The sequence below is a fragment of the Uloborus diversus genome, chromosome 8 (assembly GCF_026930045.1).
Source record: "Uloborus diversus isolate 005 chromosome 8, Udiv.v.3.1, whole genome shotgun sequence".
NCBI classification, from domain to species: Eukaryota; Metazoa; Arthropoda; class Arachnida; order Araneae; family Uloboridae; genus Uloborus; species Uloborus diversus.
Window position 1 is genome coordinate 139279845 of NC_072738.1, and position 72089 is coordinate 139351933.

At 35.7% G+C, this 72089-nt stretch overlaps 3 protein-coding genes across 3 annotated transcripts in view; all 3 read right to left on the reverse strand.

The window, feature by feature from the left end:
- Positions 1-5288: 5288 nt before the first annotated feature.
- On the reverse strand, positions 5289-26725 carry LOC129228091 (U3-aranetoxin-Ce1a-like). Its single transcript, XM_054862730.1, has 4 exons — positions 26620-26725; positions 12891-13002; positions 7994-8106; positions 5289-5461 (listed from the first exon to the last, which is right to left on the reverse strand). The coding sequence occupies exons 1-4, from the start codon at positions 26665-26667 to the stop codon at positions 5423-5425; spliced, it is 312 nt and encodes a 103-aa protein (XP_054718705.1). The 5' UTR covers positions 26668-26725; the 3' UTR covers positions 5289-5422.
- A 12935-nt stretch (positions 26726-39660) lies between these two features.
- On the reverse strand, positions 39661-49432 carry LOC129228063 (U9-ctenitoxin-Pr1a-like). Its single transcript, XM_054862697.1, has 4 exons — positions 49303-49432; positions 45148-45259; positions 41576-41691; positions 39661-39824 (listed from the first exon to the last, which is right to left on the reverse strand). Exons 1-4 carry the CDS (start codon positions 49348-49350, stop codon positions 39786-39788), a joined length of 315 nt encoding a protein of 104 aa, XP_054718672.1. The 5' UTR covers positions 49351-49432; the 3' UTR covers positions 39661-39785.
- A 15018-nt stretch (positions 49433-64450) lies between these two features.
- The window catches only part of LOC129228064 (U3-aranetoxin-Ce1a-like), an 8765-nt gene continuing 1126 nt past the window's right edge, over positions 64451-72089 (reverse strand). The window contains exons 2-4 of the mRNA XM_054862698.1: positions 70590-70701; positions 68062-68180; positions 64451-64672 (exon numbers count right to left, since the gene is read on the reverse strand). Of these exons, the coding sequence (XP_054718673.1) occupies positions 64589-64672; positions 68062-68180; positions 70590-70701 (315 nt within the window). The 3' untranslated portion in view covers positions 64451-64588. The remainder of the gene's footprint in view (positions 64673-68061; positions 68181-70589; positions 70702-72089) is intronic.

Sequence of the window (72089 nt, forward strand, 5' to 3'; positions counted from 1 at the left end):
CAGGTGTAAAATGCAATAAGGCGGTGAAAAAGGAAAATATGAAACCGGAAGCCACCATTATTTTCAGTGCACCAAAAAGAAAAAAAAATTGAATCAAATTAAATCGGTGTCAGAAAATGAGAATCAGCAAAATGTTATTGCTATGATGGTTTTCTGGTTTAAGGGCCAACACTAGGAACATATATACCTTTTCAATGATAGCACATTTGGGAAAACTTTGCACCCAAAATTAAGTCCATCCATCGCATTAATATTGTATCAATATCCTACTAATGTTGTTTTTACAGCATATATTTTTCTGTAATTTTATAAGGGTTAATTCAAGTAGAAAAATTAGCAAAACTCATACTACAATATAATGATAAATAAAAATACTTTGCTGCAAATATATCCTACTTCATTTAAAATATGTTATTATTTTTTCAACCCATCATTAAACTAATTTTAGAATTAGCATAATATAAAATTGAAATATTCCGAAAATTTAAGGGGGGGGGGGGAGGAGTGGGACCACATCTGTAAAAAAAGGGGAGAGGGTGGCGCAGGTACAAAAAGTTTTTAAACCTCTGGCTCAAGTGTTCATTCATTCATGTTTATCCTAGAATAATTTTTGCGTTAGCAGAAATCTCTGAACCATAAAATAAAGCATTTTACTACGAGTTTTAGAGCTTTACTTTATTTGATTCTTTGCTGTTATGCGAGTTTTAATAGTAAGAAACAAGGGATACTTACAACAACTTTTGCAAATCCCACTGCCACCGCAATAAAAAGTATGATGTAAAAGTTTATTACTTTCATTCTGGAACATAAACTCAACAACTTCTGAACCTTATGAGACACCTGAGATTGTAAAACTGAGAGAAAGAGGAAATTTGATATTCAGAAGACAAAAATTTTCCGCTTACCTTTCTACGATCTAAATATTTTTTACATTGAAGAACCATCGTGAGTACTAAAAATTCCGGTCCATCACGACTTCTCCATCTAAATTGTTTTTATTCTACAATAGGTGTTTTCTTTTGACGCTTTGATATGCACGAAAATGGTAGAAAATATGGATTCTATAATCCATTCTGACTGAAAGGGCAATGTGGGACAAAGTGGAACGGTGAAATATTTACTGTGTTTTTAGCGTCACCTATCTGTGATATTTTAACTATGAAGTAACACCAGAAGTATTCCAGTAAGCAAGCCCAACGAGAGGTCATGTCAGCCTAGTCGGAAACTAGGGGCCCAGGTCTTGGAGGGGGGGGGGGCAGCGACACTGACGCAAAACAAAGAAAGAAAAAACGAGAGAAAAAAGGGCAGAAAAAAGGAGGGGGGACTCCGAAAAAGAGAAAACGTAAAGGTAAAGTAAAATTTACTCTTTTGGTATTTTCTGCTGTGACACTAAAAATAGAGTTAATTGTTTTCTAGTAAGCAGCTTTGATTTTTTCTCGCCACCCCCCCCCCTTTTTTCTTCTTTTCTCCCCTCCCCTTTTTTCTTCTTCTTTTCCCCCTTTTCTTTTCTTTTTTTATTCTTTTGGGGGGGGAGGGTCCCGGCGACATGACTGACAAGGGCTCCGCTTTGGCTCTCTGCGTCCCTGCCAGTAAGAAGAAAGTTAAGTCCGAAAATCAAAGAATGTAATAATGCAAGGAATTTTCAAAGATTAATAATCATATCGAAATATTTTGTTTCAAATCAAAAATTATTTTTGTTAAAAGATAATATTTTTTTTTTTTTTTTAATGAGACTTACAAATATTCGGTGCAGCATTTATTTATCTAATAGTAAGCTTATTTTGATCTTAAATGGGTTGTAAAACAAGTTAAATGCACAAAGTGAAAGCGTTCATTTCGTTTACTTATTCAATCATTTACTAAATCACTTATGTTTTCATTCATAAATTAATTCACTTAATAATTCAATTATATATCTATTCATTTATTTATTTTTTGATTCATTCACTATTTTATTCAATCATTTACTTTTTCTCATATATTAATTAATTAGTTTATTGCTCTATTCTTTTCATTGTACTCATTTATTTGATAAAAATATTTCTACCAATCAACTATAGAAAATATTTTATTTTAAAAATATTCTATTTTTCATTTGGTACCATGAAAAAAAAATGAAAATTTTCCGCATTTTTTTTTTTAAGTTATAAATTTCTGGCTAAAATTAAAAAATAAAGTTTCAAAGTAAGTTTTACTTAAAAATACATTGCTCTTTCTTTCTTGAACTTTAATTTTCCAAACATGTTTCCAATTAGTTGCCACTGTATATAGAGGTAAAGCAATTGTGTATTGATGATTTTGTAATATATTTCTCGGAGACCGAGTGGTAACACACCTGTTTTTCATTCCAAAACTCGCAGTTTGATTCCAGCTTGGTATAAATTTAAATAAATAAATGTTACTTTATAAAAAAAAAAATAGTAATAAAATAATAAAATTAAAGTGACGTCAGAAAATTAGTAAAATTATTAGAAACTTATGACGTACGTTAACTTATTGGAAGGAAACATCATGTGTTGAATTTATTTAGAAAAACAGAAAATAGATGCCCCATAAATATATACGCTTTTTAATTTATAAACGATATCTAAGCAAGCCAGTCATTTCAAAAATTTCCAGGAAGGGGGGGGGGGGTGCAAAGGATTTGCATTCCATACTTTTATGGGGAAAACAACAATATGGATACAAAATTTCAAAATTAAATTTTGTTGGTAAGATCCATCTGAAGGGGGAGAGTCAATTGGAGCCCCCCCCTCCCCCCGATCACCCAAATGACGGGCCTGCGTGTAAGGTTGAGAAGCACAGTTACAAATGTTAGCGTGAAATGGGGTTGTTTCCTTTAGTCATAAGTACTACTTTAAGTCACTGAAATTGATTATATGAGTAAAAAAATAACATGGACTCGGAAAATACTTTCATTTTCTCAACAGTTATTTTTTAATTAATTTTTTTAAATGTCTGATTTTGAAAACAAGGCGTGGTCTTGATGACGTCACAAATGATGCTCTTTGGCGCATCTTTCTACACGTTTCCACGTTATGATAATCAAGAAGCGAATTAAATATTGCGCTCTACGCTTGCTATCAACCATATCGTTGCCAATACACGTGAGTAAAGATGCACATTAAAAAATTTTCTCCGTGAATGGCAACACTGAATGGTATTTCATCATTTGTGATGTCAATGTCACACGACAGAAACGTAAACAATGAAAGCGCACCGATTTAAGTAATTTTTTTAAAATATTAAACTTGAACTAATTATTTAAAAAATGGTTAGATCCTATATTTTTAAGCATGCTCTTTCAGAAATAAATACTTTTAAAATTTTGGAAACGATTCCATTGTGTTTCCATTACTTCTAATTAGTTCAAACACACGGTTTTCCATCGTGTGATGCCACATTTCTTGCTACACCCTCCCTTCCCCTTTTCACAAATTGTTTGAATTTTATAAATCCTCAAAGTGTGACATCATTCATGGGCGGCCCCTTTTTGAAATAAAAAAATCCCTCAATCAAAGCTCAAAGGCTTTGCGACAAACTAATTTTCGAATTGAAATTCGCGTTAATGTATGGTTCATGATTTCCCCTTTCTAATGGTCATGCACGATCTCCAAGATTATTGTCCAAATTTCCATAAACGTGTGACATGTCTTGCCAAAATCGTGAAGAGCATCAATTTTTCGCGAAAAAAAAAATGTTTCGTGTGATATCCTGTTACTTGATGATCCGATTTGGTTTTCCCTCATATCTGATTATCTGACGCGGCTAATTCTTCTGGAACAGCTTTTTAAAATCCTTTCGGAGGGTGAAAGTCCCCTTTTTTCATGGAACCCCTTGTTTTTCTTCAAAAGTATACCTTATACAAATACAAATACAAATGTGACGACCAGCAACAGGCTCTAGTCAGTTTATGAGTCCTTAATGAAGATCAATGTCCCTCTTAAAGCCATTCGCCCCCTTGCTCATTACCACCTCTTCCGGTAAGCTGTTCTAAGTGCCCACGACCCTACTAAAGAAGTAAATTTTCCTATATCCAGGTTAGCCTGAGTTTTGAATAGCGTAAAAGAATGTCCCCTTGTCTTGCTTTTCGTGAGAAAATTTAACCCGTTTACATCTTTCATTTTGATAAATTTAAAGAACTGAATCATGTCCCCTCTGGCCCTCCTTTGCTCCTGGCTATACATATTAAGCCTATTAAGTTTGTTATCATAGTTTAAATCTGAAAGTCCTCTTACTAGTCTAGTTACCCTTGTTTGAACCCTTTCCAACACAGAAATGTCTTTCCTGAGATAAAGAGACCAAAACTGAACAGCATACTCCAAATGAGGCCTTACTAAACTCCTATATAACGGCAGAAGAACCTTTTTCGATTTGTTTGAAATAGATCTATTGATAAACCCAAGCAATCAGTTGGCTTTGTAACTTGCAATGCTGCACTGTTGACTAAACTTGAACTCCTGATTTATTAAGATACCCAGATCAATAATGTTTTCTGCCTGATTAATGACTGAACCCTGTAAATAATAACTTGTACGCTTATTTCCATGACCTTAGTGTAGTACTTGATATTTCCCTACATTAACTGCCATACTCCACCTATCCACCCACTTAGTAATATGATCTAAATCCACTTGAAGTTGTTTTACTTGTTCCTCATTTTCTACAATCCCCACAAAATTTTACATCATCAGCAAAACAATTAATGTTTCCAGAAATATTTTCATTAATGTCATTCATAAAAATAATAAGCAGAAGAGGTCCTAAAACTTATCCCTGAGGAACCCCGCTTAAAACTTCACTCGATTTAGAATGATTTCCTCTTACAACTACTCTTCGTTTCCTTCCAGTCAGCCAATTCCTAACCCTTAGCGAAGCTGTTTATGACAATAAAGAAATTGCAAAAGCTTCTATGACAATTGCTTTACAGATTTATTTAAAGAAATATCAGTATCTAGTATGTTAATAGCTTTGTGATACATAATTCTGTTGCTCTTGCAAAAGTATTGCATCTGAAATATTAAGTGCTATTATTGATTGAGCAAATTGTTTTCTACGGTGTATTTTTAAGTAAATAAGCAGGCTAATACAAATATTGTGCATTAAAATATGTATTTTTACTAGTTTTTAACATCAACTGTTGATCAAAGACTACGGGAAAAACAAAGAACAAAGAAGGAAAGGATAACGAAAGAAAGAAAAAAAGAAAAGACATGATAAGGGGAAAAAAAAGAGAAAACTGTCTATTCTTCGGTTTAAAAAATGACACAATTTTTTTTAAGCAGCAACTTTATTTTGTGTTGAAATTATTTCACAAATTAAGACACAGCACAGGTTTATTGAGTTTTAAAAAGGAAAACTCAAAATCGGACAACACAAAAAATCACGAAAATAAAACTTAACAGCAAAGTATCAGGAAATTTCAAACTTCTTGGCACACATCTTCTAAGTCAGGAACACCCTGAAAATGTTTGAAAAGTTGCGTTAACTTGTAATTTAGACTTAAACAATTATTTAAATATAATTATTTTGGTATGAATAGAATACATATTAAAAATACTTGCTGCTTCAGAACACTGATGTTTCAAAGATCGATTTTTTTATGTCAATTTATCGATGCCAAAATCGATACTTTGAAATTATTTGTTTTTCTGTCGATGTTACTTCTTCTCTATTGTAAAAATTACAAAAAATAAATACAATTTGTAAAAGTTGATTCCCTGCCAGCTCAGCGTCAATACAATGAAAGCAAATTATTGTGTTTCAGGACTTCCCAAACTTTTTCGATTAACGGCACCCATTGCTGAGTTAGACTTTTCTCACGACACACTAGCTAATTTCTATTTTGGCCGTGGTAGCCCGATCGGTAGAGTGTCGGATTCGGGGCCGGAGGGTCCTGAGTTCGAACCTTGATGGTCGAAGATCCACCGTCGTCATTAAAGGGGACTGGGCGACGTTAAATATGCTCGTGATCTCAATGTCCTCCAAGTGAAACGATACCTCTGGGGGTGCTAGCACCAGGTAGCTATTAGTTCCTGGTCTAGTTCTAAATTCTCATTAACTGTTTGATCCGGTGATGGTGCTGCCATCTATCGGTATAAAAAAATAATGGAGGCAAGGCACTTAGTATGCAGTCTCCTCGACATAAATACAGTTGTAGTCAGTTGTGAATCGAAATCGAAATCGAATTTCTATTTCATAATGATGATAGCACGGACTCTTCACGGTACCCCTCGCTTCTTCCTGCGGCCCCTTAAGGTGCTGCGGTACCCAATTGGGAACCTCTGCTATAATATGTAGGTTCAGGGAACAAGAGCGTATATTGTTTCGTGAAACAAATTATTTAATGGGACGCTTCCCATATCAAGACCGTTCCTGATTTTGTGTTATGATGATTTTTTACAGAATGATTTTTTACAGCAGGGGTTATCAACTTTAGGGCCCTGCACCCCCCTTTGAACACTCATTTAAAGTCATGCCACCTCTTCCCTCCGAATACGTGGTCAATACAAGTAATACAATCGAAATGTAAAACTGAAGCTTGCCAGGGTTACCGAAACTGATTATGATATGAAAATTGCGATAATTTCGTAGAAAATATTAACATTATTACGTTTAACTTTCTTTTGAACATATTATTGAAACATAAGATATCAAGTTATCTTAAAACAAAATTCAAATTAATTTCAGGTATCTAAGTAAGGTTGGTATGTAATACCACCCACTTTAAAAACATCAGTGATCCCTTACATTGCCCAGCTTGATATTTTGACTTCACGAAAGCGAATGCTGAAAATCCAGATGCACAGATATGGGAATGAAAACTCTTCTAAAAACATCGAAAAGAAGGGCGATAATGTGGAAAAGATTCACATATGACTGCAAAGTTTTTTTTTTTTTTTTTCCTTTCAATGGGGCTGCAGTAGAAGCACTGCCTTTTGTAGACCTAGTGCAATTCATTGGAATAGCATTCACTCTATCACGTAGCACCACTATCGGTGAGATACCATAGCCTGGACTCTATTCGGAGCGAAACTGCACTAGGAGTTCTATTTCCCAAGAGATGCTTCATGCAAAACGAGTACTCGAGGGCTCTTTAACATGCCGTACTGTCATACATAATAGACGCTGTCGATTTTCTACATCTTAAAAATCCACAGACTGGAACCAGGTTTGATCCTGCGACTTTGGACATGAGATGCCAACGACGTAGCCACTACACCACTCTGTCGACTGCAAAGTTGAGTAAGTTATAGTTAGCTTTATTGAGCAATCACGATTGCTTATTGTTCTCATTTGACCGTTTTTGGTGTCCGTGCCTTTTTCAACTTGGAGCAGGGACACCAGCACCACCGCCCACCGTCCCCTGCTGGCGGCGCGGCGCGGCACTGCTGCTCCGGTTTTGAGCTATCCGCTTCTCCTGGTCGGAGGCGTCCATGTCCTACGCACACGCACGTTCACACACACGACTTCACACACATACACTCACACACGCCTACGTGCATACACACAGGTCTACGCACACACATAACTATGCACACGTAACCGCCCAGGAGGAGAGGCTGGCTTGGGGGGGACAGGAGCCGTTTCTAGAAACAATAACTTCAATGAGTAGGGTCCTGTCTCAGTTCGTGATTGCGAAACACATAATTTGAATTCAAAATTTCAGAATTCAAATTAATTTTTTCATTTACTTTATTTCTTTTAAACATTCACCTCTCCCTTGAAATTCTTCAACGCCCCCCACCCCAGGGGTTCACCCCCTCCCTTCTAGGTTGAAAACCACTGGTTATAGAATATTTAATACCAATTTCGTTACCAATGTTGAGACATTAAATTGTTGTTTTTTTAGAAGTATTTTATGCCTAATTTTTGGAGCTGTTACGGGGGGAGGGGCTTTCTAAGTGGTTGTCCTGGGCAATTGCCCCTTTTACCGTCGTAATAATCAAACACTCCTATGAATAGCAGGCACATCAACTAAATCAACACGTACTTCATCGTCAACCGTCCCTTTTCCTTCACAGTGAAGTCCTTCTGCGCAGGGGCAGAACAAATTATACTTGTCATCCTCAAAGTGTCCGTCGAAGTCTTTCAGGCAAAAATCACCTGAAAATGAAAGAAAAGACATTGCAAAAACTATTTCAAACGTTTGGACTGTCCCTAAAGAAAATTCAAACAGTTTTTCGATTCTGCAACTGAAATCTAAAAAGAAACTGATAGACTTTCTTTTAAGTTTTGCTCATGTTTTTAACTTAGAGCAGGAATTAAAATGGAGGGAGCAAGTCCAATCATTGGCTAAGCAAAAACTGAGATAAAGACCCCAAGTCACGTGACTTGACAACGACGAATGGTTGGCACGTTTTGCGTGAAACAAGCAAAAGAAACCCGATTTCTTCCAATGCTTTGTTTTAAAATCGATCAAGTGACTTGGGGTCTTGGTTTAATAAATGAAAGTCTTCACTACCTCCATTTTGTCTCTTCTCAATGGCTTTTAATTGAACTGCAAAGTTTCATAAAGGGATCAAATATGAAAATTGTAATTTTTCAGGTGGCAAACAAGAAAAAACTAGTATGTTGTGGCCATCACGAAACTTTCTTCAATATTTTTATTTATTTTTTTTTTTTCTGATCCCTTCCCATGCTTGACAAGGAAGTAATATTCCCAACAAAAACAAAATTACACATGCAAAAACTTGACGACCATCCCAATGTCTGAATTATTGCAAAAGCAAAGCAAAGAGCGAAAATTGAAAGTTATTTTAAAAGCCTTGCTTGAATTAATTACAAATATTTTATTTGTTAACAAACATAAGATGGCAACAGTTAAAAATTTTAAATCATCCACTATAATATTAAAATCTGTTCGCGTCCGTCTGTCTGTCTGTCTGTCTGTCTGAAGATCGATCTCCTCGAGAACCGCTACGAATCGAGAGTCGAACGAGATACCGATCAATTCGAAATTTTCCAAAGAAAACAATAGAACCAATCTCGTAATTGTACGACTTTAATTAGCGGAGATATTAATTAAAATGTTAATTAACATAACGTTATTCAGGAATTTTTATTTTTTTCCTGTTGCCATTTTGCGTATGAGCAAATAAAATTCTAATAATTGTTTTAAAAGAGATTTTTTTGGCTGCTGTCCAAATCTTAAAACAACGTTTCCATTTAGAATTTCATTTCAAATTAGTTTAAAATTGGTTGTTCTATTCGGATATAGCCTTTATTTTATCGTCTGTCCTTTTTTTATTTTTTTACACTCGACGTTCTTAACTCCTTTCAGATAGGAAAGTTGTTTCTTTAGATATGTTTATTGATTGTAGTGTATGTTTATCATTCACCGGCCTCATATTTTGGTACATTTAGGATGTGCGACTAATTATGTTTATTTTGTTGAACTTTTTCCCGTTACATGGGTAAGTTTTCGAATTGCAATAACTTTCTTTTTCTTTCCTGTTTCTATTTTTGAAATAGTTTGTATCGTTAAAAGAACATGTTAAATTAAGATTGTTTGGATTTCTTTAAGTGAAACAGAGTTGAACAAAAAAATTGTTTTTAAGGATTTTAACTAAAGCTAGCTTGGAATCTGATGACTTGGTATTAAATTAATGCTTATTGGTATTTATTTAGTCTTGGTGCTTTAGTTTCACATAATCAATCAAAATGCGTGTGTCATTTTATGTAAAAAGCTGATCGTAATTGTACATAAATATTTCAGATATAGTCTATCAGATTTAATTCAGTTTAAAGTGACCAGAGATTATAGTTGATAATGCATATATTTTCATCTTTTGTGCTAATTGAAAATACTCATAACTTGTATCATTGATAACTATGATTAACGTTAAAGAGAATTTTGACAAAAATATGCTCTATTGGTGTTTTACAAACCTTGCATTAAGCGTATTTATTTACTCCTTAGCGCTTTAGAAACTGATGTCAGAGTAAAACAAAAACATCAATTGGACATCTCTTTCATTTTTTAAGTAGCCCGTGCAACGCCGGGCACGCAGGCTAGTTGAGATAATATTTCCGATCATTTCCATACAATTAAAATCACGAGAAATAAGCAGACGACAATCTATTACGATTTATCTTTCTTATTGTTGCATTAATAAAGCTATTTTTATTCGCAAAAAAAAAAAAAGAAAATTAATTTGAAGTCTGAAATTTTGAATTCAAATTATGTTTTTCGCAATCACGAACTGCGACAGGACCCTACTCAATGAAGTTATTGTTTCTAGAAACGGCTCCTGTCCCCCCAAGCCTGCATCTCCTCCTAGGTGGTTACGTTGTGAATAGTTGTGTGTGTAAGTGTGTAGGCTTGTGTGTGCGTAGTTCGAAAGATCTCGGCAAGGACATCTCATTCCCATATTTTACTTTTTGATTTGAACTATTTTTTGTTCAATTTTGAACAGTTCAAAAAAACTTAACATTAGCGCCTACGGGGAAATTGAAGGCAATTCTGAACCATGAGGCGAATTTGCTTCAAACAAACTTTTTAGGAAAATGTATTTGATGAAAAACTTGTATATAAAATATCTTTTTGATTTGAACAATTTTCCGTTCAATTTTGAACAGTTCAAATCCCTTAACATTAGCGCCTATGGGAAAACTGAAAGTCAATGTAGATTCCGTACTTGAAGGCGGATTTACTTCAAACAAATTTTGTTGGAAATAGCTCTTGACGCCAAACTCCAGACTTCGACTCCGAGAATTTAGGGGGCACTTGACCCCGACTCCGACTCCTGTGCCCGACAATTAATCGGACTCCGACTCCCCGACTTCGAATCTGACTTCGTAGCTTTGCCAAAAATTTATACACAGAGGACAAATGACTGACTTCGATTCTTGGATATTCGACTCCGACTCCTTTACCCCAAAATGAGATTGACTCTGACTCCGACTTCGCAGCTATGGTTTTGACTGTGAAATAATTATTGTTGATCTGACTTGTTTTTATTTTTACGCTAAATTTTAATTTAGGTATTCAGTTTTCGGCGAATCAAGTCGAAGTCATTCGCAACTCCAACGAACTATAGGGGGCACTGCAGTCACTGTCTAATGGCCGACTTAAAAACTAAAACAAACGCATGTGGTAACGAAGAAAATGCTAAAAGTGTTGTGATTTTTGTTCATATGTATGATATTTTTCGCTTTATTCTTTTTAAATTAATTTTCAAAGTCCTGTAGATATTCTGGCCCACGTGGAAAGAAATGAGAATTCAAGAAGCATTACTAAACGTCAAAGATTAATGCAAACTACGTAGTTCGTAGTTCTAAGCAGCTATTTCCACGATGTTGAATTCGATATTTATCAATTCTTGATAAAACTAAATAATAATTGTGGCCTGACAAGAACAACAATTAATGCTAGAAAATTCAATATGACATTACAAATAATTATCGAACGAAGATGATACTTCTTTGCCTTGCTTGGCTAGCGCTTATTGTTTTGTATTTGTTGCTGAGTTATTTCTCTCGAATTCCCGAATCGGTTAATTTAAAATTTTTCTGTTTCGATTTTTCTAATTTCTGAGTTACGATTTAATTATGTCAAGTTATGCAAATCATCTACAGAATTTTTACGGATATATGGTGGTAGTTTTCTTTTCAGTTGATTGACCATTATTTCATTTTACTTATCGAATTCTGTAATCTTACTACCATTTTATTCCACTCATGATAAAAATTAAAAATGGTTTAACTAAAAACGCGAAATCTCGCCAAGGCTACTTTGCTCGCACAATACTAAAACTGTAACCCTAAACAAATTTGGCGAAACCTTTCAGCTGAGAATAAAAGGAATAAAGTAAATTCTTTCTCGGTGAAACATTTTTCATTTTGTTCTACGATAATATATTCAAGAAAATATTTTGCATACCGTCCATTCCAACTAAATGCTGCTGTAAAAGATAGTTAGTTAAATTAATTTAAGATTAAAAAAAAACTCATATTCTTGCAAATTCATACAAAACAATAAATTTTTTTACCTTGTATAACGTTATCCAAGTTTGTTGATCCAGTTTTCGCTTTCACCATTTTCAATCAACTCATATTTTAGAAGGAAATAAGGAAAACTAACATTATTTTGAGAAGCTCGAGAATACTACTAAGTGACGAATTAATTTCTGTAGCTGAAAGCAAACTAAGACTCATCGATTGCGTTAATAAATACTCAGAACAAACTGCCTGTGTTTACGTCAACAGACACACGTGGAACGCAACGTGGCAATGTTTTAGTTTCATCGGCAGTTTTGTAAATCACCGCAAGGTAGCGTATTCGAGCGCTGGAGTTCCGAATTTATGTTTCTACATAAAGATATGCGCAGACGATTTTTTTTTTCTTTTGACATTGAAAATTATTTCTTTAAGTTGACATTTTATTGTTTTTATTTATTTTGGTAAGTGCATTAATTCATAAAAAAAAATTGTTTTGGGCAACAGGGGAAAAAGAAACGATTTTTTTTTTTTTTTTTTTTTTTGATATGATGAATTTTTTTTTATGAGTTTATTAATTTTAATTAATATTTTTTCGTTTTGAAAGCTGTTAAAGATTTTTTAATGGAAAAAAGTGTATTAGCTGCTTTGTTTAAAAGTTGCTGCTTTTTTTCTTTTTTACGCATCTAATTTTTTTAGATGAGTGAGGAATATTTTATTCCTAGAAATCAGCTTTTAGTGTTTTAAAAATATGTTAAAAAAAATTACGATTTTAGCTATTTTTGAGAATATTGATCAGGTACTAGAAAGTAGTATGGGTATACGGGAAAGTAGGCTCGTCTAGTTCTAGACAGAACTTCTTGTAATAATTTTACAGTAGAGCTTATAATACTAATAAGTATACTGACTCCTCTGTAGTTTCCGCAGCAGCTACAAAAGTTTCGACTCACCTTTTTGCCTTAGTTTCCTGCATCTAGATGGAAGGAATTCGATAATTGAGACGCAGCATTCGCCCTCTTCGCAGTCGTCATTGCTCTGACATTTTTCGAACTCTGCACCCACCTGTTCATAAATAACAAAAAACCTATAAAATATCGTTGGAATACTTTGAAAAAAAAAGTTCTCCTGCAAAATTAGAAAACAGAGAAACAATGAACCCATTATAATAGCTATCAAGAAACTTTCGATAGCATTTTATATCAATACAGTCGATCTTGGGTTTTAACAATATAAGAGTATCCGCGGTGTTTATGGTGTTAAAACCCATATAGCACACTTCGTCTGAGCGATGTTCCAGCGACGTCGCAATGTCCCATTCACGTCACATCACACTGCGCTATTAACAGTACGTCGCTGCGATGTTACAAGCAAACGTAGCTGCAACATCTTGATGCGACATGCTTGAGACGTTTTCCCCTCTCTCCGAACTAGTACACGCATGCGCAAAATGAAGAACTTTGCCAGCGAGTGCTGATTAACTGTGACTGTAAATTTTTTAACTGATCGATTCCAATGTGTTTGTTTTTCTGTGGTATTTCCGCTATGATTACTGATTAAACGAGAAAGTTCGTAAACTAATTGAACTATTCTCTAATTTACTGCAAAAAGTTTTTTTGAATAATACTTAAAAAATCCGAATTCATAGCTTTGTTATGGAAGGATATTAATTTTTTCTATGCCTTGTGTTTCAATGTTGTCACACGTGTGGTGGTTTATTTTAAACTTAAGCGGTTAAGCTTCTCATCAAACATTTGATTTTAAAATTTTGAGTTTTAGTAGGTGATGGATCGTCTTCGATCCATAAAAAAAGTTAGCTAATAGAATTTGAATGAATGAATTGTTGGTTTATAGAATTCTTGCTATTTTATTCTACATCATGTTGTTCGTTAAATATAATTATTGTTATTTGCTTTCACTATCATTTTTCTTGATTTTTTAAAAGTACTATGTTCAACTCAAAATTCTTATTTTAAATATTCTATACATTCATCTATGGCTTTTCTTTCTTAAGACTTTATTCATGAGTTATGTTAAATTTTATATTCATTACTTTATTTGCATAACGTATGATGAAAACAATTACTCTCCAATGTGTATTTGCTTAGTCTTCAATATTTAAGCACACATTAAATATTAACTTTTCTGCGCAATACAATTCAATTCAGAAATGGATAGCGAAAGAGGGTAGTAGTGTATTTTCTTACTCTCTCTGCCGTTGTATCTTTTTCTGTCTTCTTAAGCAGTCCCATTCCTTTTGTCAGCAGTTAACTAATTATAGTTGGTACAATAAACTTAGAATGATAAAGCATTAATTATAAATGTCATGAATTCAGACTAAGTAAGTATGAATAGTATTGATCTATATCTCTGTATTGTGCTGTGATTCCATCTATTGCTAGATCCTCTACCAAGACCAAGTCATGCTGACTTGCAGATATTAAATTTAAAAGTAAATCCTAATATCTTTAAAATTCTCTTTATTTTCACGTATCTCTGTTTAAAAAAGCTTATATGATTGTGTCAAATATAGTTTTAAAAAATCTTCAAGTTACTCGAGATAATTTCAGTGTAATGGCTGACATATAAGATGTGAAGTCCTAATAATTGCACAAAATTGTACATAACTTTAAAAATAATCAGGCTCATGCAAGATTATGTAATCCAAAAAGTTATTTTCATTCAGAAAAATAAAGATTTAAACCATATTTTTTAAAGGTAGTTGAGGTTTCCCCAATTTGTCTATTGTGAACGGCATTAACTTTTCAAATTAAAGATTCAAAATAGTAAAATTATTGCTCAAAATAGGTAGCTTTGAATTAATTTCATGTTTAATATTTACTGTACTTAATAAACATTTTGCTCATTTATAAGACTTATTTTATTTTATTCATGGTCTATCTTTCTTATTTGTTGTGATTTTAAATAGAATATGCATATACTTTCAAGATTTTGAAACAATGCACAGAAAAATGCTCTACTACATACAGGGTAGGCTTTCTGCTAAAAGAAACCAGTTTTTGCCATGCCATTGGCAGAAACTGGTAAAAACCGGCAAAAACTTAAAAGCGTCTACAATAACTCAAGTAATTGCTAAATGATATTCATTTGAGTAAACAAAAAAATAAATTTCATTTAATCATTTAAAAAAATAAAATCCTATGTTAGTGCCCTTGATTTAGTTTGGAAACTAAACTTTTCAATTGCAGATGCTTGTAATGTTTGGATTGATCTAACAAAGGACGAAAAATCAAATGGGTGCTTAGGAGAGGGACATACAGAATTAAACAGGCATTACTTAGTGTAATATGCTTGCTTGTATCATATGCTTATGTATCAAGTACTCCTACCTTCCCCCCACCCTACACACTCTGGAAAACGTTGAAATGGTGTACCTTAAGTTATATAATCATTTCCGATGAGAACTTAAAAATTTTTTGAGAGTCCTTAAAAAGTCCTTAATTTTCACTTTTAAAAATGAGTATGAATCCTGATGTACATATCAGCAGCAAATGTATCTGCACAGCATCAAAATGTACCCATGCAAGCGTGCGTCTACATTATCTATCTATGTTGACAAACCTTGTAAACTGACCCACCCTGTGCAATCTAAAAAAGTAGAAATTATTTCCAATTACCTTGATATTGAAGATGAGTTTTATGAACTAATAGTAATATTTCTTTCTAATTATATACAGTAAACTCCTGATTATCCACGAGTCATTCAACAATCAAGAACATGTATTTTTGCAGCAAGAAGCTTAAGCCAATGGCTGTTTTCTTCTCGAAAAATTGCAGATTTAAACTCATAGTTGTTTATGTTTTATTATTTATTGATTTGGTTATTTTTTACACTTTCTTCATCCTGCATGCCATTGTTATTTATTGATGTTCAGTTCTGTTGTGCAAAAATATAAAAACATTTTTATTGTGCTGCATATATTTTCACAAAACAAAATACTATGTATCAATAAAGCCATGTTTGTCAGCAAGAATACTTTTTACCTTTGGTTGCCCCTCTCTATAGCCTTTTAGCGGTTTGGCCGCGATTTTTGATATCCACTGCACTTGTGCCTCTTAATTCCTCATATAATGGGAGTTTACTGTACAGTTGAACTTAGTTAATGTGAAATGCTAGAAACTCCACAATTTGTTCGATTAACTGTTATTTATAACAGTTGCATAAATAAGTGAAATAGTGAAAAAAACTACTTTAACTTCTTTAAGAAAATGAATTACTACTATTCATTATTGCGGTATGAACATATCTGTTAGTTATTAAGATTTTCCATTTTTTGAAAAGAAGGATGCTAAACAGTGGAAGAACAAATGATAATCTGCATTGACACATAGAAAGTTCCGAGAAATGTCCACAGACAACAGGTATAAGGGCTTTATGCTCCATACAAAAATATTTAACGTATGGTTGACTTTTTAGTCGTACAAAATGATGTATAATTTCGACAAAAAAATGGCATTCATCAGCAAAAGTTTTCAGAGGAGGGGTCAAAAATTTTTGTTTGTCTTAGCCTAAACTTTCATTTGAATGCACCTATTGTGCATAAGATTTTCAATTTAATTATGTACAGTGATGTTCCTATCATTTTTTCTGAGAGTATACTCCCAGTAATCAATTATGCACAATATGTGTATGCGATCATATGCATAATATGAAAATTTTTTAAGCTTGAGGGTGTAGGATATATGTGTTAAAAACGTTTGAGAGTATACGCGTACTATATGGAGTATACCCTAGGGGGCAGCACTGATTATATATAGGGGACCCTATCTGAACACTCGGGCTAAAGTGAGCACTGGCCTGAAACATAAATTTTTGGGAGGGCGGAACACAAGATAGTCCCAGAATACATGTGCATTATCCAATTTTCTCCTATAAAGAACACGTCCATAATCCAAACATTTTTGCTTGGTTCCATGATTGTTTCAAACCAACTTAACTAAGAAAATATTCGTTTTAACCGAGATTTTGTATCAACCGTGAATATTGGGAATTTAACAATATTTTTGCATTAATATTTTATTATTGGGTCTAAATGCTACTAATATATATATATCGTCACCTCAGAGCAACAGTAGGATATCTTAGTGTTATTCCTGGGATTAGATTTCTTACTGTTGCTCTGAGGCGACAATATTCTCTTGCTATATTATTTTCTATTTTTTAAATTGAACAATCACTATTCGTATTCAACAACCACAGGGGCATGCACAAAAATTTTGGGGCTCATCACAAATGACTTTCCCGTTACCCTTTATGTTGTTTATCCTTATTTTCATCCCTAGTTTAAAAAATATTTTGCCAACAGGTGTCCGCCTCCCCCCCCTTTGCACGCCCCTGGCAATAACTAATCTGAGTTTTTTTTTCTTTTGTACTTCTTAAGTAGTGCGTACTAACTTGTACGAATCGTTTGTGTTATGTGGGAATTTAAATATTTTGTTTGAATGGTTAGCTATACAATTTTAGCAAACATTTAGAATTAATGTGAATGTTACTTGATGAAAAATACAAAATTTTTGTTTTTTCCCAATAAATAAGAAAAGATTTCAGAAATTTTTAGCTGCGAGCTGTCACATTTCCTCATCAATATCACAAGCCCAATGAATGTGCATGTAACTGAAGTTGGACAATTCCACGTGTCCAGATCATCACTGGGCTGTCGCATTGGGATGAAAACATCACACTTCAACAAAACATACATGTTGCATTGCAACATAACAGAAGTTGGACAGTTCCACGGTGCCAAAACATCCCTGGGCTGTCACATTGCAACAACTCATACATGTCGCATTACGACGTAACTGAAGTTGAACAATTCCACGTCTTCAGAATATCCCTGGGCTGTCGCATTGCGACAACCCATAAATGTCGCATTGTGACGTAACTGAAGTTGGACAATTCCACATCTCCAGAACGTCCCTGGGCTGTCGCATTGCGACAACCCATGCATGTCGCATTGGGACGTAACTGAAGTTGGACAATTCCACGTCTCCAGAACGTCTCTGGGCTGTCGCATTGCGACAACCCATGCATGTCGCATTGCGACGTAACTGAAGTTGGACAATTCCACGTCTCCAGAACGTCTCTGGGCTGTCGCATTGCGACAACCCATACATGTCACATTGCGACGTAACTGAAGTTGAACAATTCCACGTCTCCAGAACGTCTCTGGGCTGTCACAATGCGACGACAACATCTCATTGCGACGAACCATACACGTCGCATTGCGACGTAACTGAAGTCGGACAATTCCACGTTGCCAGAACATCTCTGGGACGTTTCTGGAATGTGCTGTGACGTGCCCGAGACGTTACAAACGTCGCAGTGCGACGTATTTGCTACGTTGCTGAGATGTGACTGTGCTATGTGGGAACCGACCTGTTCGACCATTATTGCCATGGAATTCCAAAGCTGACAGTTAAGGCGATTCTATCCTACCAAGAGTCTTTTCACTATAAGTATTTTTGTATATTTAATTTTTAGTTAATTTTTTTTTATTTTATACGAGGGTATATATGAACAGCATTCTCTCTCATTATTTCCTAGTAACTCGGTTCCAATATAGCACCTTGAGCCTACTAACTTTTTCAAGCCTTTCCCCCCTTTATATATATATATATATATATATATATATATATGTTTTTTTTTTCTATGTATATGTGTGTGTGTGTATATATATATATATATATATATATATATATATATACGAGGGCTATCCAGAAAGTAGATTACGTTTTCGTCTGTGTCCGCTAGGGGCGGGGCTAGCGCGGCCATCTTGGGGTCAAAGCGTTGCGCAGCTCAGTCTGCATCTAGCCGTGCTAGTGAGAGGTTCGTGCTGTGTTCGTTCAGATACTGTGACGGTTTGAAATGTCTGCGTTAATTGAAAATCCCGCGAGCTGCGAGGTGCGCGCAGTAATAAGGTTTCTGACTGCAAAAAACTGTAAACCGATAGAAATCTATCGGCAGCTTTGTGAAGTGTATGGGGACAACATTATCACTGAAGGTGGAGTGCGTCAGTGGGTCATAAGATTTAAAAATGGCCGAACCAATGTTCACGACGAAGATCGAAGTGGGATACCCAGCATAGCGAACGCCGAACTTCTCGAAAAAGTCGATGCTAAAGTCCGGGAAAATCGAAATTTCACAATAACGGAACTTTCTTTAAGTTTTCCACAAATTTCGCGAAGTTTGGTGCACGAAATCATCAGCGAAAAGCTTGGTTACCACAAGTTTTGTGCAAGATGGATTCCAAAAATCTTGACAGAGGACCACAAAAATCAGCGAATGGCTGCAGCGTTGAACTTTTTGGACGCTTACCATAAGGATGGTGACTTTTTACTCGATCGCATCGTTACTGGTGACGAAACATGGGTGAAACACGTGAACTGTGAAACGAAATTGCAATCAATGCAGTGGGGGCACACAAGTTCTCCCCAAAAACCCAAGAAATGCATGCAAACAATGTCGGCAAGGAAGATCATGGCGACTGTTTTTTGGGACAGAAAATGTGTGATTTTGGTGGACTTCCTGGAAAGAGGCACTACAATAAACTCTCAAAGGTATTGCCAAACTCTCCAAAAACTCAGAAGAGCAATTCAAAACAAGCGCAGAGGAATGTTGAGCTCTAAGATCTTGTTGTTTCACGACAACGCCCGGCCCCACACGGCAAATGTCACTCGTAAAGTTCTTGAATCTTTTAAGTGGGAGTTGTTTCCTCATCCACCGTACAGTCCCGACCTGGCACCGAGCGACTTCCACCTATTCCCAGCAATGAAGAAGTGGCTGGCTATGCAGCGTTTTGATGACGACGCACAGCTGCAAGAAGAGGTAACGGAGTGGTTGAAGGCGCAGGCGGCCGAATTTTTCGACGAAGGAATTTCCAAGCTCGTACATCGCTACGATAAATGCCTTAATTTGTATGGTGACTATGTCGAAAAGTAGTATTTGAGTGTGGCTTTCATCTGTATATAATAAAAAAATTTTCCTATACTTTGTTTATTTTTTATTCCAAAACGTAATCTACTTTCTGGATAGCCCTCGTATATATATATATAGATATAGATATATATATGTGTGTGTGTGTGTATGTATGTGTGTATAGGTATGTGCGTATGTACGATATGTATATGTATTTCAAGTGTTTTCCCTTCAGTTTCTCTCCCTCCCCCTCATCCACCATGGTATCCTTCACCGGTTAAGCTAGAAATGGCAGGTACGAAGGTATCATTGGTTTAAAATAAAATAAAATACACTGTACAAAAAATTCCGAAACGTTACTGAGTATTTCCGTGTAACGTTTCGGGATTTCAAAGGTTTTTATTCATTTCCTGGAAAAATCAAGTATCATTGTCAAAAAGTTTTCTGAATTGCTACAAATTGTACAAATGCAGACTTTTCACTTTTGCAAAAAATATTTTTAGCTCCCAGTTAAAAGATTAGCTGAAAGTATTTATAAAGTGCACCGGTTTCAGTTTGCCCGCGGACTGCCCATATTGGTTAAGCTTCCAGAGGGAGCGAATAAATTCATTGACTTATTTGACGCAGCTTTGCAAGAATGCAGGCGAATAAACTTCTTGATTCTTACTTGCAATTCTGTCTTAGCTTTGACCACGTTTACAATTCTGCTTCCGGAACTTCCTTGATATTTCAGGAAGGTATCAAGCTATTATATAAAACCTTCCCAAGTTTGCGTTAATTTTCTAGAGACACGACTGGATTTAAACAGGAAGATTTCTCAATTTTTCAGGAGGTTTTCCGGATAATTTCAGGAAGGTTACTGAATTTTAGAGGAAAACGTTCCTGGTTTTTGCAAGATATGTTACTGGCAGAAATTGGGCACATCAGCTGCCCATTATTTTCCAGGAACGTTTCTGAATCGTTTTTACAGTGTAGTGAAAAGGAAAAGGAAAAAGTTAATAGCGCGAATTTCATTCATTTCAATTGACTCTGGCAAATAGATGCATCTGTTTCAGCCTGTAAACCGAATAGTACAGTAAAAATAGGGGTCGCACCCAAACATCCAAAAAAAAAAAACTAGTGCAAATTGTTTATTACCCTCCCAATAAGAACAGGTAAAAAGTCCCACCCCATTGTGCGTCGAGTTTTGGAATGGGGGGGCATCTAAAAATTACTGTTTTGAGTATTTTTTCAGAATTTTTAGAGTAAATTTAAAGTGAGAATATTATGTTACACTAAATTTAAAAGCATGAAATTAAAGGTGTTTGACACCCAAGAGGGATGACATAACCCACCAATGCTACAGAGCCCCCCTATCCCCGTAAAACGAAGCAGTACCCCCCGAACCCCCCTCCATACATTTCATATGGATACATTATTTTATGCTAAGTTAAAGTTAGAAATCGAGTGTGTCCATCCTCCAAGATCGATGGTGCACCTCCTCTCAAAGCTACAGCATCCCCCCCCCCCTCCACCAAATAATTTAAATCCTCACCCCCCCCCCCCCCCGCTTTTTATTTCAAGTAGAAGTATTATTTCATACAAATCTAAAATGCATTAAATCACGACTGTTCACCCCATAAGAACAGTAGCTCACCTCCCGAAACGAAATTATATACTAAAATATTCTCCTTCCCCCCCACCCCCTCTAATGGTGTACATTTGATTAAATGACCAGAAAAATTACGCTGAACTGTTTTTTGCTTTTAAATGATTTCTCCTAAGCTTGTAACAAAAGGTCTTCGTTATCAAGATGTTTTTTGGAATCCAGATCCTCAGCAAAATCGTTATTGTTGCAGCTATGTCTAACACAGTTTGAGTATATAATTGAGCACTTCAGTCCACTTTCAGACTTTTCAAACATTCACTATATCCAATGAACCCCTCAGAACAAGCACAAGATTTGAGAAGCAGAAAGTCTTCTAGAGCAGAAGGCTTGGCTGTTGTAATAGGACACAGATTATATTTCTGTGGTACTTTCTTTGCACCCATCAAAAATGACACTAGCTTTCCCATACTTACAAGTTACCTGTACACTGCATTGCTGGCATATTTCCTTGAAGCTTACAGATCATTAGCAAAAATATGATCAAGCAGATATCTTCCATCTATTACATATGAGGCAGTGAAAAAGCAAAGGGATGTAAGTGACAAAATTAAAAATGTGGAGATAACCAGTACAAATGGTTGGTGAACCTCTCCTCTATCTTGAGGCAAGAGAGGGTACTAGTAGAGCTGGTTTGCTTCTATACAGCATGATTTAGAAAAGAAAATCAGTGAAAGCCTACCTAGGATCTTATCTTTAAACGCGTTTTATTCAAGACTTGAAAATGTCCACTTACATCCCTTTGCTTCTCACTGCCTCATATATGACACCAGCTGTTCGTTTTGTGATGGTGGATTGGATGAACCTTTTGCTTCAAATAATAGCACTTTAACGATACAAGATTTCTTTCCTTCTGAAACCAGATTCATCGAATACTGTTTGAGGATCAGCGCATAACTCGTACCAGAAGTTTTTAACAATTTGTTATTCCAACTTTAATGTTCATATCATTCGGTGTAAAAGATGGTTTGGGCTTACACATCTTTACAGATAGTAACTACTCTCGTAACAGAAGCAAAATACATAACTGTTTACCCTCCCTTGCAAAGAAATGCCACAAAATTGTTTGCCTTCAATATCCTTTGATGTTACTACCCGAACGTGAAAGGTCTCATCGCAACTCATCTTATCATCAGCGAGCAATAACCACTACCAACTTGAGAGGGAAGAAACTTCTGGGGGCTTTAGAAACGGATTGTGATTTCCAAAGTGGGAGACAAAAAGGTGTAAATATTTAGCATTCTATTGTTGTATTGCTCATTGCTCTCATCAAGACTTGTTCTATCGTTGAATCACTACAGGTTCTAGACCAACTGAATTTGTCACTGCTTTAGATCGTTGGATAGCTGATGTTTTAGCTGATGTTTGATGTGATCAAATTTTTTTTTTATCGCATAATGTACTCAAAAGTTTGAGATAGTGTTGCAAGTATATGTCTGCATATTTAGCATAATTCACATAACCAGCTGCGTAAAAGAGAGGCAGCTCGGTGTTTGCCAATGAGAACCCCCACCGACTTAGAGGGTGCAGAATTGCAGCATTGTCCGTCTCACTATTGGCAATTTCGGTTTGTCCCCCCTTACGGTGATGGCAAAAGATTGTAGAAAAGTTGAAGTAAGTTAATCAAGAAGAAGTAGGGAAACTTTGGTCAATTTGGACTTTTTTTTATGCTGCACAGGAATTTTGTTTTCCAGCGCTCTAAACAATTTAATAACTCCAATCACAAATAATTTGGTTACTGCGAGCACGCTTAGATCTTTTAGAATTAATCATTGTGTGGCATTTTGTACTTCGGAAAAGTTTAAACCAGGGAAATTTTTCCGTGAACTTCACTGCAATCGTTGATTTTAGAATGTAAATTCAGGGTTCCCCCCCCCCCCCCAAAAAAAGCGATGGCGCACCCGTTAAGTGTGACGGAGTACCCATCCCGAACAAAAGCCTTCAAAAAGAAAGAAATGCCCCTTGAAAAAATTGCCTTAAAAATTTCAATGACGCAAAGCTGCTCCCTGAACCCCCCCCCCATCCCCCCCCGCCTGTGCACCCCTGTTAATTAGAATTTTTTTCTGTGAGAGTTTATTATTTTACTATTATAGAATGGTTTCTGCGAGGTTTGAGAATTTTTTTTGAGTAATAGAAATTATTTTTACTTAAATAGAGGATTATTTCGTCCCCCCCCCCCTTCCCCCCAAAACCTGACACGCAAAGTGCTGGGACTTTTTACCCCTTCTTGCTGGAAAAGAAGTAATTTGCAACAGCTTTCACCTTTTTTTTTTTGGATGTTTGGGTTTGGCCATTTTTTGGCCTAATTTTACTGTACTAGAATGCTCTCCTCTCCATCTCGTGGTCAAACAGCAAGAACGAGGCAGATTTTAGAGATTACTAATGACATTGCATGCTGTAATATACAAAGCAGTTGGGGGGTCATCACTTACGGGTGTAACGGAAGAACTTCTGTTTTTACTACCTAAGTGCTTTGAAGAAATTTTACCCAGATAGCGCACATCATTTCATAAGCGTTGTAAAATGGGTGTAAACATTAAGACAACTATTTTAAAACGTGTATGAAACATTAAACGTTACGTGTGCCACCAGAGTATGAACCATGGTTTATGATAGTCGTAAACTTCTTATTTATTTAGTTATTTATTACATTTTTAATATACTTTACTCTGTTTTGATGTTGGATTGAGTCGATGATGGAACAAGCTTTTAAAGCATTGCCAGAAACAAATATGAATAGTAATTTTTGCACATTATAAACAGGGGCGGACTGGCCCCGCCCTCCCACCTATACACCCTTGCGCCCGCACACCTGAACACCTTTATTTATTTATTTATTTTTTGGTGCAAGCAACTTATTTTTTTTTTTTTTCTTTTTTTTTTTTTTTGCGCTCCCAAACTTGTGAGACTTTACTTCGCTCTTTTTTCTTTTCTCTTTAAATGCGTAAACCTGTGGACCAACGTTGTGTTTTTCTTTTTTTTTTTCCTTCTTTTCTTTTTCTTTTTTTAACACCTTTTATTTATTTATTTTTTATTTAATTTTTTACTTATTTTATTATTTTTATTATTATTATTATTATTTTGCACCTTTTTTTTACGCCCTTTAGAGGCCAAGGTTGGTGCCCTCTTGCGGGAACAAAGTCAGCCCCTGATGATAACAACAACTTCCAAATTGCTATTAACAAACAAGACAACACAGGAAAGATTTCCAGCACTAAGAACAGAAATTACGCATCTTCTGTACCGCACACAGGTAAGATTGGTCACGTAAGCCTTACTGTCTTCGCTGCTTTATATTACCGCTTTATATTACCGTTTATTAGACGTATGCTATGGCGAACTAATGGAAGATTAAGAAGATAGAGTTAAGATAAATGAAGTAACCTCGAAACATGTGCATGAAAAAATTCGAAATTTTCACATTCCATTACGGATTGTTTCATTTATTTATTTTCAGCATAAATGCATTGTCGAATTTAAACAAAATATTCTAGCTGCAAGAAAAACAAAATTATATGGAGAAAACCATCTGAATGTCGGAATTAAATTCTTCAAACAGTAATTTCAGCCGTTCTTATTGACTTTTCAGCTTAAAAATAATAAATAAAATAAAATAAATGCAAAAAATAAATAAACAGAAAATAAAAAAAAAGACCCAAAGTGGCTACTAAAAAAAGAAGGAAGGCTTTTTTCCCTAAATAGAAAAATTTAAATTAAATTTGTGCACAAAATTTAAGTAAAAAAACGCATATATATATATATAAAAAAAATTTCTCTTGCACATAAGTATGGGGCAGCTTACAGTATAATCATTTTCAGCTTTGCTTCCCGTCTCTTATATAGTAACAAAAAAGAAAAAAGAGGTAGTTTTTGATGTTGCCATATTGATGTAACGATGATGATACAAAAATGAAGCAAATCGTATTTTTCTTCAGATGGTACGCAGGAAAAAAACATGGAATTTTGCAAATATTTAAAAGCACAAACTATTTAATTCAGGGCGGAAAGACAATACATTTTTGTGATCATTTTGTCCTTCCTAAAAACATGATTCAAATTAAATTTTTAAATTAAAGTCTGCGAAAACAAAGAGCACATTCGTGATTTTTTGGTTACGATCGTAAATACTATTCGCGTTATAAACTACTGATAGTGTTTCGTTGACATGAAATTGCTCATAGATACTTGTGATGAAACGGAAATTCAAATCCTCTAAAAGCATTAACATCAGTTATCAAAAAAATGCGCAAAAGAAACAAATTAAAAATTAACACCCTTGAGTTGCTCATTTTTTACAAAAAAAAATTATCGTTTTCTTTTTTGCAGACAAATTAAATATTGAAGGAAAACGCTGAGGACAAGATAATCAATTTAGAAGTACATGAAATACACCGCCAGCTCAGTCATTGCAGCCGAGGACTAAAGTTTTGTGCTCTTTAACACTCATCAGCCCGGTATAGGAAGTGACTGAGATGGAGGTGGAAAACCTCTTAAGAAAGCCAAGAGTGCCAAACAAACTGGTAGCTAATATAGAATTAGCACTGACCAGACGAGTGACCAAAGAAATGGATCGGTTCAACTCGAAGATTGAAGGCAAGGCATGGTATCTTCAGTAAGTTACCTACCATTAGCCAGGGCTAAGGTAGAAATACATGAAATACACCGCCAGCTCAGTCATTCCAGCAGAGGACTGCATTTCGTACTTATTTACTGACTATACCATGCCTTGCCTTCAATCTTCGAGTTGAACCGAACCATTGCTTCGGTCACTCGTCTGGTCAGTGCTAATTCTATATTAGCTACCAGTTTGTTTGGCACTCTTGGCTTCCTTAAGATGTTTTCCATCTCCAGCTCAGTCACTTTCCTATGCCGGGCTGATGAGTACTAATAAGCACGAAACTGCAGCCCTCGGCTGGAATGACAGAGCTGGCGCTGTATTTTATGTATTCCTGCCTTAGCCCTGGCTAATGGTTGGTAACTTAATGAATTTAAAAGTGTTTTATTTGTGCTTAATACGAACGATTCTGATAGTGCCAAACTTAATTCCATGGCATAAAATTGTTTATACAAAAAAAAAAAAAAATATTTTGAAATAACTTACTGCAATAAAGAGGCAAACGACGAATCCGATTAAAATAGTAGTCCTCATGTTTGAGTCGAATATACAAATGATAAAAAGCTTTTTGAATAATAGCTTGCAATCTTCTACCGATTTTGGTCTTACTTTTGCCCTCAGTTAAAAAAAAAAAAAAAAAAAAAAAAACTCTTTCTATTGTGTTTTTATCTAAAACAACATTGACTATCTATGAAGTCGTGCTGCATAAGGTGATAGAAAACTCAGAATGTAAACAGATACAACCCGATTCCAAATTAATCAGATAATTCATGTAAATCTCAAATTTTCACCAAAAATATTTATATTACTCTACAGCGAGATGGAGTTTTTTTATAATTTTTTATAACATACTTCTGGTTTTCTAAGAAGTGGTTACGGATTAGTAATTTATGAACAAAGTATTGTAATAATCGGTTATGCATCAGTAATATGGACATTTCAGGATATTTGTGACATAGGGGTGTCCGCAGTGGCGTAGCTAGGGAGGGGCAGAAGGGGCAGTTCGCCCTGGGCGGCAATTTTCTAGGGGCGGCAAATTAACCCTTTTTAAGTAAAAAAAAGGCATTTTCCACGATGATATTTATTCTGTTACTGCAGGGAAAAAGAAAATCTTCGAAATGCTAGACATTTGTATCACTACCGGATTAAAATTAGTTTGATACGAAACAAGTCTTTCTTGATATGCATATCAGTACAATTCCTTGTTTTTCTCTGAAAGGGCGGCAGTGGACAATCATGGGGCCAATGTATTTTTAGATTGTTGAAGTTAACTCCAAGAGAATGAACACAATGAAGTTTTCCAATTTTCGTAAAAGAAAAACTTAACACTGCATTTTAAGAGAGTTTCTTAAAAACCTCATCGTGAAACAAAAACTTCCTTTAAAAAAAAAAAAAACATAAATAAAATCAATAAAAATTAATTTGAATTTTGACATCTTGAATTCAAATTATGTTTTTCGCAATCACGAGTGTGTGTATGTAGGCGTGTGTGCTTGTGTGTGGGGGGTATGTGTGTTTGTGTGTAGGGGGTATGTGTATGTGTGTGTAGGCATGTGTGTTTGTGTCTGTGTGCTGGCATAAGTGGGTGGGTAGTTGTGTGTATGAAGTATGAATGTGTGTGGGGGGGGGGTATGTGTATGTGTGTGTAGGCATATGTGTTTGTGTCTGTGTGCAGGCATGAATGTGTTGGTAGTTGCGTGTATGTGCGTGTGTATGTGTAGGTGTCTGTATATATGCGTGTGTGTGTGTATGTGTAGGTGTATGTGTGTGTGTATTTGTGTATGTATGCGCGTGTGTGTAGGACATTGATGCCACCTGGAGACGGCTTTCGCTAGAAGCATTGTGAGGAGCCGGTCGACGGTGATGGTGCGGAGGGTGGCGGTGGGAAAATAAAATGATAGGACGCCAAAAAACAGTCAAATGAAAGCAATAAGCAATCGTGATTGCTCAAAAAAAAAAAAAAAAAACTTTAGGAAAATGGTGATAAGAGTAAGAATGGTAGGGGGAGGTGAAAAAAAAAGGTACACGAAACAATTCATTGGGGGCTTGTCACAGGAGTAGCTTTATATATTTCAGAGTTTCCTTTGATTTCTCATTCATTACAAGAATTCTCTACTTCAAAACAAGTAAAATGGATATCTGTTTTCTCGCAGTTAAGAGTAGAAAATCGATCCAACAACTTTGTATCACATGTTAGTCTATGCCTTGTGGAAGGTAAGTATTTCATTTTTTCAACATTTGGTTTGGTCCCTCAACTTCGCCAAACATAGTCTAAAATTGCGTGTTTGCGTATTCAGTTTCAAATAATTCCGGTTGGGAATATCTCCCATCTCTACTCTGTAGTCTAACAGCGTGACAGATAGCTTCCAAATGCTCTTAGGCGGAATAGTTCTCGAATCTTTCATCCTTTTTCCTGATATCACCAAAGATAGCTTAGAAATATGTTTTTAGACTTCAATGTAGAAAAATTTCTGAGCAGAGCTTCGAACCCTGTCTTTTCCCCTAACGTAGAAAACACAGCCAAAAAGTACATATTTAGACCTTCAATTCTGAAAACTTTCCTGGTGAAAACTCCCACCCTCCCTTTTAAAGCCTCAACATATAGCATAAAATTACGTTTTTGAACCTTCAATACTTCAATGTCAGTTTGTGAAAACAGCATTTAAACCTTGACTATCCTTGATCTCCTAACGTGACCAAAGGTAGCCTGAAATACGTTTTTAAGGCTTCAATTTCGGAATCTTTCCGAGAAAGATTCCTTAATTCCCTCCTCCTCTTACCTAACGTGTCCAAAAATTAAAACTGCGTTTTGAAAACTTCAATTTTGAATAATTTCCGAGGAAGGAAAGACGAACTACACAACCCTTTTCCTAACTTCGCCACAAATAGCTTAAAATTTCGTTCTTAGAAATTCGCGTGGGTGGGAGAGCTCGCTAGCCCTTTCTTCTCAAAGATAACCTAAAATGAACTTCCGCTTTAAGAAAGATTTTAGAAGGGAAACCTTCAGCTTCCCCCTCTTGCTCCTAACATTATCAAACAAAGTCTAAAGTCGGGCGTCAATTACGAAATTTTTCTATGAGAGAGCCGCCTGGCTTCACAACATTTTTAAGGAGTGTTAGGGAATTCTTTATCGTCACCAAAGATAGCCTACAATTGTGTTTTTGAGACTTCGGTGCCTAAAAATTTCTAAAGAAAGAACCCGGACCTTCCCCATTCTACCAAATATACCCTTTTAATTGATTTCAATTAAAAAAAATATTTCAGTAAGAAACCTCAGCGCCAATCTCTAACCTAACGCATTCACTTGATTTAGAATAAACATGCAATTGCGTTGCCAAAGATAGCCTAAAATTTCATATTTCAGAGCTTAAAATTTTCGAATCGATTATTCGACCATTCCCGCTTTAAGCTCTTCAATGTTGCTAAGCTGCATTTTAAAACATTGATTTCGGAAAAATGTCTTGGGGTACCCACAGATCCCCTAACGTCAACAAAGAAACACTAAAAGAGACTTCAGTTTTGAAATAAATCGGGAGCAAACCCAGCCGCCCTTTTCCCCAACTTTACTAAAAATTGCCTAAAATTGCAATTTTTTACGTAAATTTAGCAATTTTCTCTAATTGGTCTCTTATCCCCCCTCCTTTTTTCCCCCTTTTGCAAGTATATAGAAAATAATTCGGTCTTTTTTTCTTTAACTAAATTTCTAGTTTTAATTTAACACCTTTGATAGTTTAATGTATTAACTATTTCGCAACGAAAAGGCGGCAAATTGAGGAACCGCCCCGGGCGGCAAACACTGTAGCTACGCCACTGGGTGTACGTAAAAAAACTTGTTAAAAGGTTAAAATTGTTATATGTATTGAAAATGCACATTCCAAAGGACATAAATGTCATATTTTATTCTTTTTTTTACTTCATAATTTGCATGTAATCGCACTCGAAACATCAAAAATACAACTTTTACCGTTACGGACTCTACATTGAATTTTTCTTCAATACTGACTTGAACTAAATTTCAAGCCAAAAATTGTGCTTAATGTCAAATAAAGTAAAGAATAATCTCTGGTACAGATAATAATTTTAATTAAAAAAAGCGTTTGTTAAAAAATTATAAGTTGTGAAAATGATGATTGTAGAGTCAGTAACAGTAAATAGAAGAAAGGTTTTGTTGAAATTTTTATATATGCATTTTATATCCCTAAATTGAATATTTTCTAATCTCACCTATAGTGTTACAATATTCTAAAATAAGTTTCATGATTACTTTAATTCAGTATTTTTTATTAATTTTCTAAATTTGGTTACGGACTCCAAAATGTTACGGACTCTACATTTGGCAACTGTTTCAACACAGCTCTTTCTTTACCGAGATACTTGAACAGCCTGCCTAGGAAAAAAAGTACCAAAAGTAAGCCCTTTAAAAGGAATTACAACTTATACTTAAAAAAAACTTTGACTTTCAGAAGAATTTTGATTGCACAAGTGTATAAGGGGGAGTCGAGGGCACATTAGTCTGCTTCTCTCACTCTCCTTTTTTTATTGCATCATGAAATTCAATTAGTAGTTTTATTTTCTACCATTAGTTTCATTACATTTTTCTCATCATCCCAGAAAATTTTCAATTTATTAACTTTTTACTTCCTTTTACAAAAAAGGAAGTATTGTATTCGCGAAAAAATTTTCACTCAAAGATCGGCCTTAATTTCCATTTTGCTCACCCCCGAATGAATGTTGTTTTTTTTTTTTTCGACCCGACCACACGTGGATATATGCCTAGGAACGTACAGACACCCGAAATATCCATTTTGACGATCCCCGAGTTAATTACAACGAGTTTTCTCGTGACGTCTGTATGTACGCATGTGCGTATGTGTATATGTATCTCGAATAACTCAAAAACGGTATGTCCTAGAAAGTTTAAATTTGGTACGTGGACTCCAAGTGGAGTCTAGTTGTGCACCTTTCCTTTTGGTTGCATTCGGGTGTTTCTAAGGGGGTCTTCTGCCCCTTTTTGGAGGGAAATCATTGTTAATTTCGATGTAAACTCAAGTGGTGTTATAATTTGGCGGACACTTGGCGATATATCGGCAGTCTTTTGGTCGCCAAGTTTTGTCGCCAACTTGGCGACAAATTTGGCGATTTTTTTCTTTTTTTTTAAATTTGGTATCGATTTGGCCACTGTTGGTGATATTTAGAGAGTAAACAATTGAATCACATTGAAATTGCCAATAATGGGAAAATGACATTAAATTGGAGTAAAAGGAAGTCATGTGATGCACACATCAGGTCGTTTAAAATTAATATTTTAACTGAACTTTGTGAAGTGAACCAACCTACCCCAGTCCCGGAGTCCCTTAATCCACATTACAAAAGCAACTCCTGTTACAATTTTAATGATAAATATTATCCAACTTTTGTAACAAACAAATGTTGTTTTGTGATTAGAATTAAAAACCAAATTTTGAAGATCAATATAATTAAAATTGACCAACACCTACTTCTGCGCTATTAATGCCAGACCTGTTACATTTTTTTTTTTTTTTTTCAAGAATCGGCACAATTTGGGTTTTGATCAACTTCACTATTGCTAATACTAGGGTATTGCTTTTTTAATTGTTCTAAAACCTTTTGTGGGTTTTCTAAAAGTAAATCATCATAACCCAGGTTTCTTGGTCTGAAAAATTGTTGCCCTGATTTTTTTCTTCACAACAATAAACTGCAAATAAGGGAACTTATTTGCTGGAACTAAAAGAACTTATTTTAGGAGAGGAATTCAATTTATTACTTCATTCTTCATAAACCATTGGAAAAAATAAAGTTGCTTAGTTATGAAAGTTACTGCCCCCCCCCCCCAAAAAAAAGAAAGAAATTTGTTCAATGTAACTATGTACCATGCGATTTCATTATAGGAATTGCGAAACTATTGACGCTGTTTTTTGTTGGTCGTAATTTAAAAAATAAAATAAAAATAGGTATTAAAATTATCATTGCCGGTCTAACAAGCCACAATGTCCTCTATTATCTTATGGGGTGTTGACTGATCTTGTGATCCCGAGTTTCTGTATATTTTCAGTGTGACGTTTGAAAAATTTCCAGTATCATATCACAAAGAAAAAAAATCACTTTCATGACAAAATAAAAGAATAAAGTAAAGCATGTCATTTAGTATATTAATATTAGGGCCATTAAAAAAACATCTTTTGTGCCATACACGACCGATCATACATAATTAGTTAAATGTAATTATTTAAACGGGAGTTGAACAAATTTTTTGGTTTAAGAAATTATGTGATTTCTGAAGCAAAAAATTTTGCCAAAAAATTGAATTATCAGAAAATTTAAGCTACCTTAAAAAATGCAAACTTAAAAGTTTTTCGCTTAAAAAAATCTTCTCCCTAATATTTTCCCTCCGCCCCCTTAAAGTTTATCCAAAAATTTCGATTTACCGAAGATGGTCCGGTATCGATCACTTCAGATAATCAAGGTAGATTGCTAGTAAAATTTGAATTAAAACCTATCATTTCTAATAACAAACTCAAGACAATGCAAAAAGCAGACTGAAGAAACCAACATAGCCACACTTGGTCTGGTCCAAAAATAAGAAAATCCTCAAAATGCTACGAAAGCCTACTCGGCCAAAACCAAAGGGCATCTCAAATCTCGTTTCCAGGGATTCAATTTTTCAACATTTCCAGGGGATGAGCTACCAAACACCTCGCCTTCTTACAACATAGAAAATCGACTACTTTTTTTTTTTTTTTTTTTTTTTTTTGAGCTACAATTTTGAAAAATTGCAGAGCCCCTAACGTTACCAAGTATGGTGTACCAGTCGCGTTTTTAAGACTTCCATTTCGGAAAACTTTCGGACAAAGGCCTCGCGCCTCGAACCCCTCCTTCTAATATCATCCAAATCGTCAAAAAATGATTTTAATTTTTCCAGGTACTTAGCACGCAGTCCTCTTTAAATAGAGTTAGACGATGCTCCCGTATGAAATCTGAAAATAAAAAAACTATGATTTCAAGAAAATTAAGGTGAGACCTTTAAACCCTCACCCTAGTCCCTGAATATCGCTTAAAAACTTCGCTTTTTTGGACTTCTATTTCGTAATGTTTTTTGGGTGTTCCTGTAATCATCAAAGTTTGTCGGTAACTTCGTTTTGGAACTTCAATGTCGAAAAATTGGGGTGAGAGGTAATTGATTTCACTCTATTTTCAGAAGAAAAAACACATTGAAGACAGCACCGAAGCCCCATCCCTTACTCTAACGTCAACACATATCGGTTATATAATCGCGTTTTTAAGACTTCAGTTTCTTAAAATTTCCTCAGAAGGCCTCCTGAAACTTTCCACCATCTAAATCGCCAGAGACCATCTAAAACTGCGTTCTTAGGATTACAATTTCAAAAATTTCTCCAAGGGAGAGCCCCCGGACCCTCCTTAAAATGTGGGAAATTTTAAGTGTGCCCCCCCCCCCCATTAAAAATATTTTTTTATGTGCCACTGTCGGACAGTGCAGGAAGCTGTGGCCGTACTTAGGACCGATGAATTGATGATGACAACGGCGAAAAAACTACTTTCAATAATAACCATTTTAGGGGGTTGCAGGGGGGGGGGCGAGGGTTTTTTTTTTTTTTTTGGAAGAACGTTTCATATTAAAACGGAAGAATTACCAAAAAGAAGGGAAAGAAACTATATTTGTAAAGCAAAAATGAAAACTTGTAATGTTTGAACGTTTTTTTCTTTTTCTTTTTTTGTTTTAGTATTAGTGTTTTTTTTTTTTTTTTTTGTGGGGAGGGGCGGCACTTTGGAGATTTTTCCGGTGCGGCAAAACTACTAGAGCCGGCCCTGATCACACGAAACAAAAAAGTGGCTTTCAAAGCAAAGTACCTACGTTTTCCCGTGGGGGATCTTAGCTTGTACGACGGTTCACCAAAATGGGAGTCATTTTATATGTGTCGAAGACCTAAAGAATGCTATGAAATGATGCCGAATTGCATCTTTCATGTTATATAAAACAATGGCGGCTCCACCAAATATTGAATAACCATGTTATAGGGTTTTCTTTTAGACCATTAGTGTCTGCTAACTATTTTGACCACTGTATTTGGAGAAAACGGTTGGTGTCTTATAATTTTGTCCGTTCTGTTCTTAAGTTTTTTCATTAAATTGTAAGAAAATAATCATAATTATAAAATAATTATGTATGATAATAGAAGGATTTGCTGTTTTTGACGCATTTGATAAAACATTTTTAAGCTCTGAATCTTTTCTTTCACTATCTGTCAAATGAGATAGGGGTCTTATAATTATGTCCACCACTGTATATATATTTTTTAATTAATCTTACTCCATATCTGCAGGAATCCTTATAGATATTGAAATCAAAAACGCAGGTTTGATGGTATTTTTTGTTTTAATAAGTGATACTTGAAGTGAATATACAAAATGTTCACTCTGTATAGGTTAGGTGTTACATATATATATTTTTTAAACTAATCTTACTCTATATCAGCCTGGAAAGCAGAAGTCGAATTCAAAACTTTATCAGATCAGACCTGAGCAATATCTCAGTTATTTTGCTAAGTAACAACTCAATGCGCCTAAAAATTATGAGTATGTTAATTATTTGTCAAATAAAAACAATTTTTAGCCCAAATATTATATATTATAGTAATTTATTTTAAAAAAATCAGGCCTTCATATTTACAATATTATAGTTACTGCATGAATAAAATCAAATCATTGGGCCTAAATGACAATATTTTATTGATTCAAAAATAAAAATTCATTGAAAAACATCAAATTAAACAAAAACATCAAATTAGTCTTTGGGTCAAATCTCCCTAGTTAGCTTGGTCAAGTCTCCCTAGTTAGCTCGGGTCAAAGCTCCCTGGGTAGCTTTCCTTTGTTTACCTTAAATTTTTAGCAACTTAGATTTATGCTATATAAAATTGCTGTACATCAATATACACTTAGAAAAGTGAATAAAACATGCATACTTTTAAAATTCCTTTCACCCAAAACTGGAGGTTAAAAATCTAAAAAATTCCAAAATCTTCAAATTTTACTTGAAGGGTGCAGTATCATTTAACACTGAATTTCTTGAAAACCACTGATCATTCTGAAATGGCTTGTCCCAGCAAAGTACTGTTGTGTGACTGGTCAGCTGAATTTTCCCTAAATATCTTTTTCATAGAAAAAATCTTCATGGGTCAAGTCTCCCTATGAGTCAAACCTCCCTAGTTTCCCCCCAGCCATTTCCATGATGTTGAATTCGTTATTCATAAATTTTTTATTTACTTTGAACGACATTTTCATTAGTAAAGGTTTTTCTGTACATTGGTACTTTTTCTGTCCAGCTTCGTGGTCAGATTGACAAGAGTAACATTTGATACTAGATAATTTATTTTTATGACTATATGATTGATTATCAAAAGAGGAAGATGATATTTCTGTATCTTATTTGGCTTTCGCAAATTGTTTTACATTTCTAGTTGAGTTATTTCTTAAATTGTCGAATCGGTTTATTTTATTTTTATCGCTGCTTCATAAGTTTCCAATTTCTCAATTGAATGATTTAATTCTGTCATGCTAAGCTTTGTAAATTTACAAAATGCTCATGGATATATGATGGGAGTTTTCTGTTAATTTGTCTACTGTGCTTTTCATTTATCAGAATTTATAGAGGAGAATGGGGCACATTCATACACTTTTTTTTTTCAAAAGCCAGTAGTATTTAACAGGAAATATCCAACGTTGTTTAGCACAAATAAACAGATTTCAGAATACACGTAATTCGAGGTTTCAAGGAGCCCCTTTTTCAATTCAAAGGTGTGAGCTTCTAGATGTAAAGACACTCAGTAAAAGGTATTTCAGTAGTATTTAGTCAGACATATATTTTCAGATGTTTTAGTTGCTAACCTCCTGGGTATGATTCTTAATATCTTGGAAAAAATTTGAACCAATTTAGCGAAGAGCTAATTACGCCATCTTGAGGGTTTTTTGAAAAAAGTCATTTATATCAATGTGCCCCATGTACGGGGTACATTGACACTGACCCTGGGGCAGTTTGATACAATGTGCGGTACATTGATACAGTGGTAAAACAATACAAACAAGTGCATAACAATCTTGGTGAACCTGTTTATTAGAAACCTTGTGTTACGGCTACTACAATAAAATTTATTACACCTCTGAGGTTGCGAAGGTTAACAAACTTTGCATAATCAACTTCTTGTAATAAGTAGGTGTAAATGTTTCTTTATGATATCACACATTCACTACAGTCAAGTGCTCATACTTGGGACAGTACCCTAACTTGGGACATTTTGCCGAATTTAGTTTCGAGGGCTGGTACACCTGTCAGTATTTCTCCAGTAAGAAATAAATGGTGTTACAGAATAAATGAATAGTTATCGTTTGAGGCTATGTGAGCTAATCTTTGATGTTTTAGCTTTATGAGTTAGTTTAATGATTTTGAAAATTTCGAAATAACAAGTGATTTTTACTTTCTTCTATATCTAATATATAGAAGAAAGTATTGGATTCGTGCAAATTTTCGAATTTCGAATTTTGACGGATTCGAACGTTTTGAGGTGTGCTGAGTTCATTTCGACTATTTTTGGAAAATGTCTGTCTGTCTGTGTGTGTGTGTGTATGTATGTATGTGTGTGTATGTATGTGTGTCACGTCTGTGTGTGACCAGTTTTTTGTGGCCGCTCTACAGCAAAAACTACCGCATGAAATCGAACGAAATTTGGTACACATATGTGCCCGTATGTGAACTTGTGCCCATTGGTTTTTGGCGCGAATTCCTCCAAGGGGGGTGGAGCAATGGAAAGTTTTTTGAGTTACGCGTGCTTGCTATTCCTCAGGAAGTAACTGGCGGAATCAAACAAAATTTGGTCCATATGTTGCCATTAACAGGAACAGGTGCTGATTCAATTTTGGTGTCAATAACCCAAACGGGGGTTGAGCTGTAGAACGTTTTTTTTGTCGTCAATTGTGACTGCTGTATCTCAAGAAATAATGAACGGAATGAAAGAAAAATTTATCGGCAAGTAGCCCTTAGTGGGTATAAGAGCTGATTTTATTTTGGTGTCAACAGCTAAAAAGGGGGGTAGCGCAATCGCGCGTTCTTTTTTTCCATTGTGAGTACCCTATCTCAAGAAGTAATGCTACGTTCTGGTTGAAATTTGGAATATATGTGAATCCATACGTAAACAGGCTTTGGTTCAATTTTGACGCCAATCGCTCCAAGAGGTGTTGATTTTTTTTTTTTTTTTTGCGAATAAAAATAGCTTTATTAATGCAACAATAAGAAAGATAAATCGTAATAGATTGTCGTCTGCGTATTTCTCGTGATTTTAATTGTATGGAAATGATCGGAAATATTATCTCAATGATTTAAAATTTTTAACTGTTGCCATCTTATGTTTGTTAACAAATAAAATATTTGTAATTAATTCAAGCAAGGCTTTTAAAATAACTTTCAATTTTCGCTCTTTGCTTTGCTTTTGCAATAATTCAGACATTGGGATGGTCGTCAAGTTTTTGCATGTGTAATTTTGTTTTTGTTGGGAATATTGCTTCCTCGTCAAGCATGGGGAGGGTTCAGAAAAAAAAAAAAGAAAAGAAAAATATAGAAGAAAGTTTCGTGATGGCCACAACATACTAGTTATGTATGAAAATAACTTTGGTTACCTATACTCTAACTGAGCAGCATTAGTTTGAATTTGTTTCACACTTTATCTCGGCTATGTACCTGCGCCCTATTTTGGGCTAATTAATTTCTACTGAACTAATTCAGTTTAACTAGTTTATTCATAAATTTGAGAAATTGCAAATACACGTAAGCAAAAAGAAACACACACAACAAACTGCCTGTTTTACACAAAAAGGTACACCAGGAACGCAATGTTTTACCCTTTTCGGTAATTTTGTAAATCACCGCAAGGTAGCGTGTTCGCGATCTGTAATTGGGAATAAAAAATCATTCTAAAATGTAAATTCTAGGCGAGTTCCAGGACCAATTTTCTAGGAACGAAATACGAAATGAACTTTTACGTAATAACAGACAGGTTTTTTTTTTTACTTTCTTCTATATCTAATATATAGAAAAAAGTATTGGATTCCTGCAAATTTTCGAATTTCGAATTTTGACGGATTCGAACGTTTTGAGGTGTGCCGAGTCCATTTCGACTATTTTTGGAAAATGTCTTACTGTCTGTGTGTATGTGTGTGTGTGTATGTGTGTCACGTCTGTGTGTGACCAGTTTTTTGTGGCCACTCTACAGCAAAATCTACCGCACGAAATTGAACGAAATTTGGTACACATATGTGCCCCTATGTGAACTTGTGCCCATTGGTTTTTGGTGCGAATTCCTCCAAGGGGGGTGGAGCAATGGGACGTTTTTTGAGTTACGCGTGCTTGTTATTCCTCAGAAAGTAACTGGCGGAATCAAACAAAATTTGGTGCACATGTTGCCCCTAACAGGAGCAGGTGCTGATTCAATTTTGGTGTCAATAACTCAAACGGGGGTTGAGTTATAGAACGTTTTTTGTCGTCAATTGTGACTGCTGTATCTCAAGAAATAACGAACGGAATCAAACAAAATTTTTTTGACAAGTAGCCCTTAGTGGGTATAAGAGCTGATTTTATTTTGGTTTCAACAGCTAAAAAAGGGGTAGCGCAATCGCCCGTTCTGTTTTTCCATTGTGAGTGCCCTATCTCAAGAAGTAATGCTACGTTCTGGTTGAAATTTGGAATATATGTGAATCCATACGTAAACAGGCTTTGGTTCAGTTTTGACTCCAATCGCTCCAAGAGGTGCTTTTTTTTTTTTTTTTTTTTTTTTTTGCGAATAAAAATAGCTTTATTAATGCAACAATAAGAAAGATAAATCGAAATAGATTGTCTTCTGCGTATTTCTCGTGATTTTAATTGTATGGAAATGATCGGAAATATTATCTCAATGATTTAAAATTTTTAACTGTTGCCATCTTATGTTTGTTTATAAATAAAATATTTGTAATTAATTCAAGCAAGGCTTTTAAAATAACTTTCAATTTTCGCTCTTTGCTTTGCTTTTACAATAATTCAGACATTGGGATGGTCGTCAAGTTTTTGCATGTGTAATTTTGTTTTTGTTAGGAATATTGCTTCCTCGTCAAGCATGGGGAGGGATCAGAAAAAGGAAAAATATAGAAGAAAGTTTCGTGATGGCCACAACATACTAGTTTATTTTTATTTTATTTATTTATTTATTTATTTATTTTTTATTTATTTATTTATTTATTTATTTATTTATTTATTTATTTATTTTTTTTGTCACCAGCACCCACAGATTTTTTGTAACATTAGACCAGCGTTTCTTAATTTCTCTGATTAGTGGAACCCTTTTTAATGCTCACTTTTATCGTGGAACTCTTGGTGTTTCAATAGTTTGCAGTGGCATAGCCATTCTGTTTCGGAGAATGCCCAGGTTCTTACCTCAAAGAGACTACCCCATTAACTATTTGTAATTAAATCACTAATTAAGTACAATCTTTTCAGTTCAAATTTAATAAAAACAAATTCGGTACAAATCAAAACAACATAAACATATGAAGCAAGTCACTAAAACGTCAAGACACTTTGGGTTACCATATGATCACTCTTTTTGACATTTGTCTTCTAAAAATGAAGCGACCTGCAAAATAAAATAATTATTAATTATAAAATTAAACAAACGTAGCAATTTTATGAAATTATATGCTCTTATAAAAAAGTATTATGCGAAATATAACCTTTACATTAAAGCTGAAAAATTCACTAATACTTCACGTTTTTATTTCTATTTAAATTTCTCACTTATGAATTAAATTTTTCTTTTCAATAATCTTTTTATTTTTGAAAGAGTCTTTCTTTTGAACACTAAAACGATTTCTTTTAAGAAGAAAAAATAACAATAATTTATCGCTGAGAGAAATTCATGGCAACAAAGCGCCCCTGTTTCCATTACGTTGTCATTGATTGGTGGACGCAGAGGTTCCTATAGCGCCTCTTACGATCAAAATAGGCGACGTTCAATCAAAAATAAACAAACTTTGAAAGGTTGACATTGATTGGTGGATGCATGAGCAGATCATAGATGAATCGGTTTAATACGGAAAAATGAGAAATTGTCAAGGCTTGGTAAGCGTCAGCGCGACCTAGTGAGACCATGCTTGAATAGGGTTGTTTCCTTCAGTCAAAAGTAGTACTTTTTGTCACTGAAATTGATAGAATAAGCAAAAAAAAAAAATAACATGGTCCCAGATAATACTTTCATTTTCCCACAGTTATTTTTTAATTAATTTTTTTTTAAGTGTCTGACTTTTGAAACGAGGCGTGGTCTTGATGACGTCACAAATGATGCACTTTGCCGCATCTTTCTACCGCGATTCCACGTTATGATAATCAAGAAGCGAATTAAAATTGCGCTCTACACTTGCTATCAACCCTATCGTTGCCAATGCACGTGAGTAAAGATGCGAATTAAATATTTTGCATTGTGAATGGCAACATTGAATGGCATTTCATCACTTGTGATGTCATCGGACATAAGCATAAACATTGAAAGCGCGCCGATTTAAGTTATTTTTTAAAAATATTAAACAAACAAATTATTTAAAAAAATAGTCAGATCCTATGTTTTTAAGCATGCTCTTTCAGAAAAAAAAAATTACTTTTAAAATTTTGGAAACGATCCCATTACGAAATAGATAATTTAGATATCAGTTTCTCTTTATTTATCTGTTTCTTTTGTGTTGGTTATCAATGCTCCCTTTTTAAAGTTATTCATCCTTCTTTAACTACTACTTACAATACACTTTCAGCAAATTATTTATTAAGATGTGTGGAAATAAGAGCTTGTATAATTGTATGTACAGAGGGAGTTTTTTTTTGGGAGGGAGCAGGGGAGGTTCATTTCAACAAGGGTTGAAATAATACTACTGATTGACCACCGATGGAAATGGGGGATGAAGAATATTTTTGAAAATTTAAATTTCAATACAAATAGGAATTAAATTAGAAATTTTTACAGAAACTTTAATATTGTGGTTTCAAAAACAAGATATTTTTCTCAAATTTCTATAAAAAGAAAACCACACTATAAAGTCCCGAAAACTCGGCACTCAATAATCCGTTCAAATCAAAAAAAAAAAAAAAAAAAGAGTTCACTTTATGGCAAAACGTTAAAAATCCTTGCAAAAAAAAACATTTTACGCGTGCATGCCCGATTATCGGGCATTTTCACAAACTCGACCACTTTTCGGTCGGCATAAGACCGTGTTTTCGAGACTCTACAGTATTGACTAAGATGTATCGAATTAAGACAGATTTTATTTATTTTTTTTTTTTTAAAATTCATGGATTGAGCTGGTTTTGACGCTAAGCGCCTAAAGAGTAAATACATACCCCATTCTCATCTACAGTTTTTGCTGGTTTACAAACAAGTCCTTCAACACACGGGCAGGCAAACTTATATTTATCCTCAAGTTGATGTTCTTCAGCACCTTTCAAGCAGAAATCACCTGCAAATAAAACTCAGAGTTAAATACATAACTATTTAGGGTTAGATGAATCAGTTAAATCAGTAGTGCCTAACCTTTTTCTGCCCGAGGGCCGCACCTCATATTAAAATCATACTCGCGGGACAGAACAAATGTAAAATTTCAAAATAAATTATTCTTTTCTAATAACATGGAAATATGGAAAGGGGACAAAATTAAAAATTAAGAATAATACCTTTATCAAATGTGGCAAAGGAAAGAAAATCATAAATGAAAGACTTGATGCTTATTTTATTAATTCGAAGTTTATTGTTTTTCGATAACTATTTTCTGAATACCTGTCGAGGACGTCTTCATGGTTGTTTGTGAGATTCTAGAATGTAGTTTTCGATTCAAACGTTGAACATAACAAAGGGCCGCATATGGCCCGTAGGTTGTGCACCACCATAACCATTAAAATTGCCAATTTCGTGCTCGGCTTAACTTAGCCTTGAATTTAACTTATTTTATAGTTCTACGATGATTTACTATTTTTGTACCTCAAGGTCATAACAGCGTAAGTCACAGAATCGCAACTTCACAGGAGAGAGGAAAAACCTTTGTCGCAAGTAAAGTATGAGACGCACGCTCTTTTAACACTGTTAAAAAAGTACAAAAAAATTTTTGATTTGAACGGTTTGATGCGGAATAGGATTCGACGTACAATAAATAGCACTAATAAACGGAAAATCGCAATTTTTGACTTACATCAGTCTGGCTTTGAGGTACAGATTTATCATTCGCAACGACCGAGTGCTTTTATACGTTGCCATGGCAGCAATGGAATGATTTGTTTTTGTTTTTTTTTTAATTGCGCTCAAAAAGTGTTTTTTATGTGTGTATCTTCTGATTAGTGTTCTGTGTCAGACTTAGAGCTAGGAGAATTTTTGAGAAGTTTTTGATGGTCGAGTTTTAAGGGGACAATTCCCATGGGGAGATTCCTAAATTTAAAATTTTTCCAATACGTTCTAAATTTAAATTTAGGGGCGAAAAATCGCATGAAATTTCTCATTTATAAGCAAACGAACTAATGTATCATTTCGAATTTTATACTGCATAAAGCTCATAAAACATTGTCCCTGATAAAGTTTCTTCTAAATCAGTGTGGTAATTAGAAAGCTTTGAATAGAACCAGTGTTCCAACTTACGACAATGGAATGCTTTTTCTCAAAGCGCCTTGTGCAGCACTAGTAAGAAAAATGAGTTATAATTTAACTATGGTCGTACATACAAAATATATTTGCCACGTAGTGATGAAGAAGAACTTCCCCCCGCATCTTTTTATTCACATTTTTCATAAATCAATTTTTGGAGAGAATTGAAGTGACCATGTTCACAACACACATCTATTTTATTTTCTACACACTGATACAATTTACATGATGGGCAGTCAATTTGCCCTTTCTCCCGAATCAAAGAATTTGCCATAAATGCTATCCCGCTTTTCGGTCAGGAGGTTTTTCCAGTCATGTCTTCACGACTGTCTATAGCCATATGAACTCAGGCGCTCTCATACATCTGCGTAGTAGGCAATCGCGGAAAGCAACATTACGCAATTATGGAGATCCCAGTTATAAATCATGGGATCCCTTTCAAGTGTTACGCAATGTAACCGCGTGGAGCATATAATTTCTTAATGTAGTTACATATTAAATAGCATTCAACCTATTGTGTTGAGAGTCACCCCCTATTAGCGTTTTTCTTGGAAGCATAACAAAAGTATATTTTCTGTTAACTTTTAGAGGAAAATGTGTGTTTTTACATTCAAAATTGCTACACAGTTATACCGATTGAAAACATTCTAGATAAACTTTTGCAACCGTTGTCAATCTAGCAAAATACGTGATTATCGGAAAAGTTCTTTAAATTACAAACAGGGTGTGTCATATGCCCTCCGGGGTTTAGAAGGCTTAACAAAACAAATACATTACCAATACAGCAAGACCATAGACTGCTGGAGAAAGAAGCTCTACATTTGTTGTTTCTCAAATGTTTGATATGAGTACATTTTGTGATTTGCAGGTGTCAAGTCTAAAATCTATTTATTGTTTCATTCACTGTATCATCTCACAATCAAAGGTTTAAAACACGACTGTGGTCCTTCGACGTAAATCTTGTAAAACGTGTGGCATAGGGGCTCGAACAAACGATCTTGGATGTAACCTCATACAAAACCCGCGTGGAGTTAGGTCCGGAGAGTGCAGTGGCCACGCGATTGCCTTCGTCAGAACCTCACCTGATCTGACTAAGGCCCCTATATATACGAGCCGACGCATCAGCTTAAGATCAGCCTTTTTGGATGGGAGCGCGTGTTTGAGTGGTTGTCTTTTCTGGCGAGTAATCGCGTTTGGTGATTGTTCACTGCGAGCGATTATTAGTGACGCGTGAATTGTTTATTAAATAAAGTATTATTTTCTACAAATTTGGCGAAACGCGAAACTTTACTGTGGTAACCCAACCAGCGCAACAATGAAAAACCGATCCAAAAAGGCTAAACTTAAGCTGATGCGTCGGCCTGTCTATATAGCGGCTCTAGATCTGACGACCAGGAAGCTCGTTATCAAGGAAATTACGAACTTCTGTCAGATAATGGAGAGGTGCCTCATTTTGTTGGGAAATGAATGACCATTGACGTCAGACTTGATATCTGCGGCATCGTGAAAGAGTCACATTTCGGACAGTTGTAAAACAAAACTTGTATGGTGTCTTTCTCCAGTAAAGTCAATGTTGTTGCTCCATTGGTAATGTGTTTGTTTCAATAAGTCTTCTAAACTACGGAGGGAATGGGATGGTTTCCTTCAGTCAAAAGTACTACTTTTAGTCATTGAAATGGATAGAATGAGCAAAAAAAATAACATGGGCCTAGAAAATACTTTCATTTTCAAAGCAGTTTTTTTTTTAATTATTTTTTTAAAATGTACGATTTTTCAAACAAGGCGTGGTCTTTATGACGTAACAAATGATGCCTTTTGGCGCATCTTTCTACTACGTTTCCACGTTATGATAATCAAGCATCGAATTAAAATTGCACTCTACGCTTGCTATCAACCATATCGTTGCCAATACACGTGAATAAAGATGCGAATGAAATATTTAGCTCTGTGAGTGGCAACACAGAATGGCATTTCATCATTTGTGATGTCATCGGCAAGAAATATAAATAATGAAAGCTCACCGATTTAAGTATTTTTTTAAAAATATTAAACTTAAACAAATTATTTAAAAAATGGTCAGATCCTATGTTTTTAAGCATGCTCTTTCCGAAAAAAATACTTTTGAAATTTTGGAAACGACCCCATTGTGACGTAACAATGCCATGTAACGAGCATTTTAATTACTGTGCTTTTCCCATACTTTGATTACCTTGACATTATTGATATTTCACATTAGAAAAAATCGAATTTTCAAATAATTAAGGATTGCATGAAACGAATTTACCTTCTTTCCTGAGCTTCTTGCATTTGGAAGAGAAAAATCTGACAATTTCAACACAGCACTCATCTTCGGCACAGTCATCGTTCGTCTTACACGTCTCGTTCAGAGCACTCACCTGTTGGAAGTATATGTGCAGTGAGTCTAACTGCTTCTCAGGGTTGTCGCGATTGAAAGTTTTTAATGATTGAGTTATTCTGCAGATTTGTTTTGCAATTGTCTATAACCTTTGATGTTCTGCAGGTTTCTTTAAATTGGTAGTACATTCGACGCTTAAAATAAACAGTAATCCAACTTATGAAGCACAAAAATTGCAAATTATTGCAGACACGTGTTTCGGTGTTACAAGGAACACCCTTTTCAATGCAAAGAAGTGTGAGCTTCTGGATGAAAAGTCATCCGAGAAAAGCAACACGGTGGAACAGGAGATAGTATAAATATCAAAAAATAGAAATTAAACAAAACAAAAAAGATAAAATGACACCTGGAGGCAAAATTTATTATATAATTCCATCAGGAAAACACCGTTAAGTAATAAATTTTCTAAGAAAACCCATGTTTATGAGTTTTCTTGGAAAATTTATTATCTCCTGTTCCACAGTGTTGCTTTTCTCGGATGACTTTTCATCCAGAAGCTCACACTTCTTTGCATTGAAAAGGGTGTTCCTTGTAACACCGAAACACGTGTCTGCAATAATTTGCAATTTTGTGCTTCATAATGCTGGATTACTGATTATTTTAATTTTCAGCACAAAGGTATTTATTCGTTATTCGAAGCTTGTTAAAAGGAACCCTGTTATGAAAACAAAATTCAGTCCCCATTTTTGCTTACTTATCCTTAACATGAGGTTTGTAGACAAGATGCATAAATGTCACTAATAAAATCCCCAAAGCAATTAAACTAGAATTTTAAAGAAGCTGCAAAGGTTTCGCTTGGAATGGGGTTGTTTCCTTCAGTCAAAAGTACTACTTTTAGTCACTGAAATTGGTAGAATGAGTAAAAAATATAACATGGACTCAGAAAATACTTTCATTTTCCGAACAGTTATTTTTAATTTTTTTTTTTAAATGTCCGATTTTGAAAGCAAGGCGTGGTCTTGATGACGTCACAAATGATGCAATTTGGCGCATCTTCCTACCACGTTTCCACGTTATGATAATCAAGAAGTGAATTAAATATTGCGCTCTACGCTTGCTATCAACCCTATCGTTGCCAATACATGTAAGTAAAAATGCGAATTAAATATTTTTCTCCGTGAATGACAACACTGAATCTCATTTCATCATTTGCGATGTCACACGACAGAAACGTAAACAATGAAAGCGCACCGATTTAAGAAATTTTTTAAAAATAATAAACTTGAACAAATTATTTAAAAAATGGTCAGATCCTATATTTTTAAGCATGCTGTTTCAGAAAAAAAGAAATACTTTTTGAAATTCTGGAAACTACCCCATTGTGTTTAGAAGTTCACAATACTGTCTGGGAAAAAAGATTCTGCAACTGTATGGCAATCCGAGGGCTTGTCACCACACAGGCGCTGACCCGCAGGGCTGGGGCGTCATGGGAGTCATGGCCCTCTGTATCTTCATATAAATTATCGAAGCCTAGAGACGCGTTTTTGGGATTTATGTTTCGAAAAGTTCGCTCCTTATTTATGCCCAAACATTGCACTTATGAAAAAAATGCAGCTTTCTTTTCAGAAATGACCTTTTCCAAAATCAGAAGCAGAAACCGCCCTTGCTGCAACGATTGTTCAAAGTTACAGAAACTATTTAATTGGTGATATCATTTCTTATAAAATTCAAAATTTCTTGCAGTTCATTATTTCGACCTGTATTTTTTTTTTTTTATTTAAAACTTTGTTCAAATGTTTTTTTTTTTCAGCAATTTATTTCAATATTCTTGAAGTTTTATGTATTTTATTTTACAATACACTTTTGGTACCATTTTTCATGATGCAAAACAACCGCTTGGCGCAGTATAGACTATAAAAGGCTCTTTAAATCCATTAAAACTAATACAACCGAATTTAACCATCAAAATGCAAAATAAACCACCTAATAAATGAAACAAGCCATTAAACATAATTAAAGTTGCATTAAAATGTAAAATAATCTTCCAACTAAACAAAAAAAAAAAAAAGAAAAAAAAACTTAAATAGAATTAAAAGTTGCGTTAAATTGTAAAATAATCCCCCAATAAGCCATTAAAATTTAAAATACTCCGGAAAATTAAATTAAAAACCATCAAAATGTAAAATAAATGCCAAATAAATAAAACAAGCCATTAAATAACATCAAAAAGTTTCACTAGTATGTAAAACTATCAAAAATTCCCGGCGTTGCCTGGGTCAGTAATAATTATGAGTAACAATCGCTACTTTCATTCGCTTTCTGTTTTAACTCAAAGAACTCAAAACACACCGTTTTGACGTGATTAAAAATCGAGCTTCTTCCTTACCCATAAAAGTAAAATACAAATAAGTATAAAGAATGAAATAGTATTCAGTTAGAAACGAAAGCACGACATTTAAACATATAAAATTTGAAGAATTTCCAGAATATAAACTAACAAAAACTAAGATAACTAAAAAAACCGTGCGCTATATTTATTTAATTAAATAGTACACACAGAATGCTCTCTACTATATTTCCCTAAGCGTGCAAAAAGTAGAGTTTCCAAATATTTAAATGACTTTAAATTCATGTTTGCTCCGGAAAAGCCTTGATTAAAAATTTTCATTACTATTAATAGTGCTGTTGTAAGGCAACGAATTTTTCTAACAATGCGTTTTACATTTAATCATTTATTGCTGAAATAACATGAAATTTACTGTTTTCCATCATAACTTTTTTGAAACAAAGTTTTTTAGAAATAAATAATAGCCTATGATGCTTCCTGATAATGTAGCTATTTGATGTGAAAAAATAGTTAAAATCGGTCAAGTAGTTTTAAAGTTTAACCCCGGACATACTTTTATACAGAAGTAGTCATTTATGTATATAGATAATCCTCAAAATTATAAAACAAGCCACTAACTAACATTAAAAGTTGCATTGAACCTAAAATAATACTCCAATAAATTAAAATAAGCCATTAAATTGCATTAAATCGTAAAATAATGCTCCAATATTTTAAAGCGGGCCTATAGCATTATAAATTGCTTTAAATTCTGAAATAACACTCTAAAAATGATACACTAAAATACACATGTACTTGGCGGACCTGGCATTGAGAAATTTTAAAATTTCTATGAAAATGTAAAATTAAAATATGAGGAGCAAACATGGCGGTGACGTAAGCGATATTTTTCTATTTCCGTCAATTTAGTAGGTAAAAAAGTTGCCAAACCCCAATGTGTCGCGTGGATAAAATAAGCCATGATCAGGACAACATTTACCTCTTTTTAGGGTAATCGTGGAAGGTAATTGACGCTGATTTGAATTGGATTACTTTCGCAGTACTAGTTTTGGAAAAATATTCCAAAACAAACCCGAGAAAATAACGCGTCCCTTTTTCACTGAACTCCCAAAAGAGAAGTGAACATTGTTAAGGTCATGGCTCAACTTATCAGAGTCACAGTATAACTCTCCTCGTGCAATGGTGTTGTTTCCTTCAGTCAAAAGTAATCACTGAAATTGATAGAATCAGCAAAAAAAAAAAAAAATAACATGGACCCAGAACATTCTTTCATTTCCCAACAGTTATGTTTTAATTAATTTTTTAAAATGTCCGATTTTTCAAACAAGGCGTGGTCTAGATGACGTCACAAATGTTGCTTTTTGGCGCATCTTTGTACCGCGTTTCCACGTTATGATAATCAAGAAGCGAATTAAAATTGCGCTCTACGCTTGCTATCAACCCTATCGTTGCCAATACACGTGAGTAAAGATGCGAATTAAATATTTTGGGCCGTGAATGGCAACACTGAGTGGCTTTTTATCATTTGTGATGTCATCGGCAGAAGCGTTAAACGATGAAAGAGCACCAATTTAAGTATTTTTTTAAAAACATTAAACTTAAAGAAATTATTTAAAAAATGGTCAGATTCTATGTTTTTAAGCATGCTCTTTCAGAAAAAAATACTTTTAAAATTTTGGAAACGGCCCCATTCAGCTTTTAGCCAATCGCTTAGGAATGAAATATATAAGACTTACAGCCACGAACAGGCAAGTGAGAAATCCAATCAGAATGATACTCTTCATGTTTTTGTAAGACTTGCTTTACAAAAGGTTATTCGATATCAGTTATATACTTGGCTTCCATGGGAATAAGTAATGAGCTGACGACTGTTTGGTGATTATCTGTTCCTGTATCGCTTAAAACACTTACCTTCATTTTCGATTGATAATGTTTCATCCCGGAAAGAAAGAAAACAAGATAAATTTTGTTCAGGATTCTTAAATTTTCGGGTTGCAGTTTAAGTATCAGCTGTTACACATTTAAGGTAACAGTTTTATCTACACTGCAAAATTTCAATACTTATTGGGAGCATGTTTGCAAAGCTATAAATCAGAAAAATGGTTCCAATTTTTAAATGTGTACTAAAATGAGATCTAAATTAGAACGATTACTAAACCTGTTACGAAAGAATATCAAATGTGTCCCGCTCAGAAAACTTGTACAATTTAAACATGGAAAGCACATTTGGGAACACATTTATGCATCCTTGTAAAATCATCGTTTTTTTTTTATTTGTACCAACATAATCTTAACATATTTCTTTAACTACCAGTCAATAGAATCTCTCAATGTTTACTAGCAGAAATTTAGTTGCATTTAATCGCTATATATTTGCTTCGCGAATGCTTGTATAAATGATGGCCGTCCCAGGTATAGAGGGCTGTGCAGGGCAGTGCAGTGGCGCAGCGAGAGGGGGGTGAAAACACCATCAGAGCCATTGGTTTTAACATAAATAGTAGTAATATAGCCCTTTCGTATGCATAGTACAGTAGTAATGCATATAAAACGGCTGTTTTGGTTTTTTTAAAAAACCCTCCAGATGGTATTTGCTGATCAAAAACCCCCTCCAGAAGGTATTTTTGATTTTAAAAAAAAACTCTCTAGAAAGTATTTTGGATCAAAAAAAAACCCTCCAGGAGGTATTTCTGGTTATGCTAGTGGGGCAGGGCAAAGGACTCACCGAGGGCTGATGTCTACTACGCGAAACAGCAGTAAAATCCAAAAGTAAAAACTAAACTCTATTCACGAGAATGATAGACTAAATTTAAACAAAGTATTACGCCATTTGGCATCCTCAATCACGTACTTGACTTGGACAAGAACAAATTGGAGCCAAGCAGACAACAAATGCGACAAACCTTCAGGAAACTTCTTGGTTTACTTTCGGTTTACTTATTCTGTGAACGTAGTGCAGTAAAAATGTACTCTCCCTTAGATCCGTCTTCGGAAAAAGATGAGTGTTCTACAAATGTTCTATAAATGTTCCAAATGGTATGCTAAAAAGTAGGACATAAGTAAGTGTTCAGAAAATTTTAAGTAAGTTAATTTTCCGAAAGTAATGTTCAGAAACTGTTTCGAATGTGTGCCCAAAAGGGTTTAAAAAGTGTGCTGAACCAAATGAGTGTTCTGAAAATTGTTCCAAAAATTATGCTTCAAAGTGTTCTAAAAAAAGCAAAATTTCCGTGTTCAAAATATGCTCAAAAAATGTTTTAAGGTTTGCAGTGAATCGTTTAGTAAAACGTCGTTCGTTCCTTATGAAGCAGTATAGATACCGGTGAAATGTACGAAAGTTTATCAGGTGTATGGCAAATGTATCAATAATGGACCACTTACGGTCATAAAGAAAGTTCTTGAGAATTCTGTCATTATGCTTATCCATCATTGTTGGAACCTTCATAATAGGAAAATTCCGAAACACCGTTGACTATTTCCGGGATTTCACGGGTTTACACCAATTTCCTGTGAAAATCAAGTATTTTTGCAGAAAAACTTAATGCATTGCAACAAGTTGCACGAATGCAAACATCGCACTGTCGTGAAAAATATTTTTAGCAATCAGTGTAAAGATGTTCAACGTTTTTATTAAGTGGTTCGCCCTCTGTTCAACTATAACCAGTTCAGATAGACTGAGCCCCAAATGAGGGCGAAATGCAGTTTCGAAGAAAAGTGCAGCTCAAGTCATGTGCAGAATTTCTTAGCATTGTCTAGTTTTCCATCATAAATTTGAGTGTTGAAAAATGCATATTTTTCTGGGAAAGTTTGCATAAATGACTTGAGTCGCACTTTTCCTCGGTTTTGGAGTCATTTTCTTGTAATAATTAAAAACTACAGGAGTACTAAAATTGTTCTTTCTGACCCAGAAGGGTTACTTTGTCTTTTTGAGTGATTATGAAAAGGGTTTAGTATTTTTTTAAAAAAAAATCTGTTATTTTCTTATTTTTAGTGTAAATGTACTTCAGAAATAGAACAATGTTACCATATTGTTACAAATTCTGTGAATAATAGTCATTGTAGTAACGTAACCTGTAAATAGTTTCCCGTAATGAATATACTGCCCCCTTTACAATCGGCCGAAATATACGATCCCCCTATTCTTTTTATCTTATTTCATTCACTGATTTTATCAATGAAAGTGTAGAACCGTGTAGCAATTTCTGGAATCTTTGAGAGCTCTCTTTTCGGTGTGTATATAAACCGTTACGCTGGATAAAAAGTTTAGTTTCGATTGAGAATTCGAACTGAGAGTGTATTAGCTCTGTTTATTGCGAGGCATTTCGCTGTGTTGTTTTTCGTATTTGGAAGTAAATACGTGTGTAACCGTTGAGTTTACGGTGTGGTGTGATATTTGCTTAATTGCTGATGATTAATTTAGCAGTTGTTGACGATCTTTCCTGTACATAGTGTAAATAAATTATCTGTGTTTTTAATCAAGAACTGTGTCATCCTTTCGAGAAAGTTGGAAGCCGCAGCGGATCCGTTACAATTGGCGCCCAACGTGGGGCTTCTTCTGGAATTTCTTGGAGTAGGTGTGACTTTGGACATTTTTTCATAAAGACTTTTTTGAATTAGGACTTTATTTTTATGGTGATTACTCGCGCAATGGATGAACAATTAAAACAACTTCTTGACGCAATCACCTCTGTGAAGAGTGATATGGCTGCTAATCAAGAACAATTAAAAAGTGATTTGACTGCAAGTTTTACTGCAAATCAAGAACAATTAAAAAATGAATTAGCGACTAACCAAGAACAGTTAAATAGTGATTTAACTACTAAAATTACTATTAGTCAAGATGAAATGAAAAGTGACTTAACGTCGATGAAAACCATTATGGAGAATCAACTAACCGCCATGGCAGATAAAGTCGATGCTCTGGAAGAAAAATTTGATACTGTGGAAGAGCGCATCGCCAATATGGAAAATAAGTTGGAAGAAGAAGACAATAAATTTACTTCATTTAAGGAAGAAATAATTAAGGACATGGAAAGGAGATTGGCGACCGCGGAAAGCAGCTCTGTACAGTTTGGCGCTCCCACATCGGTTGCTCGACCGTCCATTAAACTTGCCACATTCGATGGGAAAACTTCGTGGCAGGTTTACAAAACTCAATTCATGATAGTGGCGGAAGCAAACGGATGGGACTCTGCTACCAAGGCCTGCCATCTTGCAGCATCCTTGAGAGGTGACGCAGCGGACATTCTTCAGACCCTTCCGGACAGGCAGCGCCTGGATTTCGCCGCCCTCACATCTGCGTTGGAGCTTCGCTTCGGTGAGAAGTGCCAAAAAGATTTCAGCCGACTCCAGTTGAAGTCCCGTTTCCAGAAAACCGGGGAAACCCTGCAAGAGCTTACGGCGGACATCGAGAGACTGTCTTATCTTGCTTTTTGCGACTGCCCTGAGGATGTTCGAGACAAGCTGGCACTCAACTACTACATCGACGGGGTTCGAGATCCGGAAATCCAGAAAGCTCTACGGATGGCGGATGTCAAAGACCTGAATTCTGCTGTTGTGTATGCGATGAAGTTGGAGGCCGCCCAGCAAGCAACCCGTGTGGATCTTCATCCCATCCGAACTCTGGAAGCTGATGAGTCTAATTCCAGGTCGTCCCATCTCGCTGAACTTGAGAGACAACTCGGTGACTTGGCAAGACATCTGAACAGCATAACAGCCCAAAAGAAACAAGAGCAGAAGTGCTGGAAATGCGGTAGTGAAGGGCACCTGCGAAGGAGTTGTCCTGCTCGCCAAGCTACGCGAGGGAAAGAAATCACCTCCACCAGAGCTCTGCAGATTTCCTCTACTAGTAGTGGCAGTGATGGACTTTTCATTTACGCCCATGTAAATGGGAATCCTTGCAAACTGATTGTCGACACTGGAGCCAATGTGACAATCGTTAGGACAGACGTGGCTCGTGAATTTGGATTGAAACTGTTGTGGACATCGCCACGCGTAAGTCTCCAGACTGTGACAGGCGACAAAATTGAGATTGGGGGTAAAGTGGACTTGGAAATAGTGTTTGGGAATGCCACCTACCATCATACGGCATTCGTTGCGGATATCACGGACCCCTTCATTCTCGGATTGGACTTTTTAAAGAAATACGACTTCACCCTTGACTTCAAGACTAATGAACTGCACTCGATGAGAGAAGACATAGCCATCTTCAACGTTGAAAATGATGTAAAATCCGCTCATCAAATAATAGCCCAAACAGATTAATGGATTCCCTCAAGGTCAGAATCATTAATACCTGACTCCATTGAACAAAGCAATAGTTTTCGATTTGGACCCATTGAATACCCTAACCTAAGCAATAGCCTAAAGGGAGTGCTGGTGGCATCTACGCTTGTGGACCTTTCTAAGGATATAATTCCTGTGAGAGTCGCCAACGTGAGTGAAAGGCCAAGGAATATCCGAAAAGGTGAAGTGTTGGCAACTTGTACTCCAGTAAACTGCATCATTAGAAGAATCAATTCCCCCGAGACTGTGTCTTCCGAGTCCTTGACATCGAAGTTAATTGGGAGTGCGTCATTATCGAAAGATCAAAGAACTGCTGCGGAACAATTGGTGGACGTTTTCAAGCATCTGTTTTCCTCTACATCGGAGGATGTTGGCCATACGAACTTAACGCAGCATAGGATTTACACTGGAGAACACCCCCCTATTAAACAGCATCCAAGACGACTACCGTTCGCTAAGAAGGAAGAGGTTGAAACCCTCCTGAAAGAGATGAAGAAGAATGATGTAATCGAACCTTCATCCAGTTCTTTGGCCTCTCCCATCGTCTTGGTCCGAAAGAAAGATGGCTCCACCAGATTTTGTGTCGATTACCGACGGCTGAATGAAATCACCAAGAAAGACAGTTACCCTCTTCCACGGATAGACGACACCTTGGACACTCTTTCCGGACACAAGTGGTTTTCGACCCTGGACTTGAAGAGCGGCTACTGGCAGGTTGAGATACACCCTGATGACCGAGAGAAGACAGCGTTTACAACTGGACAAGGCTTATGGCAGTTTAAAGTGATGCCCTTCGGCCTCTGCAATGCACCAGCTACGTTCGAGCGTCTTATGGAGACAGTGTTAAGAGGACTTTCCTACGAATCCTGTCTGGTCTACTTAGACGATATCATCATCATGGGACGCAGTTTCGAAGAACATCTGGCAAATCTTAGGAAGGTGCTGCAAAAGCTTAAGGAAGCCAATCTGAAATTAAGCCCGTCCAAATGTAATTTGTTCCGCCGGGAAGTGAACTATCTTGGTCACATCATCTCTTCTGAGGGTGTACAAACCGATCCAGAAAAGGTATCCGCGGTCAAGAGTTGGAGTCGTCCCGAAAACATCCATCAGCTGCGAAGTTTCCTGGGGCTCTGCACGTACTACAGGAAGTTTGTGAAGGGTTTTTCCAACATTGCACGACCTTTGCATAAGTTGACGGAGAGCAAGCAAAAGTTTGAATGGTCCAAAGAATGCGAAGATGCATTTCTACGACTGAAGGAGGCTTTAACATCAACGCCTATTCTCTCATATCCTCAGCCTGGAAAATCCTTCATCCTAGACACTGATGCGAGCCACGAGGGCATCGGAGCTGTTTTATCCCAAGAAATTGACGGCAATGAACACGTCATCGCTTACTGGAGCAAATGCTTATCAAAGTCGGAGCGAAATTACTGCGTCACCAGAAAGGAGTTACTGGCCATAGTGAAAGCTGTAGAACACTTCCATCATTACCTCTACGGCCGAAAATTTCTGCTTTGGACAGATCATGCCTCATTAACTTGGCTTTTGAACTTCAAAAATCCGGAAGGTCAGATAGCCAGGTGGATACAGCGGCTCCAGGAATGTGACATGGAGATCAAGCATCGAAAAGGGTTATCTCACGGTAATGCTGACGCTTTATCAAGGAGACCCTGTCCTGAGAACTGCCACTATTGTTCCCGAATCGAGAAACAGTATGGAGCGACTAGCCCTACCGCCTATCAGGTGACAGTGACTCCAACATCATCAGAACCTGATCCATGGAGTGACGACCAAGTTCGAAAAGATCAACTTGAAGACCCCGATATAAAACCAATTTTGGTTTTCATGGAAAGTGACAGTCGGCGCCCTAGCTGGCAGAACGTTTCCATCTCCAGTCCTGCTACAAAATGATACTGGGCTTTATGGAACTCACTCCATTTACGGAACGGCGTACTGTACCGAAAATGGGAATCTGATGACGGCAAAACATCTAGGTGGCAGTTACTACTTCCCCGATCAAGGATTTCAGATGTTCTGAAAGAAATACATAGTGGTGCGACTGGAGGACATTTTGGTGTCTGGAAAACCCTCAATAAAGTTCGGGAGCGCTTCTTCTGGAGCAAGGCGAAGGATGACGTGGAGAAGTGGTGCTATTCTTGTGACGCCTGTGCTGCTCGTAAAGGACCGAAGAAAAGAAGCAGAGGGAAGCTACATCTGTACAACGTTGGAGCTCCTTTCGAACGAATTGGGATCGACATCCTCTACCAAGAACTGCTGATGGGAACAAATACATTCTTGTTTCCATCGACTATTTCACCAAATGGCCCGAAGCATATCCCATTCCAGATCAAGAGGCTACCATCGTAGCAGAGACTCTAGTCCAACATTGGATCTCGAGATATGAAACACCTTTGCAAATTCATTCCGATCAAGGGAGGAATTTCATCTCTGCTGTGTTTAAGGGCCTATGTCACATTTTCGGAATTGAGAAAACTAGGACAACACCACTACACCCACAATCGGACGGCATGGTGGAGAGATTTAACCGCACAATCCTGAATAATCTCTCGCTTATGGTATCCAGAAATCAACAGGATTGGGACAAGAAGCTACCTTTGTTCCTGCTGGCCTACCGCAGTGCTGTCCACGAGACTACCGGATATGCCCCATCTCAGATGCTCTTCGGACGAGAGCTAAGGCTACCTTGTGATCTCGTCTTCGGTCGTCCTCCGGATGCGCCTGCATCGCCTGAGGAGTACATCCAGGATCTCCAGACCCGGTTGGAAGACGTTCATAACTTCGCACGAGAGCGAATCAACATCGCGGCGGAGAAGATGAAGACCCGATACGACACAAGGTCTACTGGATATGAATTCAATGAAGGCGACAAGGTTTGGTTATGGAATCCCATCCGACGGAAAGGTCTTTCACCCAAGTTGCAGTCGCATTGGGATGGACCCTACAAAGTCCTTAACCGACTGAATGACGTCGTAGTGAGGATCCAAAAATCACCTAATGCAAAACCTAGGGTTGTACATTATGATCGGTTAGCCCCATACTATGGCCATAGTTCATGAGTATTACGTAAACAACCATGGTTGATAACATAAAAGTTGTAGATAATTTTTGCTTATAATGTTTAGTGATATTTCTTGTCATTATTGTGTTTCCTATGCATTATTGGTTATTATTTAATGTTTGTATTTGTGAACTTGTGATAGAAGTTTGACACCCTTTCTGGGGATTGCACTGCCCGGGACGTGCAGTCCTTAGGAAGGGGGCAATGTTACAAATTCTGTAAATAGTAGTCATTGTAGTAACGTAACCTGTAAATAGTTTCCCGTAATGAATATACAGCCCATTTACATTCGGCCGAAATATACGATCCCCCTATTCTTTTTATCTTATTTCATTCACTGATTTTATCAATGAAAGTGTAGAACCGTGTAGCAATTTCTGGAATCTTTGAGAGCTCTCTTTTCGGTGTGTATATAAACCGTTACGCTGGATAAAAAGTTTAGTTTCGATTGAGAATTCGAACTGAGAGTGTATTAGCTCTGTTTATTGCGAGGCATTTCGCTGTGTTGTTTTTCGTATTTGGAAGTAAATACGTGTGTAACCGTTGAGTTTACGGTGTGGTGTGATATTTGCTTAATTGCTGATGATTAATTTAGCAGTTGTTGACGATCTTTCCTGTACATAGTGTAAATAAATTCTCTGTGTTTTTAATCAAGAACTGTGTCATCCTTTCGAGAAAGTTGGAAGTCGCAGCGGATCCGTTACAATATTAATGATTCATACAAAAAGTGAAAAAAGCTATATACGTGTATAAAACTTTAAGCATTTGGCATTAAAAATTAATCCTTTTTCCCTTCTAGTATTTGTTTGTGTGCATTAAATATTTAAGATCTGCGAAACTAATTCATATTTCACAACATACAAGCTACTCGTGATAAAGATCCTAATATGTGTCTTTACTGAGCCCCGTTTTCGATTATTGGCATAGATGAGAATAAAAATCGTAATAAAGCAGTGATAGTGGATAAATTTCATGCTTGCTAAAGAGAAGCCTTGGTTGAAAATTTTTATTATGATTGCTATTAATATTGCTGTTGTAAGGCAGCAAAATTTGTAACAATGGGTTTTATAATTAAACATTTGATGGGAAATTACATGAAATTTGCTGTTTTCTATCCTAACCGAAATAATAATTTTATTTTAGAATTGAATTTTGTAGCGTTAAGTTGTACCTTAAGATTAAGCAAATCATTTACTGAAATCCCGAAGTCTCTAAGTGGTCTAGTTGCTGAGATATAAGCAAAAGTAGGCCTCAGATTTCTTCATGACAAGCAGGCCAAGTATAATAAAAGTGCTTAAAAAATGAGAAATTCTTCACAATCAATATAAAAACATATTAAACCACATTTGATAAACTCAAAAAACATCATCAAAAATTCCATATTTACTTCAATGGAAAGGAAAAAGGTAAATCGTCACATTCGGGCACTGATAAGCCGTTATTCTGTGTTTTTTGGTCTTTCATGAGCACAGTTCGTGCACATATGTGCAGCATATGCAGCACAGGATCATATCCTGTCTCCGATCCTTCGATATTTTCTAATAAAGGACGCCGGACTTCTCAAATTGGCAACCTAAACCTCATTTGGGCTACAGTCTACTTTTCTAGGGCTATCAAGTCACAAGAAAAAAATGACTGTAGACAATCACATTTTTCCTTACGAATTCATCAATTGCATAAGCTAAGCTTCCTGGAACAATTAACAACTTTTGCTATTCTTGCCCCAAATGAACTATGAAGAAACAACATTTTCTGTAAAATAATATCAGGCACCCTTTACAACTTTTTTGTAATCACTGTTTCCACACTTTTACTTGCTGATAACAAACTACTTGTTGATAACACTTTATCATCAGTTAGGCTTTCTGAAGACGATAAAATCGCGGCCGAGCGAACTTTGCTACCCTACTTAGAAAAATGGAGGATTGGCCTTTTTGATCCACATCCTAATTTGGAGCAACAATCTTATCTTATCAACAGCTTAGTAACCTTATCTTGTTATATTTTCCACAGCCTTTTTCTTGTGTGTGTGTGTGTGTGTGTGTTAATGACTTAATATGAAGGGAAATGGGAGGCAAGAGAAATAGTTAAGAAAAGTTCCGTTTATCAAACTGACCAAACTGGTAATTCATTTTTAAAATAACAGTTCAGAAAATAGGAATAATGTATTATATAATAAAACTTGTATTGAAATGTTTTGTTTCATTTTTAGAAGAAAATGTGTAACTTCAAATAAAAATGGGAAATTATCACTTGCCTTATACAATACATGTGGCAAAGTGATCAAAATCTTTTTCTAGTGCAATATTTTATACTAGCAAAAATACCCGGCTTTGCCTGGGTCAGTAATAATTATGAGAAACAATCGCTACTTTCCTTCGTTTTCTGCTTTAACTGAAAGAAGTCAAAACATACCGCTTTGACATGATTAAAAATCGAGCTTGTTCTTACACATAAAAGTAAAATGGCAATAAGTATGAAGAACAAAATAGTTTCCTTTTAGAAACGAAAAAACGACATTTGAGCATACATAAATTTTGAGGAATTTCCAAAATATGAAATTAAACTTCACATGTTGAAAAAGATTTATCAGTTATTGTTATTATTTTTTAAATTGAACATTGTAGTCTAAGCTGGAGCTGGACAGTAAACATTTTCATCCGAAATTTTTCCAAAATACGAAGTAAAATTTGGCGATTGTTTGAAATAGACCGGAAAGACAAATTAATGGAAGTTTTTGTGCTGCTTATGGATTTGCTTAATTTAGTTGGCGGATTATTTACATTTTGACAAAAGTTTTAAAGATTCTTTTAATGGCGATATTTTGGTTACATGGTGAAAACCGAGAAACAGTATTACGTAGTCTTTAGCTTCAAAACCAGCGACAGTTGAAAAAATCTGCCTTAGCAATTGAAATCTGTCCGCAAAAAGATTTGGCGAGATTCCTGCTGGTCGCTTTGATAATGAGTTAGTGTCCAATCAACACAAATAAATAAATAAACCCATTAATTGCATCAAAGTTACATTGAAATGGAAAATAATCAGCCAAATCCACTAATAATAAGAGTAGACCGAGCTTTCTCATTCTTGCTGATAAAGAAAATTGGTTCATAGATGTATCATGTGACTAGTGGAAGGGCTTGGCGAAGACTTTGGCAGCATGGTTGCTAGATGGCAGCATTATCTATAGTTGGCACTCGACATGTATTTTAAGACAATGTGTTTTCATTAAAACAAACTTCCAGGTGCAGAGATTGAACTGTTTTTCTTTTAGTTATGCATTATTTTGACATTAGTAACAGTTTTTGATCAGTTTTCGGTAACTTTTATTTCATTTGGAGCTGTCAGCGTTGGCGTGAACGAAATGGCGTAAACGTTTTGCGTTAACGCAAAAATGTACTAATCGGTATCTTAAATTGAAACTGTAGGTAAAAATCTTACCGTTTGCTGATTCTTCTTGGTCGCTTGCATCTTTTATTGCTTAGAGAGTTATTGAAATTGACTAAAGAAAATGCACAATACTATCTAAACGAAAAACTCACTATATTAACAAATATTTACAACTTAGAATTACAAATTTACAAATCGGACACCATAAAAGATCATTCTTCCGTGTTCCATCAATTCTATTTATTTTATTTCGCGCTGGCATTGATCGTCTGCTACGATTAACGCCCGCTGTTGCTAGGATATCCACCAGTCACATGGTTTGGTTTATGAGCAGCAAAAGGGTTGCCATAGCTCGGTCTACTCTTATTATTAGTCTATGGCCAAATCTATTTATTATTTGCCTATCTTGTGCGAAAATGTTATTTAAGATTTAACTTGAGAAAAGCCTTGCATAGTCAGACGAAAAGCAAAAATATTCATTGATACAACAATTTATTGTAGCTATCGACGGGGAGTTGATATGATACACTAAATACTGTATTGAGTTGAGGAAAGCCTTCGAACATGGAACTAAAAAGCTTATAACTCGTTTTTTATTCTACTTAGAAATTTCGAGCAGGTGCCATCTTCAGAAGAAAAATCAGAGCTTTCCGATGGACATATAATGTTAATATGTGCAAGCATTTTTTCACCTCCATATTAGAGAATTTGTTTGTAAATCGTGTTTTATTACCCCCTATGGGGGGTTTGCCCCCCATAACGGGACGAAAACTACTCTATGTGTTATTCTGGTGCATAAGCTACATTACTGTTTCATCAAAATCCATTCAGTAGTTTTTGTGTGAAAGAGTAACAAACATCCATCCATACAAACTTTCGCATTTATAATAAGTAAGATCTGATCATTAACATACTTTTCTTCAAATGAATAAATAAATAAATGAAAAAAAAAATACAAAAGGGAAGAAATGAAACCGTATATTATTTAGGCTGCGACGAAGCAGTTCATGAGAATTTACTCCTATTGTACTGATTGAATGAATTAATAACTGAATAAGAAAATAAGTGAATAAAGAACTGAATATGAATGAATGTAAATGGATTAATGAGTCAATGACTTAATAAATGATGGTAATAAACAACGATAAGTGAAATAAACTGTTTCACTTTGCTCCACATGAACTTGACAATTTGGACTAAAAATTTAAATCAAAACATGCCTAATACATCAATGAAAAAATACTGCACTGAACGTAGATCCTTATCAATGTTTGAACTGTTGAAAACAACTTTGTCATTTTATAATAGCAAAAATTATTTCTGATATTAGTCGGCTTCGGTAGTGGAACCATGACTAGTACAACCGGTCTATAGCGGGTTGCTGTACATCTATGCTGACCCAAAGTACCGAAGTACACCGACGTCGTACTTCTGGGGCTTCGTCTCCTTCTTGCCGCCGCGCCGTCGGTGGCTTAAGAAATTTAAGTTGAAAAAAAGAATGTAAATTGACGTTTTGGAAACGAAAATTACATTTCTTCGGAGGAATGATGAAAAAGGGAATACACAGCATATAAACGCGTCTAACTGCCTGCGGCGAAACATTAATTAGGCAGCAGTACATTAATGGGGCAGTTTCCAAAATTTCAAAAGTATTTTTTTCTGAAAGAGCATGCTTAAAAACACAGGATCTGACCATTTTTTAAATAATTTATTTAAGGTTAATATTTTTAAAAAATTACTTAAATCGGTGCGCTTTCATTCTTTACACTTCTGTCGTGTGACATCACAAATGGTGAAATGCCATTCAATGTTGCCATTTACAGAACAAAATATTTAATTCGCATCTTTACTCACTTGTATTGGCAACGATATGGTTGATAGCAAGCGTAGAACGCAATTTTAATTCGCTGCTAGGGCCGTGGTAGCCCGATCGGTAGAGTGCCGGATTCGGGGCCGGAGGGTCCTGAGTTCGAACCTCGATGGTCGAAGACCCACCGTCGTCATTAAAGGGGACTGGGCGACGTTAAATATGCTCGTAGTCTCAATGTCCTCCAAGTGAAACAATACCTCTGGGAGTGCTAGCACCAGGTAGCTATTAGCTCCTAGACTAGTTCTAAATTCTCATTAACTGTTCGATCCGGTGATGGTGCTGCCATCTATCGGTATATAAAATAATGGAGGCAAGGCACTTAGTATGCAGTCCTCGACATAAATACAGTTGTAGTCAGTTGTGACTCTGAATAGGAATAGGAATTCGCTGCTTGATTATCATAACGTGGAGACGTAGTAGAAAGATGCGCCAAATTGCATCATTTGTGACGTCATAACGACTACGTCTTGTTTGAAAAATTGAACGTTTTAAAAAATTAATTAAAAAAAAAACTGTTGGGAAAGTGAAAGTATTTTCTGGGTCCATGTTTTTTTTTTTTTTTTTTTTTTTTTTTTTTTTTTTTTTTTTTTTTTTTTTTTTTTTTTTGCTCATTCTATCCATTTCAATGACTAAAAGTAATACTTTTGACTGAAGGAAACCATCACCCCCCATTCATCCATTTTTTATCACGTCGCTCGTTGCACTTTATCCAGTTAACTATTGTTTTTTCAATGGTCTTACATCAAAGATCGTGAACTCTTGATTGCCAAGTGATTTGTAGATTCACGCCAAAAGATTACAACCGCAATTTTTACGATTGGACGTAACATGTTACAGCGAGGGAAACAGACTCTAGACTTGATATCTGCCGAAATACGAAAGGTCCATCTGTCGAACATTTCGGAAACAAAACTTATACAGTTTCATTCTCCAGTAAAGTCAGCGTTGTTACTGTATTGGTTTGTAATTGATTCAATAAGAAGAGACGTGGCAAGGGGAAGTGAGTGTGGTGTGACTCCTCCCCCCCCCCCCTTTTCATCCACCCATTGGCCTGTTTATCCACCGACAAACAAGCTGTCTGGGCTACAAGAAGGCCTCCCCTCTCTCCCCCCCCCCCCCATTGCCAAAATAGCTTAGGGAGCCTATTCAGTCTAAATCCACCACTGTAATAAAAATATATATGTGTGTGTGTGTGTGTGAATTCGGTAAGTTCTATCATTAGAGTCGGCAATTTGAGAATTCCACCCCCCAAAGGCAAAAGGCTCGACACGTCCCCGTCACTAAGGTTTCCGAACTCTGAAAGAAATTTTGAAATGTGAAACGTAGAGGATAGATTTGGGTGTTGTGAAACAATTACAATTCTTTATACGGTGCCACAAGTCGGAAAAGTTTGAGAGTTCCTGATACAAACACAAAAATGTTTCAATATGAATATGAAAGTGAAAAATTGTTGAAAATCATACCTTCGATTTTTAGTGGCATTTTCTGACTGGCATCGACTATATGTTTAAAAACACAGTTAAAATATTGTCAGAGAGGTAGCGATGCAAAACCATGTAAAATATTTCTGTACCTCAGAGCCAGACTGACTTAATTCCAAAAATTGCGATGTTCCGCTTATTAGTGCATTGTATCTAGAAGTCTATTCGGCATCGAGCTAAGTGAGCGTAATTCGTTTTAAAAAAATGTCCTTTTCAATTTTTTACCAGGGTTAAAAGAGCGTGCGTTCCATCCTTTGCATGCGCCTGAAAAAATTTTTTTTCCTCTCTTCCGTAAAATTACCTAATGTGACTTACGTCCTTTTGGCTTTGAGGTACGGAATTTACCATTGCCGTTACATTTTTGCCCCTCATTCCCTTACCACCGTTGAATTAAAAAATGTGTAGCAGGAGACAAATTTTAAGCAAGTTTGTTTACCAGTTGTCGCACAAAACACTTATAGAGTCAGAGCATTTCAAGAAGTAATGGGTTAACGTTTCCTAAAGTTTTTAAAGAAAAGTGAGCATACCAGTTAACGATGTCAAAGTTTGGGCTTGACCACAAAAAGAAGGCGGATGACCTTGAAGCAAAAACACCATTTGTATTACTTTTAATAGGTTGTTTGTTATTATTTTGAAATAGATAGGATTAGCAAGACCATGTTTCTTACTCGTATTATTCGGTGTTTTCTGGCAAATTCTACTATTACAAATGATGTTTCGCCTCAAGGCCATCCGCCTTTTTTTCGTGGTCAAGCTTTAACGGTTTTGAAAAGAAATATGGCCTGCACAAGAAATGTCAAGTTTTATTCTGATGGCAAACAAAATAGTACTTTAAACAAAGTACTTAACACTTTCATTGCTAATTTTTTCCAAGTTTGAGTTTTTTTGATGATTTATTTTTGATAGAATAGTGGTTATTGTTTTTAACTTTCAGGTTCCGGTTCAGGTTCAGGCTCTGGTTCAGGATTATTTGGATCCACGCAACGTGCGTTAGTGTAGGTGGTTATCTGAAAGAAAACAAAACAACAATAGTTGAGTAACTAATTTAGGGAGGCAATTAACTGCTTTGATGAATTCGTTTAAAAAACACAATAAGTATCTGACGCAAAGGAAATTTAATCAGGCCCGAATCTATAAATTGTGAGCCTCCGTGCAATAAAATCTGTAGTACCCCTCCCCAGAGGCCAGCAGTGTGTATTTGTAACGTTAATAAATCTTAGTGCCAGTTTTTTCATTCCATCCGCCCCCCCCCCCAATTTCTAAGGCCGTTGGACCCATTAAGGATGTGCCCCCCTCCCCTAGCACTGTTGAGTCTGCGGGTACGCAGATACGGGCCTGAGTTTCATGTATGCTTAAGTTAGCAATCGCACCCATTACCTATACATTATTTTCATTGATATTCTTTATCTTTACTAGAGATGTGTCGTTTATGAACGAACGGGTCAAAAAGAACGAATCCTTAAAATGAACGGATCCGTTCGTTCACGTAAAAAATGAACGACCGTTCTTTTGAACCGTGAGCAGTGTGGAACGTTGTATTGATTCACTTGTGATAAAAACACATTTTTTAAAAAAGTTACATGCATCTCCAAATTTTCAACTCTCATTTCATCTCAAATTTCCTTTTTCTCAGTGCAGTACGATGTATTCATTTCAAGCACATCTTTACCCTTTCAGCTTTTTATTCATCATTTTTCTTTCATTGTTTCAGTTCATTTGCAGTTTTCTAATGTATCCATTAGTAATGTTTTGTGTAATTTGTTTAGGCTACTAAGAAAATGTTTGGGCGGATGACAAAACGCCCACTTCCTGTCCCACGCAACTGCTTAAGTCCTTCTCACGTTTTCTGTCGCCAAAATTATTCCTAAAAATATCTTTTATCACTTTTCTGGCCATCCTTTTGTTTTCTATAACATCTCAATCAACTACCATCTATATAGATTTGACTTTATTTTTAACTTACTTAACGAGTTCCAAGTCGCTTATTCAGTATACAGAGATTTTAAAATGGATTATTGCTATCTATTTTTCCCCCCCCCCATTTAAAAAAAGTGCTGCAGTTTTTTTTTTTTTTTTTCCTGTTCTCATCGGTACTGTGAAATAATTTTGAAGCTCTATTTAGGTGGGTCTTTTTTTTAAATTAAGTTATCCGGTACCCCGGCTAAGCTACCGATGTATTTATTGTTACCTTTTTCTTTATACATGTAATACTATAAGTATACATACTGTGGTGTTGCTGGAAAATTTTAATAACTTAATTTTTTGAAATGTTGAAATGGAACCTGCGATTTTTAGAATGGAAAACAGATCTTACCATTCGGCATCCGAGAAATATTTAAAAAAATTAACTTTATGCATTTAAACCTGATTTTTTTTTTTTTTTTTTCAATTCCTTTTTAATCTGCTTATTTTCTTACTTTTAGATAATTTTAATTATTTTTCCTTCGAAGAGTATTACCAATCTAATGAAACGTAAAACGTATCGAATGGACGTGAGTATGTTGTGCAGAGAGACACACATTGCCCACCTCTAATCTTAACTAATAACAAAGCTGAAAGTCTGTCTGGATCTCTGTGACGCGCGTAGCACCTAGACCGTTCCGCCGATTTTAATAAAATTTGGCACAAAATTAGTTTGTAGCATGGGGATGTGTACCTCGAAGCAATTTTTCGAAAATTGAATTTTTTTCTTTTTCTATTCCAATTTTAAGAACATTTTCCCAGGCAAAATTATCATAAGATCGACGAGTAAATTACCAAGTTATCATAACGTGGAACCGTAACATGGGCTAGCCAATTGGCAAAAAATTCACCATACATTATTTGTAAGTATGCAAGCGAACCAAAAGACCTTTTAATTTTCTACTACCGGCAAAGCGGGTGCCACTAGTGATAAAATAAAGTAGTTTGAAACGAATAAGATTGACAGACGTTTGTTATGTCAATCGAAAAATTACAGCGCTTCCCAATTAACTGGCCACTTAAGCAGTAAGAGTCCAATGGCAAATCGAACTTAATTTGAATTTAAGACTTCAATGCGTCAAAACTCAAATGTATTTCGCAATCACGAATTACCGTAAGACCCTACTCGTTGGATTACTTGTTTTCACAATTGGCTCCTATTGCAATCATAATTGCAAGAAACATAATTTGAATTCAAGACGTCAGAATTCAAATGAATGCTGGATGCTGGATGTTGTGTGCTGGATGCCGTTTTTGTCTAAGGAGGATTATGTGAAGGCAAGAGGGTCTGTTATAAATAAAGTCGATTCCGTGGGACATGGACGTCACCGCTCAGGTGGAGGAGCATACTCACGGAGACCCATGAACCTGAGGAGTTTGATTTGCAAGGTAGGATCCAAAAGTAATGTGAGCCTCACCTTATACTGACTCATGCGCACCCTGCAACTCGCTGCGCTTGACAGAGACGTTGGTGGGGGTTGTTGGCTTTACAGCGAAAGACAGGTCAGTTGCTTCCCAGCTTTCGGAGCGGTAACAGTAATCCCTATACGGTGTTGCGTGACACGACTGTATGGAAAGTTCATCAGAGCAACGCAAAAAGATCAAATTTTGCTTCCGGTTTCCTTTCCAAACGTTCGCAATGCTTCAACAGGTGTTTGAGACTGAGTGTCTGTCTTATTCGCAATTAGAAAAGTCGTACGAGGCCTTTCGTAAAGCTGGATAGTGGTGACTGACGAACCCCAGTCTGGACGCCCGTCGTTGGCCCGTACTGACGTGAATGTGCAACGAGTGTGTGAATTTTTGAACACGGACTGGGGTTTGAGTCTCTACCAAGTAGCAAAAGCCCTGGACTTATCGGAGACTACGGTGCAACGCATTACTACGGAGGAGTTGCACACGCGGAAAGCCTGAGTGAAACTTAAGCCGGGAGTTCTGACTAAAGAAGGTCCGTGTAAACGTTCCCACGGTGCCCCACCCTTTCTACAGTCCGGGCTTGTCGTCTCCTGATTTCTTCTTGTTTCCACTATTAAAATCAGAGTTGAAACGAAAACATTGCGACTCCATCGAGTACATCCAAGCACATGTCAAGGCAGCCCTTGCAGATATCGCAGAAGAGCACTTCAGGGATGTCTTTGAGTCCAGGCAAAGCTGCCTACAGAAGTGCATTGTTGCAGGAGGTGCCTATTTTTAAAACTATTAGTCAGTTTTACCGATCAGAGCACTATATCTTTAAAAGATTTAAGCGAAGGCTCATTACTTTTGGATCTTATCTTGTATAAGCACAGAAAAAAATCAAACAGACATAAACTACGATCAAGTGAGAGCAACAAGCAATTCGTGAGTGCGGAAATAAATAAATAAATTAGAAATTTAAATTTGAAAAAAAAAAAAAAGAGAGAGAGATAAGATATGCAGGTGCTTGCTTGTCACTTACTCCGTCTTCTTCTTCCACTTTTTCAGCCTGGCAATCTAACCCTTCCTTACAAGGACACATGAAACGGTATTTTCCTGTCTCAGTTGTGTGGTAGTCCGGGGTCGGGAAACAGTAGTCTCCTAAAATATCGAAAAGTAAGAATGTTATGCGGGCAAATTTCTGTAAGAAATGTATTATTTATCATGATCGGTAAAGAAATAATATTTTCCACATTATAAGGAATAGAATAACTTAAGTGAATAATTTAAGTGCAAGTTCACTGCCAGTCTAAAAAACTTTGCAAATATTTCCAATTATGATGATAATGGGTGAAATTAACGGCGTTTTAAAGAAATGTATTGATGTTATATTTATTTTGATCCGATGAGGAGTATATTTCAACATGCTATGGAAGTAATGAGACGGAAGTGCTTTGGAGTGACGTCATAAGTTGAAACCAGTGATCACCAAATAGCATTATTTTTCTCTAAAGTTTTGAAGTAAATTTAAGATTTAACTTCATGGTGTCGAACATTTCGGGCTAAACTTCCTTTACATGTCGAAATTGCTTTCATTTCTTCTGAAAAAATTCGCCCAAATTAAAAATTCCTAAAGAATAAATAAGAGATTTAAGTATAGACTCTCTAACGCGTGTACAAGGGAACACACAATCAGCTTTTATTTAGCATATAATGTAGAAACGGGAAAAAAAAAATCTCGCTGTTCATAATGAAAAAAAAAAATTAGAATAACCTTTCTTTTAAAAAAAAACGTAATAATCAATATAATTTATTTAAAAAAACTTTTTCTCACAAATTTTTCTTCTTATTTGGTTGTAGTAACATTTTCTACGCTACTGAAATTAGAAGCCCTACTAAAAATGTGTAAAGTAATTGAGGACATCTCGACATAAAGGAAAATCATAAATAGTTAATTAAAACGTAATATAATGTGAATATTTAAAGATTTAACCGTTTTTTCCTGAAATATTTAGTATTAGATGAGTGTGACATAGTGAAAATTTAGTTAGTTTTGAAAATGCCATAACTCATTTTATAAATACAATTAAAGACTTAAAAGTCAAATGTCTGCTATTCCCTTAACTGTTGGAAATCTCGATATAGAAATCGAGAACCAGATAGAGATATATGTATTAGATACATCATATGTCTGATATTACTAGCCAATGAACTGGAAATCGCCGAAAAGCAAAGCGTCATCACTTAGTCGCTAGTCATCCATATGTCAATCTTAACCTCAAGTTTTTTTTTTTTAATATGAAGAATATACCTGCTGGGCTATTAGTATTTATTTTCTTGCTAAATCTTTGAATTTTCAATAGCTCCGATTCACTACGGTGGACAACCTCTTCTATTACTCTGATATGGGGATTTCTATACAAGTCCCGTATTCAACACGCGATTCGACTCTCGATAAGTCATCTGAGTCGCAGATTGAAGTTTTCTTAGAGCCATAATTAAGTTATTTGACTCTCGGTCAGCAGACACCTGAACTGCAGATAAAAGCTTTCTTGGGGTCTGATTTATCATATTATTTGACTCTCGATTAATTTGAACCGCAGGTAAAAGAGCTCTAATACCTGATTCACCAGACGATTCGGCTTTCGGTCAGACACCTGAAATGCAGATTGAAGCATTCTTAGGGACTGATTTATCACTGTTTTTGACTCTTGCCTAGATACCAGAACTGCAGATTGAAGACTTTTTAGGGAACACCTGAGCCGCAGATTGAAGCTTTCTTACAGCCTGACTATTCGTTTCTCGGTCAGACACCTAAACTGCAGATTGAAGCTTTCATGGGACCTGATTCACCATACTATTTAATTCTTGGTCAAACACCTAAACTGCAGATTGAGGCCTTTTTAGGGGACACCTGAACCGCAGATTGAAGCTTTTTCGGTGTCTGTTTTACCATACTCTTCGACTCTTGGTCAGACACCTGAATCGCGAGATTGAAGTTTTTTGATTCTTTGGCCCGACTATCTGTTTCTCGGTCAGACACTTGAACCGCAGGTTGAAATTTTCTTAAAGCGTGACTAGTTGTTTCTCGATCAGACACCTGAATCGCAGATTGAAGCCTTCTTAGGGCCCGATTGATTCACCAGACGATTAGCCTCTCAGTCAGACACTTGAACCGCAAATTGAAGCTTTTTTATTAGGGCCTGACTATCTGTTTCTCGGTCAGACACTTGAATCGGAGATTGATGCCTTCATAAGGCCTAATTCACCATATTATGTGAATTTTAGTGAGACACCTGAACCGCTGATGAAAGCCTTGCTTATTATTTGAAGAAAGCTTCGACCGTCAGTTGGCTGCCTGACCGAGTGTGACATCGTCTACTATTCTACGAACGTAAGTGATTTTCTTTACCATGTCGAGATCTATACCAAGTATCGAGACATCCTGAAAGTACCCCAGCATTTCATACACGGCAGATAACGCATCAAAAATGTAATTCAAATTTTACTTTTCAAACTTACAAGACGTTTCCGCACTAACAATAATTGCTAAAAAAATTGCTGCCTTACCTGCGTTTCTAAGGCCTCTACACTTGGACTTAGCGAATGGATGTATTTGAACGCAGCATTCTCCAACATCACATTCGTCATTGCTTTCACATTCTTTTCCTTTTTCGGCAGCCTAAAGTGGCGAAAAGAAAAAATAATTCGTCCTCAGTGCTACTAGAATTAACCATTTAAGGGCAAAAAATTACCGGAAAATTTGCATATATCCAAATTTCACATGTGGGGTTTTGTCTCTTGTGATTTTTTATTTCTAATGCCAATCTGCGATCCCTTCTGTAGTAAAAATATATAAGCTTGATTATAATAGACGGCATGCAGAATTTTTTCTTGCAAAATTACGTGGTGCATTTTGAAGATTAACTAGATAGGTTTATTAGGAAATCTTTGCCAATAATATAAAGCAATTTGGTGTGGGAAAGGTAATATACCATTTTCAGTAAATATTTAGCCATCCATTCTTAAGCTTGTAGGGCATTTTATTTATTTTGATTTTTACAGTGAAATCCCGATTTTACGTTGCTCAGGCGACTGAGTTAAAAATACGTAAATTACGGGAAATGCATAGAAAACAAAAATCAAACAGAAAAAACTAAAGCTAGTTAAGATGACTCTTTCAAAAGGTATAATACCTATATTTTACGAAAACAACATTATTGTAGGTATCAGTTTGGATCATTTTAACACATTTAGCTGTGAATCCGAGTTTTTAGTTTGAAATTAGTCCGTAATTGTGGATTGCTTTTTAGTCATTGAATTCTAAGTAAAGGCAGCATCTTCCAGGATTGAAATACTTTGCAAGATTTTTGTCCTGGTCTTTATGACAAAGAAAATATTTTTTCACTACTTGCAAGCTCTTCAATGTAATATTGAAAGAAAGGACGAGCTGTGCTTCCGATTCTTGTTGATTGGCCAAAGAAAAGTCCATAAGGTCGGCTACGGATGGAGCAGTAGCAGTAACATTTCTTTTTTCATGGATTAACTTTCAACAACATGGCTTATCTTTATAAAAGCACAAATGAAACATATTGTTTATTTTAGAACATTTCTTTTCTTTTTTACTTTTCAGGGAAAACGTAAAATACGGGAAATTCATAAGTAATAAACTTACAATCCAGGTTAAATTAACATTATTAATGTACGGAAAAACTGGGATTGGATGAAAAAAACATTTAATGTGGGAAAATCGAAGATTCGCGGAACGTAAAATCGGGGTTTCGCTGCATTTTTAAATTCAAAATAAACATGCAATCAAACCATTTACACTATACAACGAATAATGCTGAAAATTAAAATAATCAGTAATCCAAACTTTTGTAGCACAAAAATTGCTATATTATGTTTGTATAATATTTTTTGTTAATAACTTGAACCCGTCTATTATTAAACTTTCAAAAAATCTCTGGGTGTGAGCCCCCGACCCCCCTGAAAACATTGCCGAGAATCATCTACGATTGCATTTCTGGCTTTTCAATTTCGGAAACTAATCCACAGTAGCGTTTTAAA

Coding starts and splice junctions, on each gene's coding strand:
- LOC129228063 (XM_054862697.1), bottom strand. CDS start 49,350: ATGAAGAGTATCATTCTGATTGGATTTCTCACTTGCCTGTTCGTGGCT. Junction 45,260..49,302: donor TCACTTGCCTGTTCGTGGCT/GTAAGTCTTATA, acceptor TACTTCCAACAG/GTGAGTGCTCTGAACGAGAC. Junction 39,825..41,575: donor AAACTGTAGATGAGAATGGG/GTATGTATTTAC, acceptor TTTATTTTGCAG/GTCGCTTCATTTTTAGAAGA.
- LOC129228091 (XM_054862730.1), bottom strand. CDS start 26,667: ATGAGGACTACTATTTTAATCGGATTCGTCGTTTGCCTCTTTATTGCA. Junction 13,003..26,619: donor TCGTTTGCCTCTTTATTGCA/GTAAGTTATTTC, acceptor ATTTATGAACAG/GTGGGTGCAGAGTTCGAAAA. Junction 8,107..12,890: donor CAGGAAACTAAGGCAAAAAG/GTGAGTCGAAAC, acceptor TTTCATTTTCAG/GTGATTTTTGCCTGAAAGAC.